Consider the following 60,948-nt stretch of genomic DNA (forward strand, 5'->3'; position numbering starts at 1 on the left):
ATACGGATCTAATAAGCCACCACCAACCAGAAGAGTTCGGGAAAGGTCAAAATGAGACACCGCGTGTCCGTCCACTTCCCAGAATCCCTCTCGCTAGCATCCATCTTGGCTGAGTGATGCGTGCGCCACCAGGAAAGACTGAATTAGAATGATTGGCCAAAGACCACCCAGAAACTAATCCCATCACCATAAAACCCAAGACTGCGAGCCACGCGGCAGAGCAGTTCTCCTAGGTTCCCTTACCTACTGCTCTCCACCCGGGTGCCCTTTCCCAATAAAATCTCTTGCTTTGTCAGCACATGTGTCTCCTCAGACAATTCATTTCCGAGTGTTAGACAAGAGCCCAGTTTCGGGCTCTGGAAGGGGTCCCCCTTCCTGCAACATTCCTACCTGCTTTACTATGATGAAACAAATTTTCACATATTGAAGTGAAGTCATTCTGGGGAAGTCATTCTGACTTATACATAAGTTAAGTTGAATTTTTTTTCTTACCAAATTAGACAAGGAATTTTTATGCTTATACCAAATAAGTCATCCAAAATAACATAATATGATGGTGTTTTAAGACTTACAAAATAATTTATAGTACTATCAACACAATTCAATAGGAAATGTGAAAACACACCATATCTGACTAGGTCAAACATCTGCTATTTTGGTAAAGTGCCCACATTGAAAGCAGTTTAAAAAGCAACACCTGTTTTTCTTTTCTTTTCTTTTTTTTTTTAGCCCCTGTTTTTCTAAAGTAAAGTGCATGCATGATAAGTTGCTTCAGTCATGTCCGATCCTTTGCGACCCTATGGACTGTGGCCTGCCAGTCTCCTCTGTCCATGGAACTCTCCAGGGAAGAATTCTGGAGTGTGTTGTAGTACCCTTCTCCAGGAGATCTTCCTAACCCAGGGATCAAACCCTTATATCTCCTGCATTGGCTGGCGGGTTCTTTACCACTAGTGCCACCTGGGAAGCCCAAAGAAAAGTAATGACAGTGAATAACTCATCATATTCTTTGAATATTTGTGCTTTCACACAAATTCGGGAGAATGATACCCTGAACACAACTTATTTCACATTAGTGAACAAATCTAAAATTTTAATGAAGTTTTGACTTTTGGCCAGGAGATAAACTGTCTAACCTCTTAAACTCTAATTCTAAAAATGGCTCTATGACTTGTCTTTAAGTTTAAAAAAAAAAAAAAGTATGAAAAGTATGAAATACACTTGTATTTATGTCTGAATTCAGAAACTAATGAGAAACTAGTTAACACAGGGAGCTCTACTCAAAGCTTCGTGGTGAACTAAACGGAAAGGAAAGCTAAAAAAGAGGGGATGATGTAGGCATGCATTCTTAATAGTATCCAACTCTTTGCAACCTCATGGACTGTAGCCTGCCAGGCTCCTCTGCCCTGTCCATGTCCTGTATGTATATATACATGTAACTGACTCACTTTGCTGTTACAATAGAAACTAACACACCATTGCAAAGCAACTCTACCCTATAAAAATTAATTCCACTCCAATTTTATGCTAATCAAAATAGCCTGTTCAAGCATACATTGTACTTCTGCTTTAATTATTAAAGAAAAGGGCACACTGCCCAGAGGTAAAGAATGTCTGCCTTAAAAATAAAAATGAAATGTCTCCCTGGAATGCCAATACTGGTACTCCTTCTATGTAAGACTCCCTTCCCAAGTACTAAAGCCATACTGATTCACTATGGATGTGCTGATCTGTTTTTTTGAAAACCTGAAGGACTATATTCCTGACATGATTGATGTTCTTTGTTCTGACAAGACATAAAACTGTCCTGTAAACCATGCTTTTCCGGACTAGCTCCTCAGAGTTATCTGAGAATCTGTCATGGGGGCTGTGGACCTCAGTTTGGTGCAAATACAATTCTTTTCTATTCCAATGACAGTTTGCTTATTGATTATTTTTATTGACAAGAAAAATGCAAAAGGAGAGAAATGACTTATTGATGTTATTGTTCATCAAAAATGAAGTAGAGGATTTCTTGTTTTTTTTTTTAATTTTTTTTATTAGTTGAAGGCTAATTACTTCACAACATTTCAGTGGGTTTTGTCATACATTGATATGAATCAGCCATAGAGTTACACGTATTCCCCATCCCGATCCCCCCTCCCATCTCCCTCTCCACCCGACTCCTCTGAGTCCTCCCAGTGCACCAGGCCCGAGCACTTGTCTCATGCATCCCACCTGGGCTAGTGATCTGTTTCACCATAGATAATATACATGCTGTTCTTTCTAAACATCCCACCCTCACCTTCTCCCACAGAGTCCAAAAGTCTGTTCTGTATTTCTGTGTCTCTTTTTCTGTTTTGCATATAGGGTTATCATTACCATCTTTCTAAATTCCATATATATGTGTTAATATGCTGTAATGTTCTTTATCTTTCTGGCTTACCTCACTCTGTATAATGGGCTCCAGTTTCATCCATCTCATTAGAACTGATTCAAATGAATTCTTTTTAACAGCTGAGTAATATTCCATGGTGTATATGTACCACAGCTTCCTCATCCATTCATCTGCTGATGGGCATCTAGGTTGCTTCCATGTCCTGGCTATTATAAACAGTGCTGCGATGAACATTGGGGTGCACGTGTCTCTTTCAGATTTGGTTTCCTCAGTGTGTATGCCCAGAAGTGGGATTGCTGGGTCATATGGCAGTTCTATTTCCAGTTTTTTAAGAAATCTCCACACTGTTTTCCATAGTGGCTGTACTAGTTTGCATTCCCACCAACAGTGTAAGAGGGTTCCCTTTTCTCCACACCCTCTCCAGCATTTATTGCTTGTAGATTTTTGGATAGCAGCCATCCTGACTGGCGTGTAATGGTACCTCATTGTGGTTTTGATTTGTATTTCTCTGATAATGAGTGATGTTGAGCATCTTTTCATGTGTTTGTTAGCCATCTGTATGTCTTCTTTGGAGAAATGTCTGTTTAGTTCTTTGGCCCATTTTTTGATTGGGTCATTTATTTTTCTGGAATTGAGCTGCAGGAGTTGCTTGAATATTTTTGAGATTAATCCTTTATCTGTTTCTTCATTTGTTATTATTTTCTCCCAATCTGAGGGCTGTCTTTTCACCTTACTTAAAGTTTCCTTTGTAGTGCAGAAGCTTTTAAGTTTCATTAGGTCCCATTTGTTTAGTTTTGCTTTTATTTCCAGTATTCTGGGAGGTGGGTCATAGAGGACCCCGCTGAGATTTATGTCGGAGAGTGTTTTGCCTATGTTCTCCTCTAGGAGTTTTATAGTTTCTGGTCTTACATTTAGATCTTTAATCCATTTTGAGTTTATTTTTGTGTATGGTGTTAGAAAGTGTTCTAGTTTCATTCTTTTACAAGTGGTTGACCAGTTTTCCCAGCACCACTTGTTAAAGAGGTTGTCTTTTTTCCATTGTATATCCTTGCCTCCTTTGTCAAAGATAAGGTGTCCATAGGCTCGTGGATTTATCTCTGGGCTTTCTATTCTGTTCCATTGATCTATATTTCTGTCTTTGTGCCAGTACCATACTGTCTTGATGACTGTGGCTTTGTAGTAGAGTCTGAAGTCAGGCAGGTTGATTCCTCCAGTTCCATTCTTCTTTCTTAAGATTACTTTGGCTATTCGAGGTTTTTTGTATTTCCATACAAATTCTGAAATTATTTATTCTAGTTCTGTGAAAAATACCGTTGGTAGCTTCATAGGGATTGCATTGAATCTATAGATTGCTTTGGGTAGAATAGCCATTTTGACAATATTGATTCTTCCAATCCATGAACACGGTATGTTTCTCCATCTGTTTGTGTCCTCTTTGATTTCTTTCATCAGTGTTTTATGGTTTTCTATGTATAGGTCTTTTGTTTCTTTAGGTAGATATACTCCTAAGTATTTTATTCTTTTTGTTACAATGGTGAATGGTATTGTTTCCTTAATTTCTCTTTCTGTTTTTTCATTGTTAGTATATAGGAATGCAAGGGATTTCTGTGTGTTAATTTTATATCCTGCAACTTTACTATATTCATTGATTAGCTCTCGTAATTTTCTCGAAGAGTCTTTAGGGTTTTCTATGTAGAGGATCATGTCATCTGCAAACAGCGAGAGTTTCACTTCTTCTTTTCCTATCTGGATTCCTTTTACTTCTTTTTCTGCTCTGATTGCTGTGGCCAAAACTTCCAAGACTATGTTGAATAGTAGTGGTGAGAGTGGGCACCCTTGTCTTGTTCCTGATTTCAGGGGAAATGCTTTCAATTTTTCACCATTGAGGGTGATTTTTGCTGTGGGTTTGTCATATATAGCTTTTATTATGTTGAGGTATGTTCCTTCTATTCCTGCTTTCTGGAGAGTTTTAACCATAAATGAGTGTTGAATTTTGTCAAAGGCTTTCTGTGCATCTATTGATATAATCATATCGTTTTTATCTTTCAATTTGTTAATGTGGTGTATTACATTGATTGATTTGTGGATATTAAAGAATCCTTGCATTCCTGGGATAAAGCCCACTTGGTCATGGTGTATGATTTTTTTAATATGTTATTGGATTCTGTTTGCTAGAATTTTGTTAAAGATTTTTGCATCCATGTTCATCAGTGATATTGGCCTGTAGTTTTCTTTTTTTGTGGCATCTTTGTCTGGTTTTGGAATTAGGGTGATGGTGGCCTCATAGAATGAGTTTGGAAGTTTACCATTCTCTGCAATTTTCTGGAAGAGTTTGAGTAAGATAGGTGTTAGCTCTTCTCTAAATTTTTGGTAGAATTCAGCTGTGAAGCCATCTGGTCCTGGGCTTTTGTTTGCTGGAAGATTTTTTATTACAGTTTCGACTTCTTTGCTTGTGATGGGTCTGTTAAGATCTTCTATTTCTTCCTGGTTCAGTTTTGGAAAGTTATACTTTTCTAAGAATTTGTCCATTTCATCCAAGTTGTCCATTTTATTGGCATAGAGCTGCTGGTAGTAGTCTCTTATGATCCTTTGTATTTCAGTGTTTTCTGTTGTGATCTCACCCTTTTCATTTCTTATTTTGTTAATTTGGTTCTTCTCTCTTTGTTTCTTAATGATTCTTGCTAATGGTTTGTCAATTTTGTTTATTTTTTCAAAAAACCAGCTTTTAGCTTTGTTGATTTTTGCTATGGTCTCTTTAGTTTCTTTTGTATTTATTTCTGCCCTAATTTTTAAGATTTCTTTCCTTCTGCTAACCCTGGGGTTCTTCATTTCTTCCTTCTCTAATTGCTTTAGGTGTAGAGTTAGGTTATTTATTTGGCTTTTTTCTTGTTTCTTGATGTAAGCCTGTAATGCTATGAACCGTCCCCTTAGCACTGCTTTTACAGTGTCCCATAGGTTTTGGGTTGTTGTGTTTTCATTTTCATTCATTTCTATACATATTTTGATTTCTTTTTTTATTTCTTCTATGATTTGTTGGTTATTCAGAAACGTGTTATTTAGCCTCCATATGTTTGAATTTTTAACAATTTTTTCCCTGTAATTGAGATCTAATCTTACTGCACTGTGGTCAGAAAAGACGACTGGAATGATTTCAATTTTTCTGAATTTTCCAAGAGCAGATTTATGGTCCAGGATGTGATCTATTCTGGAGAAGGTTCCGTGTGCACTTGAGAAAAAGGTGAAGTTGATTGTTTTGGGGTGAAATGTCCTATAGATATCAATTAGGTCAAGCTGGTCCATTGTGTCATTTAAGGTTTGTGTTTCCTTGTTAATTTTCTGTTTAGTTGATCTATCCATAGTTGTGAGTGGGGTATTAAAGTCTCCCACTATTATTGTGTTACTATTAGTTTCCTCTTTCATACTCGTTAGCATTTGCCGTACATATTGTGGTGCTCCTATGTTGGGTGCGTATATATTTATAATTGTTATATCTTCTTCTTGGATTGATCCTTTGATCATTATGTAGTGTCATTCTTTATCTCTTTTCACATCCTTTATTTGAAAGTCTATTTTATCTGATATGAGTATTGCGACTCCTGCTTTCTTTTGGTCTCCGTTTGTGTGAAATATTTTTTTCCAGCCCTTCACTTTTAGTCTGTATGTGTCTTTTGTTTTGAGGTGGGTCTCTTGTAGACAGCATATATAAGGGTCTTGTTTTTGTATTAATTCAGCCAATCTTTGTCTTTTGGTTGGGGCATTCAACCCATTTACATTTAAGGTAATTATTGATAGGTATGGTCCCGTTGCCATTTACTTTGTTGTTTTGGGTTCACGTTTATACAACCTTTCTGCATTTCCTGTCTAGAGAAGATCCTTTAGCATTTGTTGAAGAGTTGGTTTGGTGGTGCTGAATTCTCTCAGCTTTTGCTTATCTGTAAAGCTTTTGAATTCTCCTTCATATCTGAATGAGATCCTTGCTGGGTACAGTAATCTAGGTTGTAGGTTATTCTCTTTCATTACTTTCAGTATGTCCTGCCATTCCCTTCTGGCCTGGAGGGTTTCTATTGATAGATCAGCTGTTATCCTTATGGGAATCCCCTTGTGTGTTATTTGTTTTTTCTCCCTTGCTGCTTTTAGTATTTGTTCTTTGTGTTTGATTTGGTTAATTTGAATAATATGTGTCTTGGTGTGTTTCACCTTGGGTTTATCCTGTTTGGGACTCTCTGGGTTTCTTGGACTTGGGTGGCTATTTCCTTCCCCATTTTAGGGAAGTTTTCAGCTATTATCTCCTCGAGTATTTTCTCATGGCCTTTCTTTTTGTCTTCTTCTTCTGGGACTCCTATGATTCAAATGTTGGGGCGTTTCACATTGTCCCAGAGGTCCCTGAGATTGTTCTCATTTCTTTTGAGTCTTTTTTCTTTTTTCCTCTCTGCTTCATTTCCACCATTTTATCTTCTACCTCACTTATCCTATCTTCTGTCTCTGTTATTCTACTCTTTGTTCCCTCCAGAGTGTTTTTGATCTCATTCATTGCATTATTCATTTTTAATTGACTCTTTTTTATTTCTTCTAGGTCTTTATTAAACATTTCTTGCATCTTCTCAATCTTTGTCTCCAGGCTATTTATCTGTAACTCCATTTTGTTTTCAAGATTTTGGATCATTTTTATTATCATTATTATAAATTCTTTTTCAGGTAGATTCCCTATCTCCTCCTCTTTTGTTTGACCTCGTGGGCACTTTTCATGTTCCTTTACCTGTTGGGTATTTCTCTGCCTTTTCATTTTGTTTAGATTGCTGTGTCTGGAGTGGGCTTTCTGTATTCTGGAGGTCTGTGGTTCCTTTTTATTGTGGAGGTTTTACCCAGTGGGTGGGGTTAGATGATTGGCTTGTCAAGGTTTCCTGGTTAGGGAAGCTTGCGTCGGTGTTCTGGTGCGTGGAACTGGATTTCTTCTCTTTGGAGAGCAATGGAGTGCCCAGTAATGAGTTTTGAGATGGGTTTATGTGTTAGGTGTGACCTTGGGCAGTCTGTATGTTGACGTTCAGGGCTATGTTCCTGCGTTGCTGGAGAATTTGCGTGGTATGACTTGCTCTAAAACTTATTGGCTCTTGGGTGGTGGTTGGTTTCAGTGTAGGTATGGAGGCTTTTGGACGGTCTCTTATTACTTAAAGTTCCATGTAGTCAGGAGTCCTCTGGTGTTCTCAAGTTTTGGGCTTAAGCCTCCTGTCTCTGGATTTCAGTTTTATTCTTCCAGTAGTCTCAGGACTTCTCCAACTATACAGCACTGATAATAAAACTTCTAGGTTAATGGCAAAAAGATTCTCCCCCGTTAGGGACTCCCAGAGAGGTTCACAGAGTTACATGAAGAAGAGGAGAGGGAGGAGGGAGATAGAGATAACCATGAGGAGAAAAAGGGGAACTCAAGAGGAGAGAGACAGATCTACACAGTTGTCTGTTCCCAGAGTGTTCTCCGTAGCCCAGACACCCACAAAGATTCACAGGATTGGATTGGGAAGAGAAGGGGAAAGGAGGAAATAGAGGTGTTCTGAGGTAGAAAACAGAGAGTCAAGATTGGGAGAGAATAATCAACACACTCCTGAATAAAAATGGGAACTGAATATTGGATTCTTAAATGTTCACAATTTATATCATATACTGAAAGACAAAAATTAAAAATCTAGAGTAGAGGTTAGACTCTTAAAAATACTATATTAAAAACAAAAACCAAAACACACACAAAAAAATTTTAGAAATATATATGAAGTTCGGTTTAAAAATAGGGCTTCTCTTCTTTTTTTTTTTTTTTTGTAAGGTTATAGTGTATTGAAAATAAAAATTAAGGAGTAATAGAGGAGTACTAGAGGACTTTAAAAGAAATAAGAGAAAAAGAAAAATAGAAAATAGAAGAGAAAAAGAAAAAAAAAGAAAAAAGAGTAAAGAAAAAAAAAATTTTCCCTAATTAAAAAAATCATAAAAATCTATGAAAATGGAAGTTAAGGAGTAATGGGGGAGTAATAGGGAATTTTAAAGGAAAATAAAAGCGAAAAAATAAAAAAAAAATTTTTTTCTTACTTAAAAAAAAAAAAAGTAAGAATATATCTAGGAATTTCTCTGGAGCTGTTGCAGTCAGTGTGGGTTCGGCTCAGTTTCAGATAGCTCCTCGTTCCAGTTTACACTTCTCGATATCTACAGGCCCCTTCTGGTGTAGTCGGTGTTTTCTACAGGGATTTTAATCTGTTGCACCGGTCCCTTCTGAAGCGGTTCCCTTTGTTTATTTGGCTTCTGTTTGCCGGTTTCTTCAGGGCCTCATTTCCACCCTGACACAGGCGGGCGGAGGTGGACTCTTATTCAGGTTGCTAGTTCCGTCGCGCTGCGGAGAGGGGCCGGCGCTGCTCAGGCTCCTGGCTGCTCTATATGGAGCGCACCCCGCGCAGCGCCGGGTTCCAGCCCTTGGGTGTTCCACAAAAGCGTGGAGCAAAAAGCTGCGCCTTCTCTTTGTGCCTTCCCCGTCAGAGCGGTCCAGGCAGCCAGGGGCTTGACGCTTGACAGGCGCACTCTCCCCGCGTGCGCACCCACTCCCTTCCGCGGTCCCAGTCTCAGATTCCGCCGGCGCCAGTCCGGTGCGTGCGCCTTCTGCCCTCCTCGTGCCCAGCCCCAGTCCCCGCCCGCGCCGGTCGGGTGCCTGTGCCCTGTGTCTCGCCGCGACCCTCCCGGCGGATGTCGACCATCCAGAATCTCGGTCCCTTTGTTCTGCGAACGGCCGGCAGTGTGTTCGGGCCGGTTAATTTTCTCTCTCTCTTTTGCTCTCCCACAGTTCAAGCTGGGAACTCACACAAGCTCCCTCCGATTGTCCTCAGGGCACTCAGTCCCGGACCCTGCCCCAAGCACTGCCGACGGCTCCTCTCCGTTCCGCCCCCACTTGCTGGTTGCGGATGCGGGTGTCTGGGGTACTTTTCTGCTGGGAGTTGCTTTTAGGCTCGTAATCTGTGGATTTTATTTATTGTTTCTCTCCCAGTCAGGTTGCCCTCCGAGATTCAAACACTTCCCCCAGGCCCGCCAGTGCGAGGGTTTCCCGGTGTCTGGGAACGTCCTCTATTAAGAGTCCCTTCCCCGGACGGATCTCTGTCCTTAGCTCTTTTGTCTCACTTTTTATCTTTTATATTTTGTCCTACCTCCTTTCGAAGACAATGGGCTGCTTTTCTGGGTGCCTGATGACCTCAGCTAGCAATCAGAAGTTGTTTTGTGAAGTTTGCTCTGCGTTCAGTTATTCTTTTGATGAATTTGTAGGAGAGAAAGTGGTCTCCCCGTCCTACTCCGCCATCTTGGCTCCTCTCTCCTATCTGGCTCTTCTCTCGAAGTAGAGGATTTCCATGGTGGTCTGGTAGTTAGGAATCAATCTTGCCAGTGTGGAGGACAAGATTTCAATAGTTGGTCCGGGAAGATAGATCCTACATGCCACAGAGCAACTAAACTCACGTACCACAACTACTGAGTCTGCTCACTCAGGTATGATTCCTCCTGAGGCAAATTGCTCTCCAGCTGTGAGCCTGTGAAACCAACAGGCTATGTGCTGCCAAAACACAATGATGGGACAGGCATCGGATAGGCAGTCCCATTCCAAAAGGGAAAAATAGGAGTGAAGAAAGAACAGGTCCCACATAAGTGCTTGGCAGTCAGAGAAACCACCGCAGGGAGTCACCCGGGCAGACAGAGAAAGCTCGTCTGGAGCAGCGAAGACCCAGAGCCGCCACATAAATAAATAAATAAAAATTTTTAATTAAAAAAAAAAAGTACAACATGAAGACTTGGAAAACTCTCAGCCTATTTATGTTGTGAAAAATGAAAAAGCAAGATTGAGACAGAAGGCTAAGGGTGTGGCCCAAAATGATTGTTTCTTAAGGCGACTGATATCGATCAACCGTCTCGACAGAAGTTATTCTCGAAGAGAGCAAGCAGAATGAGCCTGAAGGCAGCTCAGAGATCTTTAGGGCCGCCCAAACTCTCAGAAGGGCCGAGTACAAAGGCTCTGGATGCGGAGCAATTTCACCAGGGGGGCCTCCTGCACCTACAGGATCTTGGCATGCTGTGCCCAGTGTGGCCTCACGTCTCAGGTTCACATCTTGCACTTTGGCACCATGCTCTTTGGCCACACTGGGTGTGGGTTCCAGCTGGCAGGGGTAGCTGCCACTCCAAAGGTAGCAAACTCTGGCAACATCAGGGCAGCACTTTCTTCATCAGCAGAGTGCCAGGGCCCAGGGGCATGGCTGCCTCCACCTCGATTTCAAAGGGCAGGGCCACGGCAGAGAGCCCTCTTCAGGGTCCAGGGGAGTGAGGGTGGGGCACTCCACTGACTTCACACTGGCAGCGTCACCTGCACTTGACCTCAACCAGGAAAAGAGGCAGACTTAGGACTGCAGCCCCGGTGGGCATGGAAGACAGGACCTACAGCTGAAGAGGATTATTCTTTAGTCTCTAAGGCTTAGTTTTGTTTGATTCATTGGGCTTTAGACTTACCTGGGATCTGTTCTTTCTTCGTTCCTGTTTTTCCCTTTTGGAATGGGACTGTCTATCCTATGTATATATCCACTGTATTTTGGCAGCACATAGGATGTTGGTTTCACAGGCTCACAGCTGGAGAGCAATGTGCCAGAGGAGGAATCATACTTGAGTCTCACTTCTATCTTATTTCGATGGTATATACATGAGACTTTGGATTTTAGATTTCGTACTAAAATAAGTTAAGACTTTTGGCTGTTGGTATGCAATGAAGGTGTTTTTCATGTGAGAGGAACATGAATTGGGAGGGGGCAGGAGTGAAATGCTATAGACTGAATGTGTGTGATCTCTTAGACATGACATCAAAAGAACAAACAAACAGAAATACACTTCATCAACATTTAAAAAGCTTTTGTGCATCAAAGGACACTATCAAGCAAATGAAAAGACAACCCGAAGAATGAGAGAAAGTATTTGCAAATCATATATTCGATGAAAGTCCAGTGTTCAGGCGATATAAAAACTCTGACAGCTCAACAACTAAAAGACAAGTAACTCAATTTAAAAATGGCAAATGGGGACTTCTCTGATGGTCCTGTGACTGAGACTCTGCACTCCTAAAGCAGGTGGCCTGGTTTCAATCCCTGGTCAGGGAACAAGATCCCACGCGCCACAACTAAGATCCAGTGCAGCCAAATAAATATTTTAACATACATAATATGCATGTAAATCGAAATGGTCAAAGAACTTTAAGAAAATATACAGATGGTCAACAAGCACATGGTAGGGTGCTCTCAGTCATCATTATTAGGAAACTGCAAATCAAAACCACAATGAGTTGTGGTATGTGAATTATATATTTATAAAGCTGTTAATAAACAAAACTTGTGGACATAAATTCCAGCCCCCCTGAACTTGTCAGCATTATCTTGGCAAGTTACTTGACTTCTCTGAACCTTCCTTTATAAATTGTAAGTTTTTCTTTCCTTCTCATTTATTCAATGTTTATACACAGTACCCTTCTCAAGGGGGAACTAAAAAGTCAAAGATACATCACAGGCTATACTTGCAACCTAAAGCTATTGGTAAATGATCAAGTGGTTCCTGTTGATAGGGATAGAATAGGATAGTTATACAGGTAGCTGTAGAAATCTCAGTATGTGATTATAGATAGAGAGGGAAACCGAGGGAACTTTGGAAGACCCCTGTAAATTAATGTTTGCTCAAGAAAGTTATCAATTTGAGAGCAAGAACACTTTAAAAAAAAAAAAAAGTTATCAGATTATCATGGAACAATGCAGGCTTGCTTAACTATAATGCCATAAATAAAAGCATGAGATATGCCACATGTCATTAAGCGAAAGAAAAAAGCGAAGCCTGATTGTAAAGCAATTATCCTTCAATAAAAAATAAGTTAATTTTTAAAAATATGAAGCCTGAGTTATGCTGGTCGAGTTCAGCAAGGTAACAATCCTGAGGATCAAGAACAGAAATTTGAGGGAAAGGTGACATTCCAAAGTAGGAGATCCTCATTATATGGAAGTCTGAGATGATTCAACACACTTTAGTATAAATTACCACCCTTTTGCTAATTTGAATAAGTGCTATGACAGTCCTAGTTTGACCTCATAGGGTCAGACAGTCTCCTGCCTTGTAAGAAGAAGGTGCTAGTGATGTAAGCCTAACAATCTTTTCCTCCTCCCCCACTTATGTGGATTATCAAATTGCAGCCCACTTAATCCTGGGGTTTTGTAGCCCACTTAATCCTGAGAGCTTCCCTAGTGGCTCAGATGGTAAAGCGTGTGCCTACAATGCGGGAGACCTGGGTTCAATCCCTGGGTCGGGAAGATCTCCTGGAGAAGGAAATGGCAACCCACTCCAGTGTTCTTGCCTGGAAAATCCCATGGATGGAGGAACCTGGTAGGCTACAGTCCATGGGGTCACAAAGAGTTGGACAGGACTGAGTGACTTCACTTTAATCCTGGGGTAGAGCCCCCTTGCCTGCCTGCTTGCATCTTTCACAAGCATCCTCTATTAATAAATCTACATCTTGCTTACCACTTGACCTCTCACTGAATTCCTTTTGCACTGAGACACAAAGAACCTGAGCCTCAGTAAGTCCAGACACCAGGTGAGTGATTCTGATTAAAAGACTGCGGGTTCAAGTCCCAATCTGAGTTTAGGCTGGGTGTGAGTCTGGGCATATAGGTTCAAGTCCAAATCAGAAGTGCATGGCTCACTGTCAAACTCTGAAGTATTTGGTTTAATTCAGATTTGACTACAACAGTGATTTTCGGTTTTGTCTGAGACTCTCTGTCACATCCGTACAGCTTACTATGTACCAAACCCCATTCTGAGCATCTTATAAATACTATCTCATTGAATCTTCATAATTAGCACAATAAGATAGATACCATTCTTTTTCCTTTACGGATGAGGACACCGAAACCAAATAGTTATATATCTTCCCCAAAGTCACAGATAGCAGTAAGTAATTAGTTGAGCCAGGATTGAACTTCAGGCCATCTGGCTCCAGAGTCTATTCTCTTAACACTTTGCTCTGTTGCCTCTCAAGTAACCAAGCACAAAGAGGCCATACATCCACCACACACACATTCCTCCACAGCATCTACCTGCCTACAGAAAACTGAAATAAAAGCTTCACTGGAATACTTACCCAGAAGAATGTCCTATAGTATTTGCTGTAAATAGCCCCTTCCCTGATGGCACAGTAGTAAAAAAATCTGCCTGCAATGCAGGAGACACAGCTTCAATCCCTGGGTCAAGAAGATCCCTCCCACGAGGAAATGGCAACCCGCTCCAGTATTCTTTCCTGGGAAATCCCATGGACAGAGGAGCCTGGCAGGCTACAGTCCATGGCGTTGGAAAAGAGTCAGACTTTAAACAATTTGCTACAAATATTCTATATATAATATTTTAATGCTAACATGACCCTTTAAATTGATTAGACAACAAAATAACTCCCTGACTCACTAATAGATAGTGGTGCACAACTTATAAAACACAAGATTGGAATAACAAAACTCTTCCCCAGTTGGTCAGAATTTCCTTTATTCTGCTAAGTTGCTGATGAAGCAAGTAACCTTGATAACACTGAATTGATTTTAGAAAGTTTAATGATCTTAAACAAAATAGCGCTCACTATTTGAAAATGAAGGCTCTTCTTACATGGATCAACATAATTCTTTTTCCCTGAGTAGATTTAGAAGCAGGGTTGAAATAGCCTGCCCCAGTAGCTGCCTGAGTCATACCCAACTCTCAGACACAACTGAAATACAACTTTCTCATAAGTCTTTCCTAACCACTGAAATCAATCTCCCTCTCCCTTGGGGCTTCCCAGGAGGCTCGGTGGTAAAAGAATCCACCTGCCAATGCAGGAGACTCAAGAGATCCCTGGGTCAGGAAGAACCCCTGGGGTAGTAAATGGCACCCCCCCCCCCAAGTATTCTTGCCTGGAAAATTTCATGGAGCCTGGTGGGCTACAGTCCATGGGGTTGCAAAGAGTCAGACATGACTGAACACACACGCACATGCAAATATTTACTTCTTTCCTCCAGGGTAACTTACTGGTCTGACCTCTTACTTACACTGTAGATTGCTAAAGAGATACCTTTTTCTTTACTTCATATTCCTCACCAGGCCTTGCATATAGGATGCATAATAACATTTACTGAATTGGATTAAATAGAATTGATGTGCTGAGCTCAATTGCTCAGCCGTGTCTGACTCTTAGCGACCCCATGGGCTGCAGACTGCCAGGCTCTTCTGTCCATGGGGATTCTCCAGGCAGAATATGGGGGTGGGTTGCCATGTCCTCCTCCAGAAATAGAATTAATAGTAATTCCTTAATAGTATTTTAGTAGAAAGGAAAAAAGACACTAAAAGAGTCTGTAAAAGACAGCTAAATTGATTAGAAGCATTTGATCTGAGAAATAAAACAGGGTGGAAATTCCCTGGTGCAATGGTTAGGACTCAGCACTTCTCACTGTTCCAGGTCAAGTCCTGCAAGCCTCATAGTTGTGGCCAAAACAAGCAAAAACAAAAAAACAACAAACCCAAAACAGTGTAGGACTAGGGACTGTCTTTTTGTTATCTTTCCTGTTGAACCATTTCAAACCAGACATATTCATTACTTTGAATTCATAGATTCAATACTTACTAAAGAAAAAAGATCCAGTTGGATAAGCTAACATCTAAATTCCTCCAGCTCTAAAATTCAGACTTCAGAGCCAGGAGTGAAGGCTTCCATACCAAAATGGCAAGATAACTATTGGAAGTACCTCCTTCATCACAACCTACTCATCATTTCTGCACAGTCCTCCTCAGTATTGTTTAAAGTGACGGGGAACTTTCTTCACTGACCTGTGTAATTACTAAGTTTCATGGCCTTTTGTTTTGAATCTATTAGAACTATTTGAGAAATAGTTGGTATGAGAATACTCTCCTTTCTGTCTTCCTGAAAGCAAGACATAAATCTCCCCTGTGAAAGGTACTGAACAATCATAAACTTGTATTTGGCAGCTAGAAGAAAAAAATCACAGAGACTTCAGAATTTTCAGGAAATCTATAATGGAATTCTACATTGTGGAATTGTCACTTTATCCCCCATAACAGTGCAGGGGCTGTTTAAATAAGAAGGAGAAATGAATGTGAATTATTTGTGAATTTCCATTATCTGTGACCTCCCTGCCTCTTACATATAAAGGGTGACCATTAGTGACCCACGTGACAGAAGTGTCTTTCCAAGCACCATGGTGTCTCACAAAAAGCCCCACCCAGTTCATCTACGGTTAAGAACTGAATTGAGGGGCTTCTCTGGTGGCTCAGTGGTAAAGAATCCGTCTGCCAATGCAGGAGACACGGGTTTGATCCCTGATCAGGGAAGATCCCACATGTCTCAGAGCAACTAAGCCAGTGTGCTGCAACTATTGCAGCTGTGCTTTATTTTATTTATTTCATTTTTTTGCAGCTGTGCTTTAGAGCCAGGAGCCGCAGCTACTGAAGCCCACTCACCCGAGAGCCCGTCCACAACAAGAGAAGCAGACCCACCCAGCAGCGAAGACCCAGTACAGCCAAGAACAAATAAATAAAAATTAATTTTTTTTTTTATAAAAAAGAACTGAAGTGATAGAGAACTCATGAGAACCTACTGTCTGGCTCAGGGAATCCTAGTCCGTGCTCTGTGGTAACCTAAATGGGAAGGAATCCAAAACAGAGGGCACATATGTACACCGAGAGCTGATTCACTTTGCTATACAGTGGAAACCAACACAACATCGTAAAGCAAATGTTCTCCAATAAAAATTAATTTTTAAAAAAAGAACTGAATTTCTTAAAATGCATATAAGGGACATTTATTAAGCTCTTCCTTCACACGAGACCAGAGTTGGGTCTTTTATTTCAATAAACAATATGTAAGATTTTTGTTTACATCACCACTTATATATTGAATACTCACACACATCAGCTACTGAACAAGATTACATAGGTAATCTTTAAGCAAGGTGATCTTCTTCCCACTTTATTATTTATCTGGGGGGCAATGATGTTTTTAACCTGGATAAAGATACAATAACTAAAGCATAATATATGTTTTTTTGCAAGTTCTAATAGATGGAGTGAAAAAAAAAAAATCTTATCCAAAGCCTGTTCTTTCTTGTGGAAACAGTCTCCCCGGATATGATCAGAATTTTCCTGGGACTTGATTATTGCTGCCCTTGAAAGGACAAAACTCCCCCCACCTCCAGAAACCATGCAGAGCTCAAACTGAACAATTGGCCTTCTCCCGAGGTTCCTTTTAGACCAGAAACTACATCCGCATCCCTTAACCAGGGTGGGGGGACCATCAAGTTTCAAGAAAGCCTCTGGACTGAGGACCCTGCCAGTTAGCCTTGTAACTTTAAAAGGAATCGATCACATTTACCAAAACAAGTGGCAACTAACCCTTCAAGGTCGGCCCGCGAGACCATGAGAAAGCGAGGAAAAGATGAGCCCCGCAGCGCACCCTCAACTAGAAAGCTTCCCCCCGGCTGCGTTTTTGTCCCTTCCAGATTTCTGAGCTGACGAGCAGTCGTTCCGCCCTGCAGCCTGAGCCAATTGCCAAAGACCTAGCCAAGCCCAGCCCATCGGAAGGAATGGTTTCGGAGCTGTTTGTTTCTCTGCCATAAAGGAGCCTTTCCTTGTTCTCGCATTTATACTCGCCAGTCTTTGACGGAACAATCTCCCAGAAGCAATTTAGAGTGACTGGTAAAACGAAATATACCCAAAGCTCGCAGCAACAAAAAAAAAAATGATGAAATTCCTTCTGTCCGTCTTCCTGCTTCTGCCCTTTTTGCTCGTCTGCGTCGTAGAGTCTCTCCTGAAGCTTTTTATTCCTAAGAAGAGAAAATCAGTCACCGGAGAGATCGTCCTGCTTACCGGAGCTGGACACGGAATTGGCAGGCAGACTGCCTACGAATTTGCCAAACTTAAGTGCAAGCTGGTCCTGTGGGATATAAATAAGGTAATCGTGCTTACTGCTTTTTACTTTCTAGTACCTTTCATCTGTGTTGCATTTTGCTGGCAACAGCCCCTTACAGCATCTCTGTTAAGTAAGTAGGAAAAAAATTACTAGTATTGCCATTTTATAGAAGGGGGGAAAACATGCATCAATTAATGTGTTGGTGTTCACACTAGTGGCTCAGATGGTAAAGCGTCTGCCTACAATGCAGGAGACCTGGGCTCAACCCCTAGATCAGGAAGATCCCCTGGAGAAGGAAACGGCAACCTACTCCAGTACTCTTGATTGGAAAATCCCATGGACAGAGGAGCCTGGTAGGCTGCAGTCCATGGGGTCGCAAAGAGTCGGGACACGACTGAGTGACTTCACCTTCACTTTTTTCACATGATAACAAACCTAGAGGACGTAAGATTTCCAGTTATTGCTTATCACTAATTTGACATTGTAAATTTATCTTCAGTTCAGTTCAGTTGCTCAGTCATGCCCAGCTCTTTGATCCTGATTTCACTAATCCCTCTGGCTTCCATTTTTTGACTGCTGAGCAGCATGTGGGATCTTCCCCAACCAGGGATCAAACCTGTGCCCTCTACATCGGGAGGGTGGAGTCTTAAATCTTATCCTGTAGGAAAAGTCATAGCTTTAGCTAGTGTGTTAAAGAAGAGGTTTTCACCTATTAAGAGAAAAATCTTGCAGCTACTGAGATAAGTACATTTAAAAGATACCCAACAGAAAGCAACATTACTTTGTCATAGTAATTTCCAAGAGAAATTTTAAAATCACCTTTTAGTTAAAAACAATGGGAAAAAAAAAAAAACTTTCAAAGTAATTCCCAGAATAGGTGTACCCAGAGGAAGGGAGATGAACTTAGACTCTTACCTTTTTTATTTGACCAGTGTTGGATGGACAAAGGGGCTTGGGGGAGCCACACGATGCCAAGAAACACCATCCCTTACACAACATCCAATGCTATAAACAAGAATTCAGGGGGCTGAGGTTGACTGAGAGCTAACCTGGCTTCTCTGGTGACTCAGAGGGAAAGAATCCACCTGAAATGCAGTAGCTGCAGGAGATATGGGTTCAGTCCCGGAGTGGGGAATATCCCTTGGAGGAGGGCATGGCAACCCACCCCAATATTCTTGCCTAGAGAATTCCATGGACAGAGGAGCCTGGCAGGCTACAGTATTTAGGGTCGAAAAGAATCTAACACAACTGAAGCAACTTAATACACATGTACGAGAGCTACCCGGCGAGTGGGTGATTGAGATGCCATCAACAGATACCATTCACTGTCTGTTGCCCAAACGTTAAGAACACAGTGGCAAACAAGAGATAGCGTCCCCTGCTCTCAATCTCTTAGGGAAATAAGCATAAATAATTACATGTCGGTGAAAGGTAGAAACTAGGCCCAGCCTCCTCTGGATGTGGTCACAGCAGTAAGTGGCAGGCAGAGTGGTTTGGTCAGATGAACTCCACACTTCATGGCTAACTTACTCAGCATCGTGGGTAGCTTCCTAGAGCCTTAGGTTCCTTTACTGCAAAATCAATAAGATAAGCGTACTTTCCTTAGAGGGATGGGAAATAAATAACTCACCCAAAGCATGTAGTAGTATCTGCCATGTGGTAAACACACCAAGTGTTAGTTATTATTATTCCTTCATAAAATGAAGTTTAAGCTAAAGTTCAAAAGTGTATGAGTTTTCTTATGCATCTAGATTCGTGACTCCCAGAGCCCAATGCTAGTTTGTACAAACTTTTTTCTGATCTGGAGTGAAGTACATTTGGTGGTGGTGGTTTAGTTGCTAAGTCTTGTCCGACTCTTTTGACCACACGGACTGTAGCCTGCCGGGCTCCTCTGCCCATGGGATTCTACAGGCAAGAATACTGGAGTTGGTTGCCATTTCCTTCTCCATTACTCAACAAATATTTATTGAGCACCTACTATCTGCCAGACACTGTTCTAATGCAGAACTGAGGATACAGCAGTGAGGAAAACATTATTGGCTAGGGACAATAAACAGTATATACTAAAATGTCTAATTGTTGGATGTTGTTAAGTATAATTGAAAAATAAAACATGAAAGGGGATAGGGACTCTGCCTATACTGTGGGGATAGCAGAGGTGGGAGTGTTGATCTTGTACAGAAGGCCTCACCAAGATGGAGGCAGTTGAGTCAAAGTGAGAAGAGGCTGAGGGTACCGTGAGTCCCTGGCTTATCTCTGCAGAGAGGGATCCACAAAGGCAAAGCCTGGCATAGAAGGGAGAGAAGTGAAAGAAAGCTCTGTGTTACTGTTGTTTGGGTGCAATAGTAGATATTAGCCACCAGCCACTTGTGGCTGTTTAGTGTTTGAAATGTGACTTGGCAGAATTAGAATGTGCTTGAGGTACGAATGGCTTCCCTGGTGGCTCAGATGGTCAAGAATCTGCCTGTAATACAGGAGACTAGGGTTTAATCCCTGGGTTGGGAAGATCCCCTGAAGAAGGAAATGTCAACCTGCTGCATTATTCTTGCCTGAAGAATTCCGTGGACAGAGGAGCCTGGTGGGCTGCAATCTATGGGGTCGCAGAGTCAGACATGACTGAGCAATTAACACTTATGCTTGCTTATAGATATAAATACTCACGGGATTTCAAAGACTTTCTTATTAATTACTTTTATATGGATTGCATGTTGAAATGATTATATTTCCTAATAATAAATATTTCAAAACAATAATATTTGGGGCATAATAAGTTATACAAAGGGGATCCCCTGGTGGCTCAGATGGTAAAAGCGTCTGCCTGCATTGTGGGGGACCTGGGTTTGATCCCTGGGTCAGGAAGATCCCCTGGAGAAGGAAATGGCAACCCACTCCAGTACTCTTGCCTGGAAAATCCCATGGATGGAGTACCCTGGTAGCCTACAATTCATGGGGTGGCAAAGTTATATAAAATGTACTAAATTAAAAAAATTTTAATGTGCTACTAGAACAGTTAAAATTAAATATATGTGGCTCACAATATATTTCTGTGGGATGGCTCTGGCATAGAAACTGAAGGAAGAGCAGCTCCAATTATGAAGGTTCCTGTAGGCTGTTTGTGCTTCAGCTTTTACTAGGGAAGCCAGTGGAGGGTTTGGAACCAGTTTCTATGAAGAGGTTCCTCTGGCTGCTGGGTTGCAGGGAAAGCAGATAGGAGACTACTGTGATAATCCAGGTAAGAGATGGACTTGCCTGGTGGCTCAGCTGGTAAAGAATCCACCTGCAATGTAGGAGACCTGGGTTCGAGCCCCTGGGTTGGGAAGATGCCCTGGAGAAGGGAACCACTACTCATTCCAGTATTTTGGCCTGGAGAATTCCATGGACTACGTAGTCCATGGGGTTGCCAAGAGTCCGACATGACTGAGCAACTTTCACTTCACTTCAGGTAAGAGATAATGTCGGCTTGTCAGACCTAGCTGGTAGTAGCAGAAGTGGTCAGAAAATTAAGGATAATATAGGGAGCATGTATTATGTGAAATTCATTTAATTTGAATAATTTATCTTTTATTTTGAGATGATGTTCTTCCTACTCTTTGGTGGATTATATATATAGATATAAATCTATTGTTCAGTTGCTCAGTCATGTCCAACTCTTTGCAACCCCATGGACTGCAGCACTCCAGGCCTCCCTATCCTTCACCATCTCCAGGGGCTTGCTCAAACTCATATCCATTGAGTCGAGGATGCCATCCAACCATCTCGTCCTCTGTCATCCCCTTCTATCTATATATATCTATTTATTCAATGAAATTACAGTGATAGTAAATATAAATAGCTGCTGTGTTAGTTTTTAACGTCCTTAATTGGCTAAATAAAAGTTTGGCAGTCCTAGTTCTGTATATTCACCTGTCTACTTTTCATGGAGCTTACAGATTGTAAAAAGTCTAAGAACCACTAAACCTGACTGTGGAAGGAGAGTAGGTGGAAATTTCAACAGTCCAGGCAGCAGAACCTGAAGAGGTAAAATTCTAGACTGGTAGATCTGTGGAGAATGAGAAAGAATGTGAAGGAGAGCTTAAGATTGTTTTAGAATCCAATTGAAAGGGTAGGAAGGGGCCATATCAAATGCTTTTCACCTAGGGAACAAAGATTGTTCCCGGGGCAATTTCAAGGGTTAACTCAAGTGGCAAGGATAACAACCTCCAGCTCGCCAACAATCTCCAGCTCTCCAACAATATCCACCTCAGAATGTGAGGGACAGAGGTCTTCATATTCATCATGAAGTCTACAAAAGAATTTGAATTTAGGGAGGGATTGAGGATGTCTTCTTCTTTTTTTATTCTACTGAGGCTAACACCGTGAATGATTCATTCTGTTTTATGCAGATAATCCCATATTTCTTTTTTTTCTTTTGACTGCGCTGCACAGCAAGTGGGATCTTAGTTCCCTGACCAGGGATCCAACCCGCGCTGCCTTAATTGGAAGGTGAAGAGTTTTAGCTAGACCACCAGGGAAGTCCCAATCCATTATTTCCTGACCATTCTCACCCCATGCTTGGTTAGGTAAGCTTGGAAAGATAGATTTACAATAAGGAGTGAGCACATAGTGTATATTAGACAGCGTATTAAAAAGCAGAGACATCACTTTGCCAACAAAGATCCTTATAGTCAAAACTATAGTTTTTCCAGTGGTCATATACAGATGTGAAAGTTGGACTGTAAAGAAGGTTGAGCACCAAAAAATTGATGCTTTCGAACTGTGGTCCTGGAGAAGACTGTTGAGAGTCCCTTGGACTCCAGTATTCTTGCCTGGAGAGCCCCATGGACAGAAGAGCCTGGCAGGCTACAGTCCATGGGGTCACAAGTCAGACACGACTGAAGTGACTTAGCACGCACATGGAATACACACATAGAGTCACAAAGTATGACACAACTATGTAAAGCAACTATACTCCAGTAAAAATTAATTTTAAAAAAGTATGTGAAATTCATGAATAGACGCTCAGTATTTTAAGACTTTTGTCTTCTTTTGAAAGTTTGCCTTCAATTCAGTTCCAAATAAGAGAAATTCATTGTAGTACAGAGAGTGAAGTGTGCCTATATCCCTGTCAAAAATGCATTAGTTAAATTCTTGTCCAGTCCTAGACCAGAGAATCTCAATACCCTTAGGTTTTCAGCTGTTTGTATAATCTGCTTATGTCGTTTATCTTGTTCTCCTTGCCCTTCTTGCTTTTTGCAGCATGGACTTGAGGAAACAGCTGCCGAATGCAAGAAACTGGGCGCGAAGGCTCAAACGTTTGTGGTAGACTGCAGTAACCGAGAAGATATTTACAATTCTGCGAAGAAGGTAAAATTCTTTTAAATTTGGTTCCAATCGTATTGTGCCAAAACTGGGGAGGATTTGGAGATGACCCAGCTATGAGGTAGGCAAAGTAAACAAGTTTTGTGGTTCCTCCAAGGTTGTCCAGCTAGCCAGTGGGAGACCCTTAACCTGAAACTGATGCTCCCAGACTATAGTGTGTTCTGGTGTTTTCCGGGGAACTTGGTTAACTAATTAGCTTGTTAACTAATTACTGTAATGGTAGAAAGGTCATTTGGACCTGGAAAAATTCTGTAAAATACACAATCCTGGACCTCACCTCTAGATACTCGATTCAATTAAACTCTCAGCCTGCTTTCATTATTAAGAAAGCCCTAGGGTGGGATATTATGTGATGATGAGGAGCTGAAGGATGAAGATAAGGTCAAGAGTGTCATTGGCAATATAAAGCAGTAATTTATATCTTGTCCCTGATGTGTGCATGTGCTCGGTCATGTCTGACTTGACGACGCTCTGGACTGTATAGCCTGCCAGGCTCCTCTGTCCATGGGATTTCCCAGGAGAGAATACAGGAGTGGATTGTCATTTTCTTTTCCAAGGGCTCTTTCTGACCCAGGGATCAAACCTGGATCTCCTGCATTGCAAGCAGATTCTTTTTTTTTTTTTTTTGCAGGCAGATTCTTTACTGTCCAAGCCATAAGGAAAGTCATGAATTTATATCTTGAGTCCTGTTACTTTGGAGGCATAATGGCAGCTTCATCAGTTCAACCACACAAAATATCCTCTTCCTCTCAAGAACTAGGGGCATTATTCTGAACAACAGTTTTTATATTGTGCTGGAGATGAGGATACAAGTACACAGAGTGTTTGTCAAGGGCCAGACCACTCAGCTTGACCACCCAGTAATTTACATACAACCTGATGAAATTCATTTCTGACTGCTGAGCGTTTAGCAGTGACACACTCATGCCCTTCTGAGTCGGAGCCTTCACTCCGACTTCCTTTCTGTCTGAAGTGGTATGTCTTGGGCTCTGAGGTCAGAGAATCTGGGAGAGTTTCATCTCCGTGTGACCCTAGATATCCACGTGACCTTGGGCAAGAAACAGCCCTTCTGTGTTTCATGTTTCTGACCTTTAAAATGAGCGTATAAGAGTTACTACTTCATAGAATGGTGAGAATTAAATGGGATAAATAATGCAATCGTGTAAAATGCATAGCATAGTGAAAGGCTTTAATGGACTACATACCACCTCTCCTTCAGGCCCCCAGCTGCTGGGAGGGGCTACTGGTCCATGACCTGTTAGGAACCAGGCTGCATAGGAGGGGAGCAGTGGTTGAGCAAGTGAAGCTTCATCTGTATTTACAGCTACTCCCCATTGCTTGCATGACCACCTGGACTCGGTCTCCTATCAGATCAGCAGTGGCATTAGATTCGCATTCTCATTAGACTCTCCCACTGTGAATTGTTTATCTGTCACTGGTTAGGTTTTTGTTAGCCAAATGCCTCTTGGGTTCTAATCAATAGAGAGCAAAGTCAAGAGACTGAATTGCAGAAGAAAATTTCTACCTATTAGACTTATAGGCGGGGCCGTTTTGAAATTAAGGACTTAAAAAATTTTTTTTTCCCACTTGACACACAGGTTACAAAACTACTTTTTTTTCACATCTGATAGAAAGAGTTATATTTCTTTAACAGTCATTGCATGCAGACCTATTCCCAGACCTCTAAATGTTGCAAATATTTTAATTTTATTTTTGAAGGTGAAGGCAGAAGTTGGAGATGTTAGTATTTTAGTAAATAATGCTGGTGTAGTCTACACATCAGATTTGTTTGCTACACAAGACCCTCAGATTGAAAAGACTTTTGAAGTTAATATCCTTGCACATTTCTGGGTAAGTACGATTTCTTTTACCAAAAACATTCCCTTTTGTGTACCCAAGGATTAACTTTAAAGTGAAGCTTTCATCAGACATAAGGTTGAATCAAGTCAATTTTCTCCAGATACTGAGAATAACATTATACAAAGAAATCATTTTACATCCTGTGACCAAATCCTATCAATCATTCTTCTCTTCCCTCAACAAATATGAATAATTTGAATTAAGAATAAACTTTAGGTATTATATATATGTTTTAATTCTAAGCTAGATTTTTACATTTCTGCAACTCCTGCTTTTTTTTGGTCTCCATTTGCATGAAAAAAATTTTTTTTCCAGCCCTTCACTTTTAGTCTGTATGTGTCCCTTGTTTTGAGGTGGGTCTCTTGCAGACAGCATATATAGGGGTCTTGTTTTTGTATCCATTCAGCCAGTCTTTGTCTTTTGGTTGGGCATTCAACCCATTCACATTTAAGGTAATTATTGATAGGTATGGTCCCGTTGCCATTTACTTTGTTCTTTTGGGTTCACGTTTATACAACCTTTCTACATTTCCTGTCTAGAGAAGATCCTTTAGCATTTGTTGAAGAGCTGGTTTGGTGGTGCTGAATTCTCTCAGCTTTTGCTTGTCTGTAAAGCTTTTGAATTCTCCTTCATATCTGAATGAGATCCTTGCTGGGTACAGTAATCTAGGTTGTAGGTTATTCTCTTTCATTACTTTCAGTATGTCCTGCCATTCCCTTCTGGCCTGGAGGGTTTCTATTGATAGATCAGCTGTTATCCTTATGGGAATCCCCTTGTGTGTTATTTGTTTTTTCTCCCTTGCTGCTTTTAGTATTTGTTCTTTGTGTTTGATCTTTGTTAATTTGATTAATATGTGTCTTGGGGTGTTTCGCCTTGGGTTTATCCTGTTTGGGACTCTCTGGGTTTCTTGGACCTGTGTAACTATTTCCTTCCCCATTTTAGGGAAATTTTCAGCTCTTATCTCCTTGAGTATTTTCTCATGGCCTTTCTTTTTGTCTTCTTCTTCTGGGACTCCTATGATTCGAATGTTGGGGTGTTTCACATTGTCCCAGAGGTCCCTGAGGTTGTCCTCATTTCTTTTGATTCTTTTTTTTTTCCTCTCTGCTTCATTTATTTCCACCATTTTATCTTCTGCCTCACTTATCCTATCTTCTGTCTCCATTATTCTACTGTTGGTTCCCTCCAGAGTGTTTTTTATTTCATTTATTGCATTATTCATTTTTTAATTGACTCTTTTTTATTTCTTCTAGGTCCTTATTAAACATTTCTTGCATCTTCTCAATCTTTGTCTCCAGGCTATTTATCTGTAACTCCATTTTGTTTTCAAGATTTTGGGTCATTTTTATTATCATTATTCTAAATTCTTTTTCAGGTTGATTCCCTATCTCCTCCTCTTTTGTTTGACTTGGTCGGCATTTTTCATGTTCCTTTACCTGTTGGGTATTTCTCTGCCTTTTCATTTTGTTTAGAATGCTGTGTCTGGAGTGGGCTTTCTGTATTCTGGTGGTCTGTGGTTCCTTTTTATTGTGGAGGTTTCACCCAGTGGGTGGGGTTGGACGATTGGCTTGTCAAGGTTTCCTGGTTAGGGAAGCTTGCATCGGTGTTCTGGTGCGTGGAACCGGGTTTCTTCTCTCTGGAGAGCAATGGACTGTCCAGTAGTGAGTTTTGAGATGGGTCTATGTGTTAGGTGTGACTTTGGGCAGCCTGTATGTTGACGCTCAGGGCTATGTTCCTGCGTTGCTGGAGAATTTGCGTGGTATGACTTGCTCTAAAACTTATTGGCTCTTGGGTGGTGGTTGGTTTCAGTGTAGGTATGGAGGCTTTTGGACGGTCTCTTATTACTTAATGTTGCCTGTAGTCAGGAGTCCTCTGGTGTTCTCAGGTTTAAGCCTCCTGTCTCTGGATTTCAGTTTTATTCTTCCAGTAGTCTCAAGACTTCAACTATACAGCATTGATAATAAAACTTCTAGGTTAATGGTGAAAAGATTCTCCCCTGTTAGGGACACCCAGAGAGGTTCACAGAGTTACATGAAGAAGAGGAGAGGGAGGAGGGAGATAGAGATGAGCAGGAGGAGGAAAAAGGGGGACTCGAGGAGAGAGACAGATCTACGCAGTTCTCTGTTCCCAGAGTGTTCTCCGTAGCCCAGACACCCACAGAGATTCACAGAACTGGATTGGGAAGAGAAGGGGGAGGGAGGAAATAGAGGTGTTCTGAGGGAGAAAACGGAGAGTCAAAAATGGGAGAGAGTAATCAACACCTCCTGAATAAAAATGGGAACTGAATATTGGATTCTTAAATGTCCAAAATGGATATCAAATACTCCTTTTGAAGATGATGGGCTGCTTTTCTTGGCACCTGATGTCTTCTGCTAGCGGTCAGAAGTTGTTTTGTGAAGTTTGCTCAGCGTTCAAATGTTCTTTCAATGAATTTGTAGGGGAGAAAGTGGTCTCCCCGTCCTATTCCTCCACCGTCTTGGCTTCTCCTCCAGATCTTTACATTTCTGTGTGATCTGTTTAGAGATGAGGGAGGGATTAGAGATTATCTGAGTCATTTTCTGTGATTCTATAAAAGGTGAACCCAATTTACCTGTTTACTTTCAGAGTCTCACAAGACTCAGGCCTTATATTATTTCCTGGTTCCAAAATTGCAAACTTTATTAGTAACTTCACCATTCAAGATCTTAAATGGTGAGAGAGAGAGAGAGAATGAGAGAGAGAATCTAAATGTTGGTCAAACAGCCATTACATAAAAGAGCCCCTTAAAGATTTCTTGGATGTGAGTTTGGGATGAGTAATCTCAGAATATAAATTGGTATAGTCACTGTAGAAAATAGTATGTAACTGCCTTAAGAAACAAAAAAGAGAGCTACCATATGACCCAGCCATCCCACTCCCAGGGACACTTGCAGAAAAAATGAAAACTCTAATTTGGAAAGGTACATACACCCCAGTGTTCATAGAAGCATCACTTACAATAGCCAAGACATGGAAACAACCAAAGTGCCCATCAACATATAATTGAGACTTAGAAGGTGTAGTAAATATGTATACAATGTAAATGTACTCAGTCATAGAAAGAATAATGAAATATTTCCATTTGCAACAACATGGATGGACCTAGAGAATATATTTAGTGAAGTAGATCAGATGGAGAGAGACAAATATATGATACTCTTTACATATGGAAAATGAAAAATGATATAAATTAATCTATATACAAAACGGAAACAGACGCACAGACACAGAAAAACTTATGGTTATCAAAGGGTAGAGGGAAGGGAAAGGGACAAATTAGGAGTCTGGGATTAACAAACTGCTAGGCATAAAACAGATAAGCAACAAGGATCTACTGTATAGCACAGGGAATTATATTTAATACCTCATAATAACCCATAATGGAAAATAATATGAATATATATATATGTATATATAAAACTGAATCACTTTGCTGTGTGCACCTGAAACTAATGCATATTGTAAATCGACTTTACTTCAGTTTAAAAGAAGGGATATTGGGGTTGGTGAAAATGCAGTTTTGTTTCATTTTATTCGCTCCAAGTTATTGACATCCACTTTTTATATTTTTATGCCTTAAAAGTTTGTCTTTCTGCCACTCTGAAAATGTATTTTTTTCTGAATCCCCAGCATAGAGTAGGTGCTCATTAAATATTTATTGTATAAAATCATTCAGTGACTGTTGCAAGGTGTTTGTCACTTCAGTATTTTGATGACATAACCAAACTCTTTTCTAACAATTTCACCTTAAATGTAAAATGTTCAATAATTCCAGATATTATACTTGTTCAATATATGAGATGAGAGAAGATGTCAATGATGGAAGGTGGAGGAACTGGAGACATAAGAAATTAACAATTTTATTGAGATGGATTCTCAAAGCTTTCAGTGTTCATTGTTTCACTGAGCTTTTCTTTTCTTTCTTTTTTTTTTTTTGAACTTTTTTTTTTTTATTAGTTGGAGGCTAATTACTTCACAACATTTCAGTGGGTTTTGTCATACATTGATATGAATCAGCCATAGATTTACACATATTCCCCATCCCGATCCCCCCTCCCACCTCCCTCTTCACCCGATTCCTCTGGGTCTTCCCAGCCCACCAGGCCCGAGCACTTGACTCATGCCTCCCACCTGGGTTGGTGGTCTGTTTCACCATAGATAATATACATGCTGTTCTTTCTAAACATCCCACCCTCACCTTCTCCCACAGAGTCCAAAAGTCTGTTCTGTACTTCTGTGTCTCTTTTTCTGTTTTGCATATAGGGTTATCATTACCATCTTTCTAAATTCCATATATATGTGTTAGTATGCTGTAATGTTCTTTATCTTTCTGGCTTACTTCACTCTGTATAATGGGCTCCAGTTTCATCCATCTCATTAGAACTGATTCAAATGAATTCTTTTTAATGGCTGAGTAATATTCCATGGTGTATATGTACCACAGCTTCCTTATCCATTCGTCTGCTGATGGGCATCTAGGTTGCTTCCATGTCCCTGGCTATTATAAACAGTGCTGTGATGAACATTGGGGTGCACGTGTCTCTTTCAGATCTGGTTTCCTCAGTGTGTATGCCCAGAAGTGGTATTGCTGGGTCATATGGCAGTTCTAATTCCAGTTTTTTAAGAAATCTCCACACTGTTTTCCATAGTGGCTGTACTAGTTTGCATTCCCACCAACAGTGTAAGAGGGTTCCCTTTTCTTCACATCCTCTCCAGCATTTATTTCACTGAGCTTTTCTAATCTGGGCATCCTATCTGCATTATGTTGCCACATTTGTTTTTTTTCTTTTATGAAAATTAATCTAGGTTTTTTTCATTGATGAAATGTTATGAACAATATTAACAAAATACACCTTCATTTTGAAATATTCCCACTGGGTTTGCAAATCAGAAATAATTTTTTTTCTCTTAATAAAAACATTCTAGACTACAAAGGCATTTCTTCCCGAGATGATGAAGAATAATCATGGCCATATTGTCACTGTGGCTTCAGTAGCTGGGCATACTGGAGTCCCCTTCTTACTGGCTTACTGGTATGTAAACATGTGTTTTTTTTTCATTGGTTCCTGTGCTTAACTTGCGTGTGATTTCTTGAGTGTAATGACTATTGTTAACAATGATAGGCTTTCCTGGTGTCTCAGATGGTAAAGAATCTGCCTGCAGTGCAGGAGACCTGATTTCAATCTCTGGATCGGGAAGATCCCTTGGAGAAGGGAATGGCAACCCACTCTAGTATTCTTGCCTGGAGAATTCCATGGACAGAGGAACCTGGCAGTCTTCAGTCCATTGGGGTCACAAAAGAGTCAGACATAACTGAGCAAGTAACACACAGACTTCCAGTGTTGCTGAAATAAGCAGAAGGAGTTGGAGAAAGTCTCTTGCACAACAGCCTTATTAATCATTAATCCTCTCCTAGGCTGATGATTTGAGAGGTGGCTACAGGGAAGTTATGCAATAGGAAGCCAAGTGCTTCAAGCATTTCGCATCCCTTTTAGCAGCAAGGAATTAAAACGAGGGCAGGATTTTTGCAAGATGAAAAAAGTTAATATTAATCGTTTTAATAAAGTAATTTTGTGGAAACGAACCATTATAAAGAGAATATAATCTGGGATTCCAAATTAAAAGCATCCAGACAATGAAATTGTTGTAAAAATAAATTTTAATAGTTCTTCTAAAAACCCATGCTATTATAATAACTAAGAAGCTACTATAACAAGTAGGGCACAGCAATGGTGTGCTCCATCATGTGGAAAGTTAATCAGTGAGGTCATGATGGCCATGGTCATCTACTGGTTGCAGGCACCCTGTTAATTGTTAGCTCTTTCTGTATGTTAGCAAATTATCACCCTTTAATGTTGAATTATGACTATGCAGGTAAATAGATACTGCTCAAATTTGTTTTCTACCGAACAAATGTGCTCTTTTGGAATTAAGTATCTAAATTTTATTTTTTATTTTTTTTATATTTTTTTAATTTTATTTTATTAGTTGGAGGCTAATTACTTCACAAAGTATCTAAATTTTAGAAGTAACACAGATGTAGTTGTAAATGTGGCCGTCGATATGTGTATAAATATGGGATTTCCCTGATAGCTCAGTTGGCAAAGAATCCACCTGCAATGCAGGAAACTCTGGTTCAATTCCTGGGTTGGGAAGATCCGATGGAGAAGGGATAGGCTACCCACTCCAGTATTCTTGGTCTCCCCTATGGCTCAGTTGGTAAAGAATCCACCTGCAATGCGGGAGACCTGGGTTTGATCCCTGGGTTGGGAAGATGCCCTGGGGAAGGAAAGGCTCCTCACTCCCTGGAGAATTTCATGGGCTGTGTAGTCCATGGGGTCACAAAGAGTCAGACACAACTGAACGACTTTCAATTCACTTCACTTCATGTTGGTCCTTTAATGGACCGGAACCTGGTGTTCCGGAGAGTAAAAGAGAGAAAGAGGCTGCTATCCCTGGTTTACGCGGAAAGCCAATAGAGCCCTGTTCTTAGGGCTCGCGCTGCTGCACGTGGGCACCGGGCGCCCTCTCGAGTGGGTGAAGGCGCAGGCGCCTTCTCGAGAGGGTCTTAGAAGCCCGGGCAAGAAAGTGAGCTCGGCGGGCCTCCGCGCTCCAAGGAATTAGCCAGAAAGAGAGAGAGAGAGAAAGAAAGAAAGAAAGAAAGACAAGGGGACCCAAGCTCTGATGGAGCAAAGGTGTTTTAATCATCATGGCGTGGGCATATATACTGTAGTTATTCTCAGCAAAGAAAAAGATTAAAATTCCAGACTTACAAAACATAAGATGATCCCTGTCAAAGAGAGAGTTGCAAACAATCACCTTTTACCATATGGCTCATAAAAAGGAAGAGAGTACTTATCACCGTAATGAGAAATGCCAGGATTCCTCAGCCCCTGGAAAGGCCGGGAAAGGTGTGCCTCTCCTCTTAATTCCTGAATATTCAGGAGTCAGTAAGGGCCAGAGGGTTCCTGACAGATCCAAAACAGCACACGGGAAGCCTCTTGTTAAATGCTTCCTGACAACTTCAGGCTCTGGTGGATAACTTATTTTCTTATGAATTTAAACATATGAGCCGAGCAGCAGAATCTGCTGCTTTCAGGTTCTGAAAGCAAGAGAGTGCTTATCTTTCATCAAGAGAATGATATACACACAAAAATCGATTAGCGTTTGGGGCTAATTATTTCAAAAAAGACAGTGTACAGTCTAGCACAATAGGTCTGTCCTGTGACTGCTTTAGCAGCATTTCATCTTTTTTTAAAAACTCAAGTCAAGGCTATATTTATTTCTAAAACTATTAGAAAATAAATATATACCAAGAGAGAAAGAAAGAAAATGTAGATGAACAAAAAGAACCAAATAAAAATCACTTCTCTTGCCATTCCCTAAGAACAACTAACCAGATTGAGGATATGGTTAGACTAACTTTACGAATTTATTCTTTTTGTTTATCTATAAACTCTAGCTGGTATATTTTATCAATTCAAATAGCCAATTTATAAGCATGAAAGTTACCAGTATGGGAAGACATGCCAAAATTGAGCACTAATCATTAGCTTGTAATGAAATGTTATCCAAAAGAATAATTTGGAATAAGAAAATATTAATTGAGGTTATTATTCAATTTAGTGGGCTTTCCTGCTAGCTCAGATGATAAAGAATCTGCCTGCAGTGCAGGAGACCTGGGTTCAATCCCTGGGTCAGGAAGATCCATTGGAGAAGGGAATGGTTACCCACTCCAGTATTCTTGCGGAATGTATTCTTATCCATGGAGAATTCCATGGACAGAGGAGCCTGGCGGGCTACAGTCCATGGGGTCGCAGAGTCAGACACGATTGAGCAAATAATACTTTCACACACACAAAGTGCAGTAAAAAATCCACTCACGTTAGCTTTGAGATATATATATATATATATATATATATATATATATATATATAAAAGCAAATTCACTCTGATGTTCAAAAATATAAAATTCCTTCAACACACTCAAGATCATTAACTATGAGTTTTAATATATTTCTTCACTTTTGGCTCACTTCAGAAAAATCAGAAAAAAACAGTTTAGTAGAAGAAAAAACAAGATTATTTATTGGTAATCTCACCACACAGAAATAACCATGATGAGCATTTCTTATCATTTTTTAGGACATTTTTAATGTAGAAATACAGTCATACCTTGAAAAAGATATACATATATAATTTTTTTTATTTAAAGTGAACATTTTGCATGTTAAATATATATATGCAACATCATTTTCAGTTTTTGTTGGGTAATTTATTTTTCCAGATTCTTTCAGTTGCAAGGAACACAAAACTTAAACTGCCTCAGACCAAAAGAGAAGTCTTAGGCAGGCTCTCTGTTGCCAAGATGGTTACCAGCCGTGCTGGAATAATATCTTCTCAACTCCCAAGTCTAGCAGCAGCGGGGAAAAGCCATACCTCCCAGTGTCCCAGTTCTGGAGTTCACTCTTAACTAGACAAACTTGGATCCAACTGTTGTACTGGGGTGTAAGCCAGCAAAACCAAAGCCATCTTAGCAAAACGAGGGAACATGAATGCTGACAGAGGCAAAAACAGCCTCTGTCCCCTACAGACATTTTCAGCTCTTTCCAACTATTTGCCTTCATGAACTGGATACCCCAGGGACTATCCTTGACTATAAATCTTTAGAAACATGATTGATTATTTCCTTGGGATAAGAAATTAAAAGAAATTACTGGCTCTAAGACTATGCATACATAGATAGATAGATAGATAGATAGATAGATAGATAGATAGATAGTTAGATAGATAGAATTTTTTTTTTTTTTTGGCTGTTCTCTCATGACATGTGGATCTTTGTTCCCCAGCAAGGGATCAAACCCGCACCCCATGCAGTGGAAGCTCAGAGTCTTAATCACTGGACTTCCAGAGAAGTCTCAAGCATGGCATATTTTTTTAATGAATTTTATACCTTTTGCCAAATTGTCTTCCAGAAAATTCTGCGAATTAACCTGTACTTTGGAAAACTGCCAGTTAACCTATACTTTGGAAATTCTGTTGAAAGTTCCCTCACTTTTTTTTTCTTTTCCCTCACTTTTTTTTTTTCCACTTTTTTTTCGTAAAGCTGAGACATATGACTTAAAAAGATTGCCAGTCCAATTCTATAAAATGAAAGTATTTTGTACATTGAAAACAACTCAAACAAATAAAAACTTTCCTACTATCCTTACTGTTACTCCTAGGCACAACTTTTATCTTTTTTTATTTTGTATTTATATTAATTACCCCTGAAAAGATAAAACATTTCATATACATATATCTATTGGTATTTGGGGGCTTCCCAGATGGCACTAGTGATAAAGAACCTGCCTACTAGTGCAGGAGATTTAAGAGATGCATTTGATCTCTGGGAGGATCCCTTGGAGCAGGACATGGCAATCCACTCCACTGTTCTTGCCTGGAGAATCCCCTGGACAGAGTAGCCTGGCAGGCTACAGTCCATAGGGTCACACAGAGTTGGACAGTCGACTGAAGTGACTTAGCACTCATACACATTGGTATTTTTATTTTGTAAATTTTCTGTGAATGCCCTTAGGCATTTACCCATTAGAATATTGTCTTATTCATTTGACTTCCTCAGTGGCTCAGTGGTAAAGAATCCACCTGCCAATGCAGGAGATGTGGGTTCGAGTCCTGAGTTAGGGATCTTCCCCTGAAGGAAATGTCAACCCAATCCATATTCTTGCCTGGAAAATCCCATGGACAGAGGAGCCTGGCAGGCTACAGTCCATGGAATCATAAAATGGGTCAGACCTGACTGAGATGTTCATTCATTTATAAAAATTGTCGTTTATTCACCTAATTCTTATGTCACCCTAATCCTTGTCCTATAAGTTTCAAATGCTTTACCCGTTTGTCATTTACCTCTTAACTTGGTGGTTCTTTTTGTTTAGTCACTGAGTCAATTTCCCAGGCAAGAATACTGGAGTGTGTTGTCATTTCCTTCTCCAGGGGGCCTTCCCCACCCAGGGATCAAACCCGCATCTCTTACATCTCCTGCATTGGCAGGCAGATTCGTTATCACCTGGGAAGCCGTTAACTTGGTTAGGAGCTAATATAAGTTTCGACTATATCATATTAGAGGTCTGATTTGCCACCCAAATATAAAGCCTAATTCCACAATTTCGTTTTGTCTTTGGGTAAGCTCTATAATTCCACCTCTACCTAAGTTTCTTTTTTGGGAAATGGAGATCATAAAAGTATCGGTTTCACAGAATTGTTGTAAGGAATTAGATCAAATAATGTATCTGAATAACTGAGGTCAGTGTCTGGCATATAGTAATCAGTTTTAGATATGATTATTTTGTTTCTGTTGTGTACGGAAGATTTACATTTTATGTAATTGAATCTAGCAATCTTTCTTTTAAGGCTTCAGTAAATGCCTAAGCTTCAGGAAAAAAAGGATAAAAGAGAATTTTCCACAGCTTTCTGTTTTCCAAAGCACAGGTTAACTGGCAAGAATTTACTTTGTATAATTGCTAATCTGTACAGGCTTAGAGAAAAGCAATCTATCTAGTAATTATTGCTACTGAACTATACACTTAAACATAATTAAAATTGTAAATTTTATATTAAAATATTTTGTATAATTTTAAAAATTAATAAAGTAATATTCTAAAACCCATTGAATTGTATTTCTAAGTGAGTGAATTATATGGTATGTGACTTTATATTTTTCAGTAATGCTACTTTCTCTAAAAGCCTAGTTGGAAAAGTAATGTCTGGTTAAAATATGGTTAATTTCCCTTCTCTTTCCAAATGAAGGCACTATGGTGATAAGAATTGCTTTACATTTTGATTTATTCACTTGAAAAATATTTACTGAGCACCTATTATAGGCCAAGCACTGTGCCAGGCCCTGGGGCGTGGGATTCATTGTAGACCAAAACAGTCATAGAGATTATTATAGTGAAGGTATGGGGCCAGACGTTAAAAAAATTCATCCAAATGAATATTTAATTACAAATTCAAGATGTGCTTCATGGAAAACTGAAGATTACTGTATAATGGGGAAATAATTTAGACTAGGGTTTCCGAAATGCATCTTTAAGGAAGTCAAGATAAGACTTAAATGAAGAACAGGACTTACCCAGGAGATTTTCCCAATAGATTCCATGACATGTTGTAGTAAATAATGAACAGCCTACAGTGACACTACATTTTTTGCGGAAACAGCAACAACAAAAATGAACACACTACCAATTTTCTTAACAAGACATTTAAACCTACTCAGTTCTCTGACAATTGCTGAGATACAGTCAATGGTTCTTAGACTTTGTTGTTATTTGTTGTTTTAGTTGCTAGTGGTGTCTGACTCTTTTGCAACCCCATGGACTATAGCCCACCAGGCTCCTCTGTCCATGGAATTTTCCAGGCAGGAATACTGGAGTGGGTTGCCATTTCCTTCTCCAGGGAATCTTCCCAACCCAGGGATCGAACCCACGTCTCTTGCATTGGCAGGCGAGTTCTTCAGTGCTGGGCCACCTGGGAAGTCCTCTGAGACTTTACTGTGCCTGTCAGTTTGCCCGAGGGTCATCTAGAATGCAGATTCTAATTCAGCAGGTCCTGGCCAGGCCTGAGATTCAGATGTGGCCCACGCTCTCTAGCACCACACTTACCTAAGGGAAACAGACGTCTGAGTTAAGTAGATGTAGCCGCTTTCTTGAATTATTTTATGAACTCTGGTTATTTTCAGTTCAAGCAAGTTTGCTGCTGTTGGATTTCATAAAGCTCTGACTGAAGAACTGGGTGCCTTAGAAAGAACTGGAATCAAAACAACATGTCTCTGCCCTAATTTCGTAAACACTGGCTTCATCAAAAACCCAAGTACCAGGTAAGTTGAGGCAAAAAATGGAGACAGAAGGATTGGTGGTTGCTATGAATATCAACCATTCTATAGGTTTTCCTAAGTATTTTAATCCTTAAAACACCTGATATTCGAGGCCCTTAGCTCATCTCAGTTTCAGCTTCTTGAGACTGTGGAAATATATAGAGAAAGAGAGAGAATGTATATAAACAGATATGGATGACACAGTGAAGTTACTTAGCCTTCCTTTTTTCTTCCCTTAGGTGGTGGTTCTCAGACTTCAGTACATATACCTTTCTCTAGGAGTACTGGGAACCATACAGGGCTCCCACCCCCAGAGTTGTGCATTTCTTCATTTTGGTCAGGATAGAGTAATGGTGTGGAAGGGAGCCTGAAACTCTATATTTAACAAGCATCATAATTAGTTCTTTTTTTATTTTTTGAAAAATATTTATGCATTTATTTGGCTGTGCTAGATCTTATTTGTGGCACATAGGATCTTCCTCCTTTGTTGCATCATGCCAACTCTTAGCTGTAGGATCTAGTTCCCTGATCCAGGCCTCTTGCATTGGGAATTCAGGGTCTTAGCCACTGGATCTCTAGGAAAGTCCCACATCATAAGTAATTCTGATAGAAGTGACCAGTACCACAGTGTAAAAAAAAAAAAAAAAAAAAAAAGCTTTCCTTTGGTAATCTAGAGATCATCCTTCAAATAAGTTCAGTTTAGTTGCTCAGTCATGTCCGACTCTTTGCGACCCCATGGACCGCAGCACATCAGGCCTCCCTGTCCATCACCAACTCCCGGAGTTTACTCAAAATCATGTCCATTGAGTCAGTGATGCCATCCAACCATCTCATCCTCTGTCGTTCCCTTCTCCTTCCTCCTTCCCAGCATCAGGGTCTTTCCCAACGAGTCAGGTCTTCACATCAGGTGGCCAAAGTATTGGAGGTTCAGCATCAACATCAGTCCTTCCAATGAATACACAGGACTGATCTCCTTTAGGATGGACTGGTTGGATCTCCTTGCAGTCCAAGGGACTCTCAAGAGACTTCTCCAACACCACAGTTCAAAAGCATCAATTCTTCAGCGCTCAGCTTTCTTTTCTTTTTTTTTTTTTAGTGGAGTGCAGTTTATTACACCAGCGGGCCCAAGGCAGAGTTTCCTCTTAGCCAAGGACCCCGACCAGCATTTGTGAAAATCTTTTATACCCCATGTGTATGATGTGTACGTGTCCAAACCCACTACCCCAATTCCCTTGAGACTTACATAAACAAAGGAAGGGTAAATACAACTACAATAACCCCATCATTCACGTGTTATGTGTTCAAACAGTCAATAATCAATAAGCCCGCAGTTACATTCCAAATAGTTAATAACCGATAAGCCTGTGCTTACATTCTGATAGATAGTGTCCGGAGGCAGGGGTGATTAGTGTCTGTTCTATGTTAGGTGATGAGTAACCTGGATATGATCTTCAAGGTTCCCCTGTCTGGAGGGGGTCTTATCCTTCCACTGTCGTTCCCACAGGCACTAAGCAGAGAGTTCAGAGTCTACTGGAGAGGTGGCCGAGCACGATTAGCACAGACAGGCCTGAGATGGAGTCCAGACCCTATGAATTCCTTCTTCACTCCCCCCTCTTGATGCTCTCAGTTTCCGTAATGAGCGAGCATCATTCATTGAGATATATTGTACCTTAACCCTCCTGCCACCCACATGAGAGAATGCTATCAACCTCTGCGTCATAAAATTCACAAGGCATTGTAGAAAGCAGGGACCACAAAGCAGTATGATTAAGATTACTATAACAACAGTTACAATGGTTTTCCACCAGTCTCCCTTTACCCAGGAGAGGACAGAAGTCCAAAAGGGAATATTTTCATTAGACATGGCTTTCACTTGATTTTGCATATCCTCCAAGGCAGTAGATACATTTCCAGACAGGTCAGGGATGTACACGCAGCATTCGACTTTAATTACGGCGCAAGTCCCTCTCAGCTTTCTTTATAGTCCAACACTCACATCCATACATGACTACTAGAGAAACCATAGCCTTGACTAGACAGACCTTTGTTGACAAAGTAATGGCTCTGCTTTTTAATATGCTATCTAGGTTGGTCATAACTTTTCTTCCAAGGAGTAAGCGTCTTTTAATTTCATGGCTGCAGTCATCATCTGCAGTGATTTTCAACCCCCCCCAAATAAAGTCTACCGCTATTTCCACTTTTCCCCATCTATTTGCCATGAAGTGATGGGACTGGATGCCATGGTCTTAGTTTTCTGAATTTTGAGCTTTAAGCCAACTTTTTCACTCTTCTCTGTCATTTTCATCAAGAGACTCTTTAGTTCTTCTTCACTTTCTGCCATAAGGGTGGTGTCATCTGTATATCTGAGGTTGATATTTCTCCCAGCAATCTGGATTCCAGCTTGTGCTTCATCCAGCCCAGCATTTCTCATGATGTACTCTACATATAAGTTAAATAAGCAGGGTGACAATGTACAGCCTTGACGTACTCCTTTTCCTATTTGGAACCAGTCTGTTGTTCCATGTCCAGTTCTAACTGTTGCTTCCTGACCTGCATACAGATTTCTCAAGAGGCAGGTCAGGTGGTCTGGTATTCCCATCTCTTTCAGAATTTTCCACAGTTTGTTGTGATCCACACAGTCAAAGGCTTTGGCATAGTCAATAAAGCAGAAATAGATCTTTTTCTGAAACTCTCTTGCTTTTTTGATGATCCAATAGATGTTGGCAATTTGATCTCTGGTTCCTCTGCCTTTTCTAAAACCAGTTTGAACACCTGGAAGTTCATGGTTCACGTATTGCTGAAGCCTGGCTTGGAGAATTTTGAGCATTACTTTACTAGCGTGTGAGATGAATTCAATTGTGCGGTAGTTTGAGCATTCTTTGTCATTGCCTTTCTTTGGGATTGGAATGAATACTGACCTTTTCTAGTCCTGTGGCCACTGCTGAGTTTTCCAAATTTGGTGACATATTGAGTGCAGCACTTTCACAGCATCATCTTTCAGGATTTGAAATAGCTCAACTGGAATTCCATCACCTCCACTAGCTTTGTTCGTAGTGATGCTTCCTAAGGCCCACTTGACTTCACATTCCAGGATGTCTGGCTCTAGGTGAGTGATCACACCATTGTGATTATCTGGGTCATGAAGATCTTTTTTGTACAGTTCTTCTTTGTACTCTTGCCACCTCTTCTTAATATCTTCTGCTTCTGTTAGGTCCATACCACTTCTGTCCTTTATCGAACCCATCTTTGCATGAAATGTTCCCTTGGTATCTCTAATTTTCTTGAAGAGATGTGTAGTCTTTCTCATTTTATTATTTTCCTCTATTTCTTTGCAATGATCGCTGAGGAAGGCTTTCTTATCTCTCCTTGCTGTTCTTTGAAACTCTGCATTCAAATGTGTATATCTTTCCTTTTCTCCTTTGCTTTTTGCTTCTCTTCTTTTCACAGCTATTTGTAAGGCCTCCTCAGATGGCCATTTTGCTTTTTTGCTTTTCTTTTTCTTGGGGATGGTCTTGATCCCTGTTTTCTGTACAATGTCACAAACCTCCATCCATAGTTCATCAGGCACTCTGTCTATCAGATCTAGTCCCTTAAATCTATTTCTCACTTCCACTGTATAATTGTAAGGGATTTGATTTAGGTCATACCTGAATGGTCTAGTGGTTTTCCCTACTTTCTTCTATTTAAGTCTGAATTTGGCAATAAGGAGTTCATGATCTGAGCCACAGTCAGCTCCTGGTCTTTTGCCGACTGTATAGAGCTTCTCCATCTTTGGCTGCAAAGAATATAATCAACTGGATTTCGGTGTTGGCCATCTGGTGACATCTGTGTGTAGAGTCTTCTCTTGTGTTGTTGGAAGAGGGTGTTTGCTATGACAGTGCGTTCTCTTGGCAAAACACTACTAGCCTTTGCCCTGCTTCATTCTGTACTCCAAGGCCAAATTTGCCTGTTACTCCAGGTGTTTCTTTTTTTTTTTCTTCTCCCCAGGTGTTTCTTGACTTCTACTTTTTCATTCCTGTCCCCTATAAAGAAAAGGACATCTTTTTTGGGTGTTAGTTCTAAAAGGTCTTGAAGGCTCCGCTGGTAGCTCAGACCGTAAAGTGTCTGCCTGCAATGCGGGAGACCCGGGTTCGATTCCTGGGTCAGGAAGATTCCCTGGAGAAGGAAATGGCAACCCACTCCAGTGTTCTTGCCTGGACAATTCCATGGACAGATGAGCCTGGTGGGTTCCAGTCCATGGGGTTGCAAAGAGTCAGACACAACTGAGCGACTTCACTTTCTAAAAGGTTTTGGAGGTCTTCAGAGAACTTTTCAACTTCAGCTTTTTCAGCATTACTGGTCGGGGCATATACTTGGATTACTGTGATATTGAATGGTTTGCCTTGAAAAGGAACAGAGATCACTCTGTCATTTTTTTTTTTTTTTTTTTTTTTCACTCTGTCATTTTTGAGATTGCATCCAAGTTTTGCATTTCGGACTCTTTTGTTGACCATGATGGCAACTCAGTTTCTTCCAAGGGACTCTTGCCCACAGTAGTAGATATAATGGTCATCTGAGTTAAATTCACCCATTCCAGTCCATTTCAGTTTGCTGATTCCTAAAATGTCGACGTTCACGCTTGCCATCTCCTGTTTGACCACTTTCAGTTTGCCTTGATTCATGGCCCTAACATTCCAGGTTCCTATGCAATATTGCTCTTTACAGCATCGAACCTTGCTTCTATCACCATCATATCCATAACTGGGTGTTGTTTTTGCTTTGGCTCCGTCTCTTCATTCTTTCTGGAATTATTTCTCCACTGATCTCCAGTAGCATATTGGGCACCTACTGACCTGGGGAGTTCATCTTTCAGTGTCCTCTGTTTTTGCCTTTTCATACTGTTTATGGGGTTCTCAAGGCAAGAATACTGAAGTGGTTTGCATTCCCTTCTCTAGTGGACCACATACTGTCAGAACTCTGCACCATGACCCGTCCGTCTCGGGTGGCCCTATGGTCAATGTGATCAGATTGGTTAGTTTTCTGTGATTGTGGTTTCAGTGTTTCTGCCCTCTGATACCCTCTCTCAGCCCCTGCTGTCTTACTGGGGTTTCACTTACCTTGGACGTGGGGTATCTCTTCATGGCTGCTCCAGCAAAGCGCAGCTGCTGCTCCTTACCTTGGACATGGGGTATCTCCTCACGGCCGCCCCTCCTGGCGTGGGGTATCTCCTTTCGGCTGCTCCAAGTCCGCACAAAATTAGTAACAGATCAGAATCTTTTCTTGGTTAGAAAATAAAATTACAAAGGATTGGCACTGAGGTTAATTTTTAATCCTTCCTGTCTTTGAGAATAGCTTTAATATTTTTGTAAACATGATGGATACCTTAAAAAAAATTTCCAACATACAGAAAAATACAAATAAATTTTTTTTTCCGTTTCATTTAAGCCGTCTATCCAGTGGAGACTATTTTTAACATTTTGAAGAGCATTCTTTTGGACATCTCTTTGAAAATGAAAGTGATAGTAACTCAGTCCTGTCTGACTCTGTGATCCCATGGACTGTAGCCCACCAGGCTTCTTTGTCCATGGGATTCTCCAGGCAAGAATACTGGAGTGGGTTGCCATTTCCTTCTCTAGGGGGTCTTTATGACACAGGGATTGAACCCAGGTCTTCTGCATTGCAGGCAGATTCTTTACCATCTGAGCCACCAGGGAAACCCAGGCATCTCTTTTTGTACAGATTAAATGTCTAAATTTCATTTAACTGGCACATATTACACATGAGATTCTAGAAGCAGGAAGTAAACTGCTTGTTCCCTCAGCATTATGACTACAGACGACAAGTTGTTAGTGTTGTTTAGCCACTAATTCGTGTCCAACTCTTTGCGACCCCATGGACTGTAGCCTGCCAGGCTCCTTTGTCCATGGTATTCTCCAGGCAAAAATACTGGAGCAGGTTGCCTTTTCCTTCTCCAGGGGATCTCTCAGACCCAGGGATCAAATCCTCATCTCCTGCTTGGCAGGTGGATTCTTTATACCACTGAGCCTCCCACGAAGCCCATAGGCAGCAATACTGTATTTAAAAAATTCAAAGTTGCTTAGAAGTTAGATTTAAAATGTTCCCATCACAGAACAGAAATAAATATGTAATGAGATAGAAGTGTTACCTAATGCTGAGGTGGCAATCATGTGGCAATATATAAATATATCAAATCAACCAGTTGTACACAAACTTATATGATAGGTAAATTATATCTCAATAGGAGTTAATTTTTAAAAGTTCACTGAAACTGATATGTATTCTCAAAGGAAGAGGAGAGTATTTTCCCCAAGATAAAATTTGCCAATATTTAGATGCTAAAATAATATATTTGAGTCAAGCTTATCACTTAGACTGTCTTTCAACAGTTAAAAACAGACATTATATATATATATATTTTTTTTTTTTTTTTTTTAATTGCAATTAAATATTTTACCCTTGTCCCCAGAATGAGCCTGAGGAAAGCTGACATTCATGATGGCAAGGGTGCCCTCTGCTGGCAAAACTCTGCTAGTACAACTAAAAAACAATTGGGGACACTTGCTGTAGAGGGTGGTGAGGGGAAGGGTGGTGAGGGGAAGTCGACCTGACTCTAGCCTGATCAAGAATATAACCTGACTAAGGAAGGGTCTGGAGTTTGTCCTGACACAGGAACGCCTTTGAAGGTAAGCTGATGTTAGAATGCCAAAGGTGAAGTTGGGTTTAATATAGAAACTGAGTTTCAATTCAGTTCGGTTCAGTTCAGTCGCTCAGTCACGTCTGACTCTTTGCAACCCCATGGACCGCAGCAGCCAGGCCTCCCTGTCCATCACCAGCTCCCAGAGCTTACTCAAACTCATGTCCATTGAGTCAGTGATGCCATCCAACCATCTCATCCTCTGTCGTCCCCTTCTCCTCCCACCTTCAATCTTTCCCAGCATCAGGGTCTTTTCAAACGAGTCAGTTCTTCGCATCAGGTGGCCAAAGTATTGGAGTTTCAGATTCAACATCAATCCTTCCAATGAACATCCAGGACTGATCTCCTTTAGGATGGCCTGGTTGGATCTCCTTGCCACCCAAGGGACTCTCAAGTGTCTTCTCCAACACCACAGTTCAAAAGCATCAATTCTTTGGCGCTCAGCTTTCTTTATAGTCCAACTCTCACATCCATACATGACTACTGGAAAAACCATAGCTTTTGTTGACTAGACGGACCTTTGTTGACAAAGTAATGGCTCTGCTTTTCAATATGTTGTCTAGGTTGGTCATAACTTTCCTTCCAAGGAGTAAGTGTCTTTTAATTTCCTGGCTGCAATCACCATCTGCAGTGATTTTGGAGCCCCCCAAAATAAAGTCTGCCACTGTTTCCACTGTTTCCCCATCTATCTGCCATGAAGTGATGGGACTGGATGCCATGATCTTAGTTTTCTGAATGTTGAGCTTTAAGTCAACTTTTTCACTCTCCTCTTTCACTTTCATCAAGAGGCTCTGTAGTTCTTCTTCACTTTATGCCCTAAGGGTGATGTCATCTGCATATCTGAGGTTACTGATATGTCTCCCGGCAGTCTTGATTCCAGCTTGTGTTTCATCCAGCCCAGCATTTCTCGTGATGTATTCCACATATAAGTTAAATAAGCAGGGTGACAGTGTACAGCCTTGATGTACTCCTTTTCCTATTTGGAACCAGTCTGTTGTTCCATGTCCAGTTCTAACTGTTGCTTCCTGACCTGCGTACAGATTTCTCAAGAGGCAGGTCAGGTGGTCTGGTATTCCCATCTCTTTCAGAATTTTCCACAGTTTGTTGTGATCCACACAAAGGCTTTGGCATAGTTGTTAAAGCAGAAATAGATGTTTTTTCTAGAACTCTTGCTTTTTCGATGATCCAGTGGATGTTGGCAATTTGATCTCTGGTTCCTCTGCCTTTTCTAAAACCAGCTTGAACACCTGGAAGTTCATGGTTCATGTACTGTTGAAGACTTGCTTTGAGAATTTTGAGCATCACTTTACTAGTGTGTGAGATGAGTGCAATTGTGTGGTAGTTTGAACATTCTTTGGCACTGCCTTTCTTTGGGATTGGAATGAAAACTGACCTTTTCTAGTCCTGTGGCCACTGCTGAGTTTTCCAAATTTGCTGGTATTTTGAGTGCAGCACTTTCACAGCATCATCTTTCAGGATTTGAAAGAGCTCAACTGGAATTCCATCACCTCCACTAGCTTTGTTCATAGTGATGCTTCCTAAGGCCCACTTGACTTCACATTCCAAGATGTCTGGCTCTAGGTGAGTGATCACACCATTGTGATTATCTGGGTTGTGAAGATCTTTTTTATATAGTTCTTCTGTGTATTTTTGCCACCTCCTCTTAATATCTTCTGCTTTTGTTAGGTCCATACATTTCTGTCCTTTATTGAGCCCATCTTTGCATGAAATGTTCCCTTGGTATCTCTAATTTTCTTGAAGAGATGTCTAGTCTTTCCCATTCTATTGTCTTCCTGTATTTCTTTGCACTGATCACTGAGGAAGGCTTTCTTATCTCTCCTTGCTATTCTTTGGAACTCTGCATTCAAACGGGTATATCTTTCCTTTTCTCCTTTGCTTTTTGCTTCTCTTCTTTTCACAGCTATTTGTAAGGCCTCCTCAGATGGCCATTTTGCTTTTTTGCATTTCTTTTTCTTGGGGATGGTCTTGATCCCTGTCTTCTGTACAATGTCACGAACCTCTGTCCATAGTTCATCAGGCATTCCATCAGATCTAGTCCCTTAAATCTATTTCTTTTTTCTACTATATAATCATAAGGGATTTGATTTAGGTCATACCTGAATGGTGTAGTGGTTTCCCCTACTTTCTTCAATTTAAGTCTGAATTTGGCAATAAGGAGTTCATGATCTGAGCCACAGTCAGCTCCCGGTCTTGTTTTTGCTGACTGTATAGAGCGTCTCCATCTTTGGCTGCAAAGAATACCATCAATCTGATTTTGGTGTTGACCATCTGGTGATGTCCATGTGTAGAGTCTTCTCTTGTGTTGTTGGAAGAGGATGTTTGCTATGACCAGTGTGTTCTCTTGGCAAAACCTATTAGCCTTTGCTCTACTTCATTCTGTACTCCAAGGCCAAATTTGCCTGTTACTCCAGGTGTTTCTGACTTCCTACTTTTGCATTCTAGTCCCCTATAATGAAAAAGACATCTTTTTGCGGTGTTAATTCTAGAAGGTTTTATAGGTCTTCATAGAACTGTTCAACTTCAGCTTCTTCAGCATTGCTGGTCAGGGCTTAGACTTGGATTACTGTGATACTGAATGGTTTGCCTTGGAAAGGAACAGAGATCATTTTGTAATTTTTGAGATTGCATCCAAGTACTGCATTTTGGACTCTTGTTGACTATGATGGCTACTCCATTTCTTCTAAGGGACTCTTGCCCACAGTATCAGATATAATGGTCATCTGAGTTAAATTCACCCATTCTGGTCCATTTTAGTTCGCTGATTCCTACAATGTCGACATTCACTCTTGCCATCGCCTGTTTGCCTTGATTCATGGACCTAACATTCCAGGTTCCTGTGCAATATTGCTCTTTACAACATCGGACCTTGCTTCTATCACCAGTCACATCCACAGCTGAGTGTTGTTTTTGCTTTGGCTCCATCTCTTCATTCTTTCTGGAATTATTTCTCCACTGATCTCCAGTAGCATATTGGGCATCTACCGACCTGGGGAGTTCATCTTTCACTTGAATGAGGTTTGCCTTTTCATTTCATCTTTTGCCTTTTCGTGCTGCTGCTGGGGTTCTCAAGGCAAGAACACTGAAGTGGTTTGCCATTCCCTTCTCCAGTGGACCACATTTTGTCAGAACTCTGCACCATGACCTGTCTGTCTTGGGTGGCCCTACACAGCATGGCCCATAGTTTAATTGAGTCAGACAGGGCTGTGGTCAATGTGATTAGATTGGTTAGTTTTCTGTGATTGTGATTTTCAGTCTGTCTGCCCTCTGATGGTGGAGAAGGCAATGGCACCACACTCCCATACTCTTGCCTGGAAAATCCCATGGGCAGAGGAGCCTGGTGGGCTGCAGTCCATGGGGTCGCCAAGAGTTGGACGCGACTGAGCGACTTCACTTTCACTTTTCACTTTCATGCATTAGAGAAGGAAATGGCAACCCACTCCAGTGTTCTTGCCTGGAGAATCCCAGGGACGGGGGAGCCTGGTGGGCTGCCGTCTATGGGGTCGCACAGAGTCGGACACGACTGAAGCGACTTAGCAGCAGCAGCAGAGCCCTGATGGAGGAGGATGAGAGACTTATGGAAGCTTCCTGATGGGAGGGATTGACTGTGGGGAAACCGGGTCCTGGCTTGTGGGCAAGGCCATGCTCAGTAAATCTTAAATCCAATTTTCTGATGATGGGTGGAGCTGTGTTCAGTCCCTGCTGTTTACCTGTGGCCAACCCTTGCTGGCTAAACTCGCTCCAGCACCAGGCAGCCCCTACTTGCTCCAGGGGAGTTCCAATTAGAGGACAGAAAAATTCTTACTTCAGTTTGTATTTTGGACACTAAATAAAATCTCCTGTTTTCTTAGACCTCATCAACAGCGCTTTGCTTAGAAAGATCAATTAACTTGACTGTGATTGGCAGAACTGAGTTTCAGATTGAAATTTCATTTTTTTGCAGAGGGACAAGCCTTTGAGAAAACAGGAAGCAGTTCTGTCAGGAACCAGTTCAGAATAATTTGTATTATATTAATGTTGGTACTTATATTCTCTTTTAAGGCACATCAAAGATGTAGCTTATTGGTTATTATATTTACATATCTAACACACTGCAAACAAACTGTTTTACTGTAAGGGTTATAATGTAGCATAGTCTGAGTTTATTGGAATTAAGTATAATCAGGTGCTCCAAGTAAGTTTTTTGACAGCTAACAGTTATTTTTGTTAAATAAACTTGGTTGCTGGGCTTCCGTGGTGGCTCAGTGGTAAGGAATCCATCTGCCAATGTAGGAGACACAGGTTCCACCTGTGATCTGGGGAGACCCACATGGCTCGGAACAGCTAAGCCTCTGCACCACAGCTATTGAGCCTGTGCTCCAGAGCCCCAGAGCCACAACTACTGAGCCCACAAACCCTAGAGCCCATGCTCTACAACAAGAGAAGCCACTGCAATGAGAAGTCCAAGCACTGCGTGTAGAGAGGAGTCCTTGCTCTCTGCAATTAGAGAAAAAAGCCCTCGCAGCAATGAAGATCCAGCACAGCCAAAATTAAATACACTAGTTAATTAAAAAATAAATACACTTGGATATCAAGAAATCATCTTATTAAAAGCCTTTATTGAAAACCTACTAAATACAAGGTACCCTGGTGGCTCAAACAGTAAAGAATCCACCTGCAATGCGGGAGACCTGGGTCCAATCCCTGGGTTGGGAAGATCCCCTGGAGAAGGGACGGCTACCCACTCCAGTATTCTTGCCTGGAGAATTCGATGAACAGAGGAGACTGGCAGGCTACAGTCCATGAGGTCGCAAAGAATCAGACATGACTGAGCAACTTTTACTTTTCCACCTTTCATTGAAAGCCTACTAAATACCAGGTACCCTACTAGGTCTAGATACCTGACATAAATTACCTCTGATCTTTAAGATGGGAGGACTAGATTTGGACCCACACCATAGGTTGCCGCCCCCAGCTCTAATCCTTATAACAATCTGCAAGATTGCCCATTTTATGGACAAAGAAGCTGAAACTTGGAGAAGTTAAGAAAATTCCCCAAGGTTCCGCAGTCCCAGAAGGGCAGACTGGAATTCTTACTTGGGTCCGTGACTCCAAATGCCCCTCTATTGCTAGCTTTCTTTTTTTCAACATAATTTTTCATTGAAGTTTTTCCCCAAGAATCACTATTTTTCAAATGTATATGAAGTGTTTCACTGGAAATAACTTTATTGCTTTTAAAGAGTCTACGCTTCCTAATTGACTTCTTTTTCTGGTACATGGAAACATACATACTATTTATATAAGCTACCTTTTTGATAACTATATGCTGCCGTTAGCTTTCTGTGTTGATATATAAAGAGCTCACTTGCGTGCATGTGCTCAGTCATGTCCAACTCTGCAACCCCAACATCTATAGCCCGCTGGACTCCTTTGTTCACCGGATTCTCTAGGCAAGAATACTAGAGTGGGTAGCCATGCCCTACTTCAGGGATCGAAGCCCGGTGTCCTGCATTGCAGGCAGATTCTTTCCTGTCTGAGCCACCCAGGGAAGCCCAAAGAGCTCTTCTTTTTTCTTACCTTACTCTTTCTTTATTTTTATTTTTGCCCACACTGTGTGGCATGTGGGTTCTTCATTCCCAGACCAGGAATCCCCCCCATGCCCCCTGCAGTGGAAACTCAGGGTCTTAATGGCTGGCCTGCCAGGGAAGTCTCACCTTATTCTTTTTAATGTTGGCTTAATGATCTTTGGATGTAACTTTTCTCTGTTGATGGACATTTAGATCTCTAATCTTTTGTTATTGCAATAAATGCATATTTTTGTGTGCGTGTATACGTGTGCATATATACATTGTGTGTTTATATATTCACATGTATATATGTATGTGTGTGTGTGGCTTTGCTTGCCTTTCCAACCATCTTATTTTTTTTCTTTTCCCTTGTTTTTATTTTTTTCTTAATTTATTTTTAATTGAACAGCAATTACAAATTTGTGTTGGTTTCTGCTGTACATCAACATGGATCAACCATAGTTATACATATGGCCCCTCCCTCTTGAGCCTCCCTCCCACCTTTCACCCCATCCGCCCACTCTAGGTTGTCAAAGAGGCCTGGTTTGAGTTCCCTGAGTCATATAGCAAATTCCTACTATCTATCTTACATATATTAGTGTATATGTTTTCATGCTACTTTCTCCATTTGTCACAGCGTCTCCTTCTTACCCCCTCCCCAGTGTCCATAACTCTGTTCTCTATGTTTGCATTTCTGTTGCTGCCCTGCAAATAAGTTCATTAGGACCATCTTTCTAGATTCCATGTGTGTGTGTTAATAGATGATATTTGCTTTTCTCTTTCTGACTTACTTCATTCTGTATAATAGACCCTAGGTTCGTCCACCGCATTAGCACTGATTTAAATGCATTCCTTTTTATGGCTGAGTAATATTCCATGTGCATAGGTACTACAGCTTCTTTATCCATTCATCTACTGGTGGACATCTAGGATGCTTCCCTGTCCTAGCTATTGTAAATAATGCTGCAGTGAACATTCAACCATCTTATTATAATTATTTTTTTGAAACAATTTATTGGATCAAAAAATAGGAACTTACTTTTCATTGATTTATTAGATTACCCTCCTGAAGGATTGTTTTAATTTATCCTCCCACTGGCAGGATATATGTGTCCATTCCTCTCACCTTTGCCAACTTTGAATATTCAGTTCAGTTCAGTTCAGTCGCTCAGTCGTGTCCGACTCATTGCAACCCCATGAACCGCAGCAGGCCAGGCCTCCCTGTCCATCACCAACTCCTAGAGTCCACCCAAACTCATGTCCACTGAGTCAGTGATGCCATCCAACCATCTCTTCCTCTGTCATCCCCTTCTCTTCCTGCCTTCAATCTTGCCCAGCATCAGGGTCTTTTCAAATGAGTCAGCTCTTCACATCAGGTGGCCAAAGTAGTAGAGTTTCAGCTTAAACATCAGTCCTTCCAGTGAACACCCAGGACTGATCTCTTTTAGGATGGACCGGTTGAATCTCCTTGTAGTCCAAGGGACTCTGAACAGTCTTTTCCAACACCACAGTTCAAAAGCATCAATTCTTCAGCGCTCAGCTTTCTTTATAGTCCAACTCTCACATCCATACATGATTACTGGAAAAATCATAGCCTTGACTAGACGGACCTTTGTTAACAAAGTAATGTCTCTGCTTTTTAATATGCTGTCTAGGTTGGTCATAACTTTCCTTCCAAGGGGTAAGCATCTTTTAATTTCATGGCTGCAATTACCATCTGCAGTGACTTTGGAGCCCCCCAAAGTAAAGTCCGCCACTGTTTCCTTTGTTTCCCCATCTATTGCCATGAAGTGATGGGACCAGATGCCATGATCTTAGTTTTTGAATGTTGAGCATTAAGCCAACTTTTTCACTCTCCTCTTTCACTTTCATGAAGAGGCTCTTTAGTTCTGGTTATACATATCAGACTGCCTTGTACAAGTGCTTAGAAAAATAAGGTTAAGGAAGTTCCCTTATGTTCCTGGGTTGTTGAGTGATTTTTTTTTTCATGAAAGAGTGTTAGATTTTGTTAAATGCTTATTCTGTGCATTGAGATGGTCTTGTGGGCTTATCCTTCATTCTATTAATATGGCATATTACATTAACTTATTGCTATATTTGATTTGATGGTATTTTGTTGAGTATATTTGCATCTGTATTCAAAAGAGATATTGGTAGTAGTTTTCTAGTGTTATCTTTCTCTGGCTTTAGTAACAGGGTTATTCTGGCCTCATAGAATGCGTTGAGAAGAGTTCTCTCCTCTTCTGTCTTTGGAAAAACTTTGAGAAGGCCTGATGTTAATTCTTTAAACTCCAGTAGAGTTCATCATGAAGCCCTCTAGTCCTGGTCTCTGCTGGGAGTTTCTTGGTTACCAGTTGAATCTTTTGTTAAAGCACGACTCACGTTTTCTATTCCTTCTTACGTTAGTTTTGGTGCTTTGTGTGTTCCTGGGAATTTGTACATCTAATCTAGCTTAGCTAATCTTTGACATATAGTTATTCATCTTATTTTCATAGTCCCTTTTATTTCTGTAAGATTAGTAGTAGTGAACTCAGTAATGAACTCAGTTTTATTCTTGATTTCAGTGGTTTCTCTAATCTCTTTTTTTTCTTGGTCAGCAAAAGGTTTGTCAATCTTGTTGATCTTTTCCAAAGAGCCAGCTTTTGGTTTTATTGACTCTACTGTTACCTGTTCTCTCATTATGTCTGCTTTAATCTTTATTATTTCCTTTATTTTGCCTGCTTTAGAGTCAGTTCTTTTTTCTGGATTCTTCAGTTGGGAAGTTAGGTTATTGATTTGAGATTTTTTTTTTTAAATTTTTGGCTGCACCCCATGACTTCTAAGATCATAGTTCCTTGACCAGGGATAGAACCCAGGCCTCTGGCAGAGGAAGCATGGAATCCCAACTTGCTGATCTTCTGTCCAGTTGTTCAAACCATTGTTGAAAGTCGGATTAATGTCTCCAGCTCTTATCTTTAAACTGTCCATATCTCTCTTCAATTATGCCACTTTTGCTTCATATATTTTGGGGCACTATTATTAGGTATATGAACACTTTTAAATTAAATGCATTTGCCTTAAATATCTTTTTCTTTTCCATTAGTGATATAAACAATGCCACATAATCTGGATTTATTTGTCAAGAATTTTAAAATGTTTTAAAATGTTTAGACATTGTTTTGAAATGTCTACTCTTCTATGTGTAATATACATAACAAAATTTGTTTTCTCTAAAAATTTAGCTTTTGTGGGTTCCACAGAAAGATTGGGCTCCCCAGGTGGCACTGGTGGTAAAGAACCCGCCTGCCAATGCAGGAGACATAAGAGACTCAGGTTCAATCCCTAGGTTAGGAAGATCCCCTGGAGGAGGGAATGGCAACCCATTCCAGTATTCTTGCCTGGAGAATCCCATGGCCAGAGGAACCTAGCAGGCTACGCTCCATAGGGTTGGAAAGAGTCAGACACGACCAAAGCGACTTAGCACACACAGAAAAATAATTAGTTTTTCATTGGCTAGTACCATAAAAGGAGAAGGAAATGGCAACCCACTCCAGTACTCTTGCCTGGAAACTCCCGTGGGTGGAGGAACCTGGTAGGGTACAGTCCATGGGGTCGCAAAGAGTCAGACACAACTGAGCGACTTCAGTTTCACTTTTCACTTTCCTGCATTGAGAAGGAAATGGCAACCACTCCAGTATTCTTGCCTGGAGAATCCCAGGGACAGGGGAGCCTAGTAGGCTGCCGTCTATGGGGTTGCACAGAGTTGGACAGGACTGAAGCGACTTAGCAGCAGCAGCAGCAGTACAATAAAAAAGTCGTTATATAAGAAGGTGACAAGTAACATTTGTATGGTATAACTCTATATGTATTTATATGTACATTTTCCATTTAACCATCATATTACCCGTGGAGTGCTGAAGACAACTTATATTCCTTTGGTGACACCATGCTGGTAACTTGAAATTGGCTATGTTGGGAGTATTCATATCATAGAATATGAAAATGCTACAAAACTGATAACTCTGTCCCTTGGAGAGTCAGTTGGTACCACTGCATTATCTCCTTTTTTCCAATTAAGTACAAAACCAAAAAATTTTGGAGAGTAGAGATGTCAGCCCCGAAATGATTCAACTACCTAAGTGGTAAAATTAAATAACCACTCAGGTAATTCTTCTACCTGAAAATACTTTCTCCCTAAGTATTCTTAAGATCCCACATGCATTCTTCTTCTCCACCCCAGCAGGTAGGCCTGAAGTGTTTTTGAATAGTTTCAACAAAATCCATTATCTATATTTATTTAATAGGATTTGCAACTCTTGTTAACATTAGACTATCGAGGAAAAGGTATTTCCATATACTGACATTTTAATGATTTAGGTTTTATTTTGCCAAGAAACTGAATTTTTTTCTGGAAGGCTTTTCTTACAGTCTTTTTAATATCATGCTATTAGACAGTCTTTAAATTCAATGAAAATTCTTCCGGCAGAGGCTAAGACCTTAGGTAAAGAGATCAAGTAACTAAGAGAGGCTCAGTCAGCCCAACATCACTTGATTGGTAGGTTAGCAGGGCCACGGTGTGAATGAAGACGTGTGCTGTAGTGTTTACATAGGTGTTTGTGCGATTTGATGGAGCTTAGGAAAACGGAAGCCTGGTAGCGATATGCTTGAATTTCCCTCTGAACACTTTTCAAAGCATAAACATCCTTCAGTTTCTAGAATCACCCTGCTTGGCACCGTTTACCTGCTAATCCCACAGGCTAAAGGACTGCTTGGGCTTCTTTAAGTTCTCATTGCTTTTCATTGGTGCCTCTATTGGGCCAAAATCCATCACTTTCATCATTACATTTCCTCTGCATTTCATATGTGATATTGCTGCACCAGGGTTCTGGGGTAAACCCAGGATTCTAATAAATGTCCTATTCTGAGAATGAACTTCCTGGTGGCTCAGTGGTAAAGAATCCATCTGCCAGTGCAGGAGATGTGAGTTCCATTCCTGGGTTGGGAAGGTCCCCTGGAGAAGGAAATGGCAACCCACTCCAGTATTCTTACCTGGGAAATCCCAGGGATAGAGGAGCCCGGCAGGCTACAGTCCATGGGGTCACAAGAGTCTGAACACGACTGAGCGACTAAACAACAACACAATGCTGAGAATGAGAAATTATATCACGTGTGATTTAAATTCTGTTTTCCTTCATGTATCCACTTATCATGCTCACTTTTTTTTTTGGCCGTGCTGGGTCTTTGTCGCTGTGTGCAGAGCTCTGGCCCTAAAGCTCGGCAGTCTGATTGTGGTGTGCTGGCTGGGCTACTCAGAGGCATTTGAGATCTTAACACCCCTACCAGGGATTGAACTCACGTCCCCTGCATCGGAAGGTGGATTCTTAACCACTGGACCATCAGGGAAGTCCCCTCATGTTCACTTTTAAGTACATGCTACACTTTCCAGTTTCCCACTCTTACTTTAGTGCATCTTCTTCTTTCTGAATGAACTATTCTGTATTTGTTCCTAAAGAATCTCATTCAATTTGTTTAATTTTGTCCCACTTAACTAGTCACACACATTTAAAATCTGTCCCCCCAAATGTTAGTCATCCAGTTTGATGACATTAGCCAATTTAGTGAGTAAATTTGATTATGTATCTTTTTTTTTTCTAAGTCATTTTTATTAATATCTTATGATGTTAAAAACTCACGGCCAACTCTGGGGCAACTCCAGCCTAAGTGCACCTATTTTAACATCCAGATAACAAAGGTCACTTTTTAGTGACTGCATGCTACTCGGTAGTACATATGCCAGGATGATTACACAGTAAACATGTAACATGAACTAAGTAACAAAGCTGAAAATTAAAACAAGACTTAATAAATATAAAGATTCCATATGGAGGTCAAGGACTTAGAGCTGGGCATGGTCCTATATTTTAATTTTTCTAATTCTTCAGAAATGGTTCACTAAACTCTCTTAATAGAATAATGAAACATATTATGGAATCTGACTTTTTTGCTAAGACTTCTAGAAATTTCAAAATGAAATTTATCAGTCCTAATCTAGTTAAATTAATTTGAGTCCTAGTTATTCCTATAGTTCTTATTTGCAGAATAAGGACTCTAGTATCTCCCCTTTGTAGAGTTGTTGGAAAACTAGTGAGATGGTCTATGTAGAATTTTTAACATACTATGCAGAACCACTGTCTCCCTCTTCGCTGAAGCCAGGGTAGGCAAGGTGTGAGCTAGGAAGCTGGAAGAAGATGCAAGGAGCCTTAGAAACTGCAGACATGCTTTATTCCCTAACGGCTGACGCAGCAGCAAGGCAGGCATGCTTATTCGCTAATGGCTGATGCAGCCGCAAGGGCTATTCAGATGGTGCTTATATAGATATACGGAACAATGGTGGCGTGTGACCAAGCGAGTACATCGTGATGTGTGTGCGCATTGCTATAAATAATCTCAGCTGTTCCATAGCCACGCAGAGTCGTTGTTTACAGGATGTGGGGCGTGAGCAAGAGGATGGGGATGGGGGTGGGCGGGGAGCAAGAGAGACTGACCACTGCCATCTTGGCTAATTGCTGTTCCCTTATAAGCACTAAATAAGTGGTTTTGTTTTTGTTATTATTATTGCCAAAATAGATAGCATTTTTGAGCACCTGTGTTGGGCTGGATGCTAACTATAAGTCGGTTATGTAATGGTTTGTATGGTAACTTAACGTACTCGTTTAACACCAAACCAAAGCTGAAGCCTCAGTGAAATGTTCTGGTTCTGAAGACTACTTCTGTTTCAGCTTGGGACCTACCCTGGAACCTGAGGAAGTGGTAAACAAGCTGATAGATGGGATCCTGACTGAGCAGAAAATGATATTTGTTCCATATTCTCTCAGCTTTTTATCACTGATGGAAAAGTAAGTGACAGTGATATTTGTCCCCATGATAAATTTTTCTATTACATGTTTTTACTCAGATTTAAAGCCAGGCATTTGATAAAGCACAATTACATGGAATTAAGTTAATAAAGACAATAGACTTAAGGAAGCCATCCATTTTTAAAACCACATTTGTTAATCATTCAAGCAAGATTGGTATGGGCTTCCCTGATAGCTCAGTTGGTAAAGAATCCACCTGAAATGCAGGAGACCCTGGCTCAATTCCTGGGTCAGGAAGATCCTCTGAACAAGGGATAGGCTACCCACTCCAGTATTCTTAGGCTTCCCTTGTGGCTCAGATGGTAAAGAATCCACTTGTAATGGGGGAGACCTGGGTTCAATCCCTGAGTTGAGAAGATCCCCTGGAGAAGGGAAAGGCTACCCACTCCAGTATTCTGGCCTGGAGAATTTCACAGACTGCATATTCATGGGGTCACAAAGAGTTGGACGTGACTGAGCGACTTTCAAGATTGAAATAGCAATTAGGTAACTAATTTCTATGTTTTTAAAAAATGTTTTTTTAAGGAAAGAAGTTTGTATATTTTTGGAAGTCCTATCATAAATGAATGCATATGAAGGAGGGTAATTTTTAAGCATTATTACATAATGGAATTATGTGACATTGATATTGGAGGAGATCATAGTCAAGTTTTAGACGTTTATTTTAAATATACAACACATAATCACTGAGCTCTTACTTTGTGCAAAATTATACTGAAGCATATTACTAAATGCTCTTTTATACTGAAGGAATTGCTGAATTATCTTTTATAATTTTAGAGACCCTTGAGACTTGCTACTTCAGATTTGGCCCATGGACCAGTAGCCTCAGCATCACCTGGAAGTTTGTGTGCAATACAGAATCTCTTGATTGCCTGAATCAGAATTTGCATTTTAGTAAGACCCACAGGTGATCTGTATGCATATTCAAATATGAGAAGCATTTCTTTGGAGCAGTACCTTTCCACTTTGGTGCCATTGGAATTCACCTGAGAGTTTTAAAAAATGCCAACGCCTGACACCTGCTCCCAAGATTTTGATCTAAATATTCTGTAGTGTGACCTGGTCTCTGAGAGATACAACCTTCCAGCAATTGTACAATGTACAGTGTACAATTGTACAGCCTATATACAGCCAAGATTGGAAACTGCTGGTTTAAAGAGTGTCTCGTAACACACTGCCCCGTTACTTTTCTGGGAAGGCTGTATGTGATGGGGCTGATTAAGGGGAAAGTGAAGACATGACTTAGGTCAGAGGGGGAAAAAAAACTCTCTTGCTGCCTGTCCTTAGAGTCAGGCTTCCGTGACATAGATCACTTGGGAAGTTAGTTTCAAAAATAGATACCTGGATCTTACCTCTAGAGATTTTAATATAAGATGTTTGAGTTGGGATCCAGAAATCTCTTATTTCAACAGACGGTTGTTGCAGGCATTTGGTTCAAAGATCATACACTGAGAGTTACTGACATAGAGTCAAAACAAAAAAAAAAATCCATGAGATCAAAAGCACAAGTGGCTTGTGTCAGGTTTTTTAGCCCCTTCTGCTAGGAACTATGGTTGAAGCTACCTTAAAGTTTAGGTAGTAAAGCTCAAGGGTCTCTTGATGAATAAATGAGTTAAAACCTGTGAAATGTCTCAATACACTTGTATTATGTAAGCGCTCAGTGATCAGTCCTTAGAATGTAACTCTCTGAGAGAAGGAATTTTGCCTGGTCTTAATCACTGTATCCTCACATTTTGAAGAGTTAATGGACACGTTTGTTGTTGTTTAACCAGAGTCGTGTCTGACTCTTTTAAGACCCCATGGACTGTAGCCCTCCAGGCTCCTCTGTCCATGGAATTTCCCAGGCAAGAATACTTAAGCGGGTTGCCGTTTCCTACTCCAAGGATCTTCCCAGCCCAGAGATCGATCTCAAGTCTCCGGTGTCTCCTGCATTGGCAGATGGATTCTTGACCACTGAGCCACCAGAATTAACAAGACAGGTTGTCACATAGGAGGCACCAAAATGTCTGTTTATTGATTAAATAAATAAAGATTACCTAGACCTTTAGCATAGAGATTCACAGTTTGTGTTCTAGAGTTAGATGAAGCTTTGTGTTTATAACTTGCGCACTGCATGAACATGGATGAGTAATCTAACTTTTTTGAAGCTCCGTTTCTTCATCTGTCATATGGAGACAAGAAAACTTTGCAGGGCTGTGAGGAATACAGAATAATGCATTTAAAATATCTAGTATATGATAAAAATACATATTTGTTTATTGATGCTACTATCATTGTAATTATCACAGCTGTTAATATTGCCCTGATTTTCTTCTGACTATGAATGTTTGGTGCTCAATTTTCAAACCTTATTTTAATTCCATCTAAGCAGATGTCTGTATATAGTTGCACTGACTTACATATTCTGCTTAGTTTCTCTCAGACTCATTGGAATATGACAAGTTTCTCAGTATTCTTAAATGTAGCGTAGGGAAAAAAAATTTAAACCTACCATGTGTCCATCACTGTTTAAAGATTGTTATATATATTTTTTAATTTATTTATTTTTAATTGGTGGATAATTGCTTGACAGTATTGTGTTGGTTTCTGCCATACACCAACATGAGCCAGCATTTTATGTTAACACATCAATTCTTTACAAGAACACTATGGCATAGGTGCTAATTCTTTTGTTTATATAGAAGGAATTTAAGCTCTTCTGTTAAATAACTTGCTCAGTACTATGTTCAAAACTAAGTACATTGTCTGCATTTTCTTTTAGCAGTTCTGCTTCTTTGGTATCTTAGTGGAACATTTTAATAGTTTCTGAATTACAAAATATAAAATTAGTTCCTATTCTTACTTCCTTTCCAATGTTTCTTTTTTTAAGGTTTCTTTTTTTAAGAGCCTTTAGCATCTGAACTATTCAGTTCTATATACCTTGTCTTTTAGATATTTTTAAAAATATTCAGGTATATTTATTTTTAAGGCTAAATCCTTCAAGTCGCTCTTACTCTAAAGAAGCCTAAACCTCTTCTCTTTTCCTTTTCAAGAGGCATTGTATTTCTTTGGAAAGAACACATAATAGTGACTCAGAGTTAACGTTCTTTGTCTTATTTAACATGGGCATGATATATGATAAATATAAGTATTCTGTTTTTTTTAATATAAGTATTCTTAAAGATATTTTACAAATGTACTTAATATTAATTTCCTAATTATTTTTATGTATCTTTCTTTCAGGATACTTCCTGAACGTTTCCAGGCAATTTTAAGACGAAAGATTGATATTAGGTTTGATGCAGTTATTGGATATAAAATGAAAGGAAAATAAGTGCTTAAGTTTCTTAAAAACTGATTTACCAGGTTCAGGTTGATCTCATCTAATATTAGTCAGAATTTTAATGTTTTTAAAGGTATCTGCTTTTCCTAATTGACTTTTTTTTCTTCAATATCACCTTTTGAGGCTCTGGCAGGTCCTAATTTCATGTAATACAGGGAAATATATTAGGAACTGATTTTGTGGGGCATTGGAGAAAAAGAGATACAGTTTTATAATAATTTCTAAGATTTTGTGACTCATTGAAGGCTTTTGCAAGGTACATAATGTGAATATTTAAGATATATTTTTATTTTTAATTATATTCAACTTTTATATAATTCACATTCCCTTTTCTATTCTACATAAGAAACAGAAATTTCAAGCTTGCTAAATGTAATGAAGGACTGTATCTAGTGGCATTTCATAATGAATTTCATGTGATGTAAGAAATACTGCCCAAACATTTTATCCTACACCTTACTACTCTGTTTTCTGAGAAATACCTCATATTCCCATGTCAGACATTTCAGTGCAGAGAAAATGGAGATAAATATGTGTTGCAAGTATAAAAGCATCACTGGGATTTGAGACAAAGAATTGGGAAAATGTACCCATAAGTGGCAGCAATAATAAATGAATTGAACTCAGCTTTTGGTGTTTCTTTTTATTTTGAGCAGAACACAGCTTAACTATCAAATGAAAGGAAAATGGATTATGTAATCACAGTCTTTTATTTATTTTTTTCCTCTTTTTAGTATCTGGGAATTTGTTTAAGGAAAGTTGGAGTGAGCTGCCATTTCCTTCCCCACTAACGCACACATACTATAGGTTCTATAACATATAAGGAAATTTCAACTGAGGTATCATTTCTACAATAAATTTCTCCTCTTTCTCATCAACCAACTTCTTCGAATACAGAGAATCAAAACACAATTAACTGTCAAACTGTATTCTATGTTTAATTGATATAAATACATATCTGAATCAAAAATACCTGCTTTCCAAAAACATCATTATATTTGAATATGGTAACTTAGGGTCATCTCCATACTTTAGCTATACTACAATATCTGTGAATTGGCAGAGTTTATATATTTAATGAGATCCTATCATGTTAACAGAGAAAGATACTAGAAGGTGGAGAGTCTGTTATAGTCATCTAACTCATTTTGAAATCGATTGTTTATTCTTTTGATTACTTGTTCCAGGCTGCCAAGCAGCAATTTTCAGCAGACTAGGAGAAAGCCTTTACTGAAGTTTCAGTAAAAGAACTGAGGCCCAAAATGTACTGTTTCCACCTTCATAATAAACATGCTTTGGCTTTTAACACAAAATTGTCTGAAATTAACCCTTGGATGAATTTTGGCATCGACCATTGTGAGAAATAAATACTACTTGTCTCTTCTGCGGGGTACTTCTTGGATATTATACTGACAGAATGGTAATCAGTCCCTTTTATTGAATGCTGGCCACATCCTAGGCACACTTTGCCATTTAATCTCCCAAGAATCCTGTGTCATAGGCAATAGTGAGGAGGTTCCCAGAAGAACCTCAGAGGCTGGAAGGTGAAGGAATGTGGCAGGGGTTCTGAATGTTGTTCCCTGCGTATTTTTATTTTAAAAGCTTGTTTCGTTCGGTTCACCAACATCAGGCAATTACTGCTGTGACTCTAAGAAGACTTTTCTCTGTTGTTTGAATGAAGTTAGTCCTAACTCTGATGGCCTCCCTGGTGGCTTGGTGGTAAGGAACCTGCCTGCCAATGCAGGAGATGTAAGAGATGCAGGTTCGGTCCCTGGGTCAAGAAGATCCCCTGGAGAAGGAAAGTTGGAGTGGGTTGCCATTTCCTTCTCCACTAACTAATTGTAACCCACTCCAGTATTCTTGCCTGAGAAATCCCACAGACAGAGGAATCTGATGGGCAACAGTCCATGGGATCACAGAGTCGGATACGACTCTACTAAAAAGCTTCAGCCCTAACACTGAATCTACTCCTCAACAGTTTAATGGGAAAATCCATTTCAGCCATCAACCAGG

At 40.3% G+C, this 60,948-nt stretch overlaps 1 protein-coding gene across 1 annotated transcript; it reads left to right on the top strand.

Moving 5' to 3' along the window:
* The first annotated feature begins 16,996 nt into the window (after positions 1-16,996).
* On the top strand, positions 16,997-59,576 carry HSD17B11 (hydroxysteroid 17-beta dehydrogenase 11). Its single transcript, XM_065914521.1, has 7 exons — positions 16,997-17,393; positions 22,587-22,694; positions 24,429-24,560; positions 29,511-29,617; positions 36,322-36,459; positions 55,473-55,589; positions 58,836-59,576. Exons 1-7 carry the CDS (start codon positions 17,181-17,183, stop codon positions 58,924-58,926), a joined length of 906 nt encoding a protein of 301 aa, XP_065770593.1. The 5' UTR covers positions 16,997-17,180; the 3' UTR covers positions 58,927-59,576.
* The last annotated feature ends 1,372 nt before the right edge of the window (positions 59,577-60,948 follow it).

The sequence above is a fragment of the Muntiacus reevesi genome, chromosome 22 (assembly GCF_963930625.1).
Source record: "Muntiacus reevesi chromosome 22, mMunRee1.1, whole genome shotgun sequence".
Taxonomy (NCBI): Eukaryota; Metazoa; Chordata; class Mammalia; order Artiodactyla; family Cervidae; genus Muntiacus; species Muntiacus reevesi.

Excerpts from the sequence above, each read along its gene's own strand:
- HSD17B11 (XM_065914521.1), top strand. The coding sequence starts at position 17,181 with ATGATGAAATTCCTTCTGTCCGTCTTCCTGCTTCTGCCCTTTTTGCTC. Across the intron at positions 17,394-22,586 it reads TCCTGTGGGATATAAATAAG|CATGGACTTGAGGAAACAGC; the intron begins GTAATCGTGCTT and ends TGCTTTTTGCAG. Across the intron at positions 36,460-55,472 it reads ATCAAAAACCCAAGTACCAG|CTTGGGACCTACCCTGGAAC; the intron begins GTAAGTTGAGGC and ends CTTCTGTTTCAG.